Genomic DNA, 72,089 nt, shown 5'->3' on the forward strand with positions numbered 1-72,089 from the left:
CACTGTACCTTTACAAGAGGGTAAAACTGGTGCACCTCGAGTCCTGCGTCGTCCTGGTTGTAATGGCCCACTAAATTAGGCATGATGGTTTGATTATAGGCGATGTCCGTGCACAGTGGTATTGAAATCGGCTGACAAAATCCATGCTCCGGGACGACTATTCCGTTGTCCCCTTGATACTGGGCTGATATCAGTACAGGCAGCAGGAGTACAGCACACCAGGTCTTGCAAAAAGTCATCTTCCCAAGTTTAACACAGCAACTTTAGCCCAATTAACTTGCTGTACACTTTTTTTTGCGTGTATCATCAGTTTTGCGAGCAGTTCTTGCGCGAGAGTAACTTACAAAAGTGAAAAAGTCTTCCGGTGAAGCCCTGAACGCTGCTCTCCGGGTACTTGGTCTCCGCTTTGAACACTGTTAGCTGACTTTTTTCTTTTCCACAACTCCGACTCCCTCAACACCGTCAAGGCAGCCACGATAAGAAACACAACTTCCGTTGACAACTTTCAAAATAAAATCCCAAACGACGACTATGACGTTTGTAGAATTTTAAGCCAATGTACCAGCATACCACAAACATAATAAGCGACTAATATTCATTTATTAAATTCATCAGGAGTCTAATGAATAATTTATTGGTTTTGAAGGCTAACAAAACTACATTTAACGCTAAAGTTATTTTATTGGCTACTACTATTCCTCCTCCTCCTCCTCAATACATTAATATTGAAGAAGTTGTTTTAAATCCATTATATATTGTATTAATATTATAATATATTACAGCATAACTACAGATAACTACAGCAAAATCGTATTTTTAAGAAATTGACATACTATACAATTCTATTAAAATGCAATTTCGTTTCATATAGTTTTATATTGTGTATCTTTTTTGTGTTAAGAACCCCTAGATTGATACACATTTTGGTAAGATTTGCTTCAGGGATTTTCATCTGAAATAATTTTGGTTGTTAGATATGATAAAGACCAGAATTACATAGGCAATGATTGAACTATGAACAGAATAGTCACTTATATGACTCTTACACACATTGTGCTCACTTCTACAGTGAATTAAATAGTGATATAAACTATTCCCCATTTCCCCGAAGCCCTGATTAAGAACCACTACCAACAATGTGGCAAAGTATATGCTTTTATTTTGGGGGTAATGTCGCTTGTGCATTGGTCGTCTTTTTGTTCATATTATCAAACTTTGCACCACAGCTGGATTGCGTGGCCCGACCAGACTTTCAAGTTAGTAATGTTTATAGGAGGAGGATGAGGAGGGGAGAGTCTTTTCCACCTAGAGAACTTTAATTTCTATGTAATATCCATGTTCTACTTTTTGTATTTATTTATTTTCCTAAATCAGATTATTTTTGATACAGGCCATTTATACAATATGAACAAATGTAATGTACCACAGTAATAGTAACTAAAAACAATGAAAACAAAATATGTGTACATATGTATGTAATTAGCAAATTTTTTTTCCATAGTAAAATATAACTTTTCCCCCCTTCCAAATCGTGTTTTTTCTGGATTCTAGGTAATAACTATCAAACTGGTGGTGTCATTTTTTATAGAGGACATGCACACAAAAAATGATGTATGTATGCTAGTTTGTACTAATTTTTTATTTGTGAATTAGAACGAACTATATTTTATTTGAGCTAAATCTACCTCAAATAAACGGAAGTAAAAAAGAAAAAGCTAAACAGAACTGAACAAAAGTATACAAATAAATACATTTTAAAAAAGCAATTATTATAATGTAATGAAAAGATAAAACATGCAAAAAGCCTTTTAGGAAGAAGAGCCTGTAAAGTATAAAAAATAATAAATAGCAATTTCTTTGAATTCAATATATAATTGTAATTTATATTGTAGCTACAATCAGGACCACCTGCCATAATGACCTACATAACCGAATAAAAAAGATTTTTTGGCCCTGTAATTATTATTTCAATCATCTATATAAATTCTACAAAGAAATATGAATTCAGTGCTTTTACTTTAAAGTAGCAGTTTTTCGTGTAGTGCATTACTTAGTGATTGTTTGTTATTATGAGTCCTCAGTTCTGTATGTAAATTGATTCATTCGTTCCAAGTAATATTCACTAAACAAGTTAATTGGCTTAATTAGTTGATATTTCCAAGTAAAATGTAATTGAGGGACATCAGTGAATCTACAATTTACTTGTGTATTTTCATAAAGAAAATAAGTGGTTCTATTAAATAAAGATTACTTAGAAACAGTCTGAGTAAAGATTACAAACACTTTCTGTGTGGAAAAACTTGCCTAGCTTTTTTAAAGTAAATGTCACTGCAATTTTTTTCAGTGTATTTACATCACTTTATGGTTGCTATGCGCTCCCAAGCCCATCTTGATGTTAATTGGACAAAAAAAAATAGAATTCGTCAAGCTCAGCCAATGAGCGACCAGGTCGCGAGGGCAACATCGAACTTTTGCAACGGGCTGTGGGGGGCTGGGGACACGAGACCACTTGAGGATAATGTATGGACAGTGAAGAAAACTGTTAATCCACGAAAGTCGACGTTATTAAACAAACGCAGGTATGTAAGTCCTGTATTTTACTCGGATAAATTGGTTTGTCTAGCCGAAGTCAACCAAATTTGATTGGCAGTGAAGCAGTTTTAATATAGGCGACAGTTTGGTCAGAGTTAGCCGAAGCAGCATCGACAGACTGCTAGCTTGATCCACTAACGATAACGGCAAAGTTAGTTAGTTGAATAGCAGTTAGCTTATACATTGTTGTGTTATCCCAAACCTCTCTGTTACATAAGGTGATATTGAATACTAACAATGAGTACCTTGTGCTTTACCAGATACGTGATGGAGTAAAGAAGTTAAAGTTCAGCAGAGTTCAGAATGGCTTTTGACGGACATCAGACTACATTTGCAAGTTCACTCTTTCCAACATACCAGCGTCAGGTAAGATATCGTCACACTGTTAAAATAATCGCCTAACTAATTTTTTCAAGTTTTGCAGGAAACACAAAAAACTTCACCAAAAGTGTAACATGACATTTATTGATCATTTCACTCAAAAAGGATGTAACAAAGGATGGCGATTGGCATAGTAATAACACTATGTAGTATAGTATAGTATAGTAAATTATGTAATTTAAGAGAAATAAATGACTGGCAATTTTTTTTGAACATGCCTTTTTGACTTAAGCAAGATGTGGTAACACTTTATTTTGAAGGTCTCTACATAAGAGTCACACAAGCCTGTCAGAAACATGACATGACAAGTATCATGAGCATTAATGTTACTTCAAAGTGTCATTCATGTTCATGACACATCCCATGTCAATTGGGCAATTCATGGTGGAAAAGTGCCATATCATGAACAAGACCTTATAATTCAGCTGTTTTACCCTTAAAAAATCAACATAACATGAAATGAATAGATTTTTGAAGTGAATTTGTATGAGGTACTTATCCATAGTGTATTACCTAACTTTATAGTAGATGGCGTTCAGCAAGCCCATAATTTGTAAGGCGGCCAGGAGTACAAGCCACCGGGGGCAGCGGCAAAATGTATTTTAAACACCTAAAAAAGACCCCCTTCAAAAAACAGTTTACTTGTATAATAGATTGTTATGATTTCATAATTTTTTGCCATAAGCCCTGTCTAAGTTTACCCAAGGGAACTGCTTTTTTAAATGTATTTATTTTTTTACTGTTTTTTGCTGTGTGACCACTAGGTAAAGCAGTGAAAATATTCTAAATATATAGAATACACTTAACCTGATATTGATTTTTGTAAGTACACCTTTCCTGCCTGCTTCTCCAAACTGAAACAGATTGAAGGATTAAAAAAATAAACACATTAATCTCTCTCTCAATCATATGGCTTGTAAAATACCAGAAAATACTGAAAATTAAAATTTCCTATCACTCAAGGTGATATCTTTTGTCTGACCTACAGTCAAAGTAGTTGCTTACTTATCGTTTATCAATTGACTACTTGATTAATGAACTAACTATTTGAGCTTTACTTGTCTCATTTTGTTTTTACATTCTGTCTCAGCAGTATTTTTTAATAGTTTGAAAGCCCTGGGCCTCTACAATAACTCTTGAAATGTGCATAAATCTGCTTTGTGTGAGAAAAAATACAGTAGTTAAGTTTTTATTCAGGTGAACTTCAGGTTGATTGACCTTTGCTTCTCTCTCTTTCAGGCCAGTGTAAATAAAGGTGGTGGAAACAATGGTAGCGTGGCATTGCCCTTCAGTGTCTCACTGCAGGAGCAGAAAACATTACCCTACATGCCCTGGACTCACAATGCTCATGATGACCCCTATAGCTTTATCAATGGTGCACAGAACAGCATTAAGAGCAGGTATTCAGTTTTAACTATATTTAGGTTAAGTTTGTGGTTATTCACATGTGAGGCAATCACAATCAAACTCTTAAATGAATGCTCTCAAAAAAAAACCCCACTCAGGATACAATTTTTTTTTCTTGCAGGAAACCTACTGACAGTTCTGACTGTGATGGGGAGACTGATCTACAGGGCCTAGTATCAAATATTTTGGATGAAGCAGATTCACAGGACAGCTACTACAGCGAAGGGTATGTCAAAGTTTAAAGTTTTCACATTGTAGGGTTAGGTGTGCATTACAGTATGTATTGCATGATTTATGTATATATATATATATATATATATATATATATATATTGTTTTTATATTCATCTTTTAATAATATATTTCATATATGTTGTAGTAGTGTTATAAACACAAATATTAAAGGAAGTCCTTGATTGTTTTTAGGAGCCTACCAACATGTAATCCTGTCTGGTCACCAAAGACGTTGACCGAAGAACTGCTACAGTATTTTCAATCAGAGGCTAAAACGCAAAATACTCCCACCTTTCGCCCAAATTATGTATCCCATGAGGCTTTCAGTAAAGCACAGGGACAGTCAGTGGACAAACATGTTGAAGAGTATCAGCAGCCCAATGGCCTTTCTACCAATCAGCAATGGCTTTTTCATTTGCCTAATGGAGACCAGGACAGCAACAACCGCCGACCTCAGAAACTGCCACCAGGTCTACCAGTGCCCAACACAGAAAACACATACTTGTCACAGGTGCAACAAAGCAAATATGACAATATGCAAGCTGTGAAAGCCAGAGAAAATAGTCAACCTGTAAATAATTTACCTGACCTCAGTAATGTCCTTAGGTCTCGTAGTGAAATGAACAGCTCATGCTTTCATTCTTGTTATGAAGACCAGTACACCCAGAGCAGCACAAAGCCCAACAGTAATGAGCAGTTATGGCCACAGGACATTAACCAACTGGTCAGCAGTTTTCAGTCGTTCATGGCTGGTGAGCATGATAGCTTATGTTGTGGAGACTTTCCAAACATTCACAGGCAGACAGTGGGCATGCAGCATGAAGACAGCATGGTTGAACAATGGAAAATCACCAGTCCTGCAATGTCAACACAAAGTACTCCTGCAATGCAGACCCCAAAACAGCTGCCGGGAGATTATGGGACAGTGCAGATGGAAAGAAATGCAGTAAGGAAACAGACATTTAATCGTGATGCCTGTCAAGATCTACCTGGTTTCAGCTCACAAAACACAGAGTACTACCAGCCACGCAAGCAATTCTCTGCATCTTTAAACCTACCAAACCAATACCAAAGCAACATGACCATGCACAGAGAGAAAACTTCACCCCCCATTAACATGAACCAGTATTCAAGGCATCACATCCAGCAGGGCATGATGCAGAGCAAGCTCAGACCACAGATGCAGAGAGAAAATAAGAGGGTGCATATGTCTGGCATTCTAGGAGATGGCTTCTCTGCAAGACCCCTAACCAACACTCACATGAGAGGGGGAGATAAGAAACAGGCCCTCTCACAAAACCCAATCTTCGACCACCTGGGGAGCATGCAGACGAGATTTAATGGAGAAAACAGCATGGCCAGTGTAGGGAATACACAGCAGCTCATGCCTTTCATATATCCTGGGAGTGACCCCAGACTATACCCCAGTGTGCCCATCAACCCGTCTAACTTCAGCTCCAGATCCACACTGCCCTATGGAAGTGGTGTCCCTGGCATGGATGTGGGTGATATGTCAGCCAATGAGTTTGCAACTTTCAACTCCTATGTTGGCGACATGATGACCTGCAGAGGGGAGAGCACTTATCATGGCATGGCCCCAGCCATGACAACTTCAATGGTGATGAATCAAGGAGGACCAGTGATCCAGCTTTCCTTCTACCTGGACGAGTGTTATGAGCAGTGGAGGTGTTTGGAGAGGGAGAGAAGGAGGGTATGCTTTCTAAATTTCATTTCGTGTCAAGAATACAAACATATTATCACGCCGTTTATGTTCAGATGAGCGCTGCAAATTATATTATATATTTTGTTAGTTATGTAGTATGTTGCTGTTGTGCAAGTGTTAGGTTATCATGTTCTCCCTTGTGTTTTAATTTCAGACAGAGTTTATCTTCACCAAGACATTTCTTGGAAAAAAGACTGCAGCAGTTGTCAACACTAACCTACCCAAAACTCCACCAAATCCCACAAGAGTCGACCACCTCATTGTAAATCAGATGAGGGAACAAGCAAGGGTGAGACCTCTAAATTAATTGCGTCCATACTGCCATCTACAGGTTTTTTTTGTCACGGCAGCCCCATTATGTTCTCAAGGTGATATTTGCATATTTATTTTGCACAAGCATCAGTTTTATCAAGAGAAAACTCCTAACTTTTGATACAGTGTCTTGAAGTTTTTTATTTTATTTTATTGTATGTAATAAAAACCAGACGCACAGTACAACTGAGACCTAAATACCGTGGGTAATCTTTTGTAATTTCTTGTTGATCAGTCAACTTTTTCTATACAGTTATTGTATGACGGCTTATTAATAGGCACCGTGTTCTTGTATGTAGAAAATCACATTGAGACATTTTTCACTAAGACTGAGGGGGGGGGGGGGGTATGAGCAATTATGACGGTATTGTGTTGCAGGTGGTAAGCCTTCTGGACAGAATGGAGCGTCTGTGCAATACTCCGCTCCATATCAGCATCCACACCGCAGTGAACGCGCATCATATGGCTGTTTGCATCACCCAGGTGAGACGCAAGGAGGAGATTGCCAGCATGTCCAAACACCAGCGGCAGAGAGCTTATTTCACAGAGGACAAAGGTAACTCGTACTGCAATGGTCGCCATATGTTCCTCTCTCTCTCAACTGCTGCGGGCCCTAACTCGTTTCTGTTTCATAGACACCCTGTTGCTGGTCATCGCGCTGAAGGACCTCGCTGCTACCACAAGGAAGCTCCGCACGGCCCTGTGGTGTGCTCTCCAGATGACACTACCGAAACCTGTCAAGAGGCAGGACCACCATGTTAACAAGGAGGCCACACACACAGAGAGGGGCTCCTCTCCGTTTGAGGGATACTCTTTTAAGTTATGATTTAGCAGGCAACAGAATGCCCTGATTATAAAGCAACAGGGTGATATGAACTAATGTTACCTGCAAGTTTATAGAGATCTTTTACCTGCAACACAGTGATCACTGCAGAATAGGAGATGAGCAATTTGATGCTTGATGATGGCTGATCTCTTTTGACACCCAGAAGCTTCAAAAGGCTGCCTTTTGTTTTGCAGGAATTGCATTGCATTGCATTGTTTCATTTAATTAGTGTCAGTTCCAAATTAACGTGAATCTTGCTCCATCACCGTTGTATTTAAAGGCACTATTTATGAGGAAGATTTCGGTGAATTCTTCAGTTTTACTTATTTATTGGAAGGTAATTGAACCTCGGTTCTTGGTATTCCCTAGCAATAATTGAATCATAAAGGCAGTAGTTTAATAAAACATGCTTAATTTTAAAAATGTTTTCTAAAAATTTCCAATTGATTAGCTTCAGTTTTCTTATGTAACCTTAACATACTGTAATCAGAAAAAGTTTGAACTGTCAGATACTCTAACTTTAGTGGAAAAAAAGTTCAGTATTTTAAATTTAAACATATTAATCAAATTTCAACTAAACACATAAACATTCCTATCAGTGACATATAACATAGGTAAGTTAAAACAAAATCTTCTGTTTAGTCATTCCCTCTGTATCAGTTGTTTAATTTTAACATGCTAATTTATAAAATGTTTTCTGAAATGTTTCACTTAATTTCAGATAGTTGTTAGTCTTTTTTTCTCTCAACACTAATCACAAAACTGTTTTATCTGCAATTTGGTCAAAAGTTTGAACTGTAACAAAAGATACTGGCACTTAAAGGTGCAGCATGTTTAATTTAAATGTATTAATCACACTTAATCTCTGATTATTTTCAGATAGTATTATCAGATATTATTATCAGTGTGACACTTTGTCAGCCAGGGACCAAAGCTTGTGTCCTTTACAAAGCTACGTCAAGCAACATTTTTCTAGCAGCATTATATTCCCTGACTGCTTTGTGAATACGAGTTGTTCCATGCCTGTCATTTTAATGTGTATGTAGTGTTTTTTTATTCTCTGTTACTTGTTCTATAAAAGGAAATAAAGCACTACAAATTGCTGAAAATGTTTTTTTTTAATAATTTCAAAAGATGATGAACCTCATTTATTAACATTCAAAGTATGGTACATGACATATTTGAGGTACAATTATTATAACCACTCCTTTGTTGTTTATTCTCAGTCAAAATGCATAGACAGTAAAACTAAAGGATCAAAACAGAAACAGTTTCACTTTCCTTACAAGTTGTGCAGAATGAAAGGCATATTGGCACAGAGGATAATAGCAGAAACTCTGAAGTTGCTTTTCAAGCATTCCTCCACTTTTACCATGATCGATCTAATTTGTGTTTTAAGTGAATACTTTGATCATTACAGGGGTAACTGTGTCAAAGCTTAGCCAAAGCATGTTTCACACTTGCTGCAACAACATATCAACAGAGACTTAAAGAGATAGTGCACATCATATTTTTGTTGAGTTGTATGAGGTTCTTATCAACAGTGTATTCCCTACAGTAGATGGTGGATGGCTCAGCCCCAGTGTGGAGAAGCACACAGACCAAAGTACATTGACAAAAGTAGTGACTTTACCTCACAGAACATGGCAGTTGCTGGTCTACCAATGCATCAATCAGTAAGCTGTGAAAATATTCTTAATATAGTGTACTTACTTAGACATGTTGAATTTTTAAGGTGGGTGTTTTTAGGTGCTGCTGCACTCTCATCACCAGCAGAACATCGCTTAGCTTCCCTGTCGGTTCTCCAAACTGGGTTGTGCCGACTTCCCACTACTGTAGGGAATACACTGACTACAGACAAGTATCTCATACAACCCCACTTTAAAAAATCTGATCTATCCTTTTAACCAAGCAATGTTTATTTGATCGATGACATAACAAACACTGACACCGTCACGATTATCATCATATAAAGAGTTGCCGCTCTATTCCTAGACCACCTCTTTCCTCAGAATGCAAGAAAAATCAGGATTTGGGACCTGCACAATATCCAGAAAATTTGTTCTTAACCTATATAAAGAGAAAGCAATAAACATGGAAGGTCTGATGAAGACATGTTCATATATTGAATGTGTCAATGAGGTTCAGCTATTAAGAGACGCTGACTGTCATTTTTTTTTTCCATTTGTCTCATAACAAAATCTTTCCACATACAAAGTGTCCTTTCGCTTAGTTTTATCTCCTGCGTTCACCTTTCTGTGTACGCTTCTTCTCCTTCTCTTTCCTGTCTTGTTTGGCCAGTTTGTCCTTCTCCCGCTGCATCTTGTCCCCTTCCTTCTTCTTCTGTGCATCTTCACGGGCCTGATCCCGCTTTTGCTTTTGTCTGTTCAGCACCTCTTCCACGTTGGTGTTCTTAAACAGGGCTGACACTTTCAGTAAAGGAAAGCAGGATGAAAACAAAAGCACTTTGCTAATTTATAATACATTTTTCTTGTAAGCAGTGGCTTCCTCCATGGTTTCCTGCCATGGACACTATGCCTGTTCAATCTTTTGCATATGGTAGACTAATGCAGCTATTCTCAACCTTGGTGTCGGGACCCCAATTGGGGTCGCGAGATGATTTCTGGGGGTCGCCAAATCATTTTGGAAGTCAGCTCTGTCTCCACTGTGTTAAAGCGTTCATGTGTTAATGTGTTTTTGGTCACTTAATGTCTTTTTTTGGTCATTTTGTGGGTTTTTTTGTTTGTCATTTTGTGTCTTTGTGTCTTTTTTGGTCATTCTGTGTCTTTTTTTGATAATTTTGTGGTCAATTTGTGTCTTTTTTGGTCATTTTGTTTCATTTTTTGGTCATTTTCTGTCTTTTCTGGTCATTTTGTGTTTTTTTTTTTGGTCATTTTGTGTCTTTTTTTGATAATTTTGTGGACAATTTGTCTTTTTTGGTCATTTTGTTTCCTTTTTTGGTCATTTTCTGTCTTTTTGGGTGATCTGAACTGTGCGTGTGAGATTCTGTTCAGTGAGCGGGGGTCGCGGACAACATGCATGTTAAATTGGGGGTCGCGACTCAAAAAGGTTGAGAACTACTGGACTAATGAATAGAGATGTTAACCGCCTTCAAATTTGCCTTCAAGTCTTTTGCTGTTACTCAAGGGTTCTCTTTTACCTCACTAAGCATTCTTCATCAACTTGGCTGGGTGCCCACTTCTAGGGAGAGCAGCTACAGCACTAAATCGTCTCCATTTGTGGACAATTAACAACTAACTGTGGACTGGTGAATACTTAAAGTCTTTGAGATTACTTTTTAACCCCTTCCAGTCTTATGCAAATCAATAATTCTTGGTCGTAGTTCTTCCGAGATCCCTTTTCTTTTTTTGCGAGGCGTGGTTCACATCAGCAGATGCTTGTTGTGAATAGCAAACTCAAAAATGTTCAGTGTTTTTTTTTATAGGTCAGAGTATCTCTACACCTCAGTCAAATCTCATTTCATTGATTGGACCTCAGGTTTGCTAATTTCTGACTCCAATTAGCTCTTGATGGAGTCATTAGCATAAGGGTTAGCCTTACTTTTTTCAACCAGCACTATGAATGTTTCATGTATGTGTTCAATGCAACCTGGTCTCACAGAAATCCGTGAAATAGCCACGGATTTCGCTTAACTCAAAATCCGTGGAATAGCCACGGAATCGCTCAAATTTCTGTGAAACTGACACGGATTTCGCTACAATGCAAGTTAAAGACAGTTAATAAGTTTTCCTATTGGTTTGTTCCAAGTCACGTGACTTTCAAGGTTCTGGCGGTCAGAACAAAAAACATGGCGGACAGTTCTCTCATTTTTAGTGAAAAAATTAATATTTTGATTTTGTTTCTGCATAAAAATGGATTTTGATCACATTTCTAGCGAGAAATATATGTTTTATTTTCTAAATATTCACTCAGTGAATGTACATAATCACTTTGTGGTGAAGATCGATTGAGCGATTCCGTGGCTATTTCACGGATTTCTGTGAGACCATGTTGGTTCAATGAATAGAATACAATTCAATTTGTCTGTACTTGGTACTTATATGAAGATCAGATCACATTTTATGACAAAGTAATGCAGAAAACTAGGTCATTTCAAAAGATCATTAGTAACAGTGGATTTCACGTGATCCTAAATGATAACAGCTTCAGGAAGGATACATTTATCATTTGGAACAGGGTTATTTCCACACGGTGGCTCCTCTTCTTCAGCTTCAGTGCTTTTGTCAAGGAAAAAACTGACATCTTAAGGATCATGAAGGTCTGAAGGAAACATTCACTGGATTAAACAACATATAACAATAGTCTTCTATGAAAATATGAAACCATGTTAAGTTGAACTCAAATATGTTCATACATCTGCATTGAACGTCATGGTAAAATTTATGCTTACCTCGTATACTCTTCTATAATCATGTAACTCTTTTTATAATCATACCTTGTACTACTTAATATATATTATAATCATGTTAATATACATTATAATCATGTTAGGATGAATGACTTCATGTTATTATCTGTGTAAATGCTGTAATGATGTAATTGTGTAATAATTGTTTGATTTAATGTGGACCCCAGGAAGAATAGTCTTCATCTCTATGAAGACTAATGGGGATCCAAAGGATACAATAAACAATAAACAATATAACATGGTTACTAAAAAGGAAACACTGCAACACATAAGTTTTAAAATAAAGGATATTCCTCATCGTCTGTGACATTAGCGTATTGAGCGAGGAGGGCTTCTTTCCTTTTCTTCGACTCCTCGGACACCTCCTTTTGTTTCACCACAATCTGAGCTTGTTTTTCTATCATACTGGCAATGGCCTGGACTTCAGCTGCAGGAAAGAAAATACACAACACAGCTACACTGTAAATAAACCACAAAAACATGTAGTACCTTCACTTGCATTTCACTGTCAATATGAAGGTACATGAACAGAAGGCCATCCATCTGAGCCGGAGACTCCATACAGCATATATATCCTTATGGCTATGTACACAGTAAACAAGCTCTTTCCAGTAATAACACTGACAAAACAAACTGGGCAGAAATCACTTTTTTTGGCATTAACATTTCATCAAACCTCCAAACTTTCTGCAGTCTAAGGAACTGTTTTTGTTTATTATTTTTTTTAGGGAGATGTTGATCTCTCTGTGAGACTTAAGTGTCTTTGTGCACTCTGCTCCAAACTCAAAGCAAATGATTTTAAACTCAAAGAGCTAATCCCTCTGTAAGTTTAACTGGTATTGATGACAGACTCAGTAGCAAGCTGTCTTTGCTGTGTTTAGACAAGGTTTAAATAAGATGATGAGCCTGCTGCTGGCTTTATTATGGACTTCTGAAATGCTTATATGAATTCTTATATGATCATATAACTTTTATTGCAAAGTTTGACTGCATTGTTTTATGTTGTTCTTACTTTTATTGATTTATGGCTGCATCATAACTATACAGTGCTGTATGCAGATTTGTCAAGGTGCTGCCAACCTTTATACCTTGTTCCCTGAACTTTTATTTCAAACTGACAATGTCATAAAATATCTTACATTTTAATCAGATTGTGAATATGGATGAATCAAAGTTACATAAATACCATCATCAGCATCACTTTTGGCTGCTGATCTGTTGCGACAATCTGTCCACTCTTTGATGATCTGTTTGCAGACATCTTCCACGGTGTCCTCGTCCTGCACACAAAGGACAAATAACAGTTAAGTGCAAGTAACAGCTAATTGTATACACTCAGGAGCCGACTATCCATCCAGGGGCTGTATTCATAAGACATCTTAGTACAAAAAGTTGCTTCTAGTGATGAAATTCTAAGAAAAGAACCTGGTAGAAATAAAAGTTATTCACAGAGCATCTTAGCCTTTTATAGAGGAGAAAAACTTCAGAAGGGGGAGTTTTAGGAGGCTGATGAGTTTCTTAGGCAGAGGTGAAGATGTCTGACAGACAATGAGTCAGGAGAAATATTCTCCAAATACTGAATGACTAGATCATGCAAAGATGTTTGTGGTCGATGCACTCACATCTCCCACCCAACAGAATAACACTAGAACACCAGAAATGCAAGTGATCACAACACTAAAATATCTGACAACTGAAAAAATGCAACAGTGCAGCAGCATTGACTTGGGTATCAAATAGAATAAACACAATTACCAGCCTTGTAAATAAACATAAGCAAATAAATATAAAAAAATATCCTTAATGCAGGACATTTAAAATATATATATTTTGGCAACTTTGCCCCCCCCCCCCCCCCCCCCCCCCCCCAAAAAAAAATGTTTTAATGTATTTTTCTTTTAAAAAAAGCAAGTGATGCAAAAGGTTGCTGTGCTTTTAATGAGAAGTGAGCCCTGATATAAATGCATGCAGCAAAAAAAGGCATAAAAAGCATACTTTGGCCATTTCCCAAAAAACTTATGTCAATAAGCTACTGCACAAGTAGATGTTTTCAAACCTTCGTGGGCTACTTTCAAGGTATGGCTTAGAATTTACTTAGCAGATATATATATATATATACACTACCGGTCAAAAGTTTATTATTGAAATTCAAGCAGTTCAAGTCAAATGAACAGCTTGAAAGGGTACAAAGGGAAGTGGTGAACTGCCAGAGGTAAATAAAAAAGGTAAGCTTAACCAAAACTGAAAAATAATGTACATTTCAGAATTATACAAGTAGGCCTTTTTCAGGGAACAAGAAATGGGTTAACAACTTAACTCTATGGAGTCTTGGGCTATTTTGTCCATTTTTGAATTCTTTTCATGTCTTTGTAAGTCATTTTGTGTCTTTTTTTTGGTCATTTTGTGTCTTTTTTTAGTCCAACATAAAATGTGATTTTGAATCTTTTTTTTACTTTCAAAACACTATCATGCTCAATAAAGAATTTTAAATGTTGCAAATGTGCATTAATTTCAGAGTACACTGAGACATTAAACTGCATCATTTTCAATTAAATTCCAGAAAAGTTGGTGTGTTCTAAAACTTTTGACCAGTAGTGTGTGTGTATATATATATATATATATATATAATAACAACAGTATAATTACACCATGTCTCAACAGAAACTATTCTATGATTAGACCTATCTATTTCATTGCCCAATCTATGCCCATTTTCACTAAGAGTGCATTTTTCTTTTCTTTTTTTGATTAACCAATTACACTTTTTACAAGAATGTGTCATACAAAGCAATCAGGGTCAACCACAGCATTTTAGTAAAAGTTGCTGTCCCTTTGCTCTGAGAATTTTCTTAAATCCCAAGCTAGGACTCCTTGCATCAGGCTAAATTAGGAGGTCTGTCAGAGGCTTGTGAATGCAGCCCCAGATATTAATGGCCAGGCTTCATTACAGCCTGTTATTAGGAGATGAGGCATAGACAGACGAGCTCCTCCAGCACATGATGCACACTCATATTCTGTTTGTCTTTCAGAGCCATGACTTGTCAAATTGCACAAAAACATTTGACAGAAAATGTACAGTTTTTGCATTATGCGAATTCTCTGCACAGTAACTATTATACCTATACAGTTAATAACAGCCAAAGCTTCACTCTCTCTCACACACATACACACACACACACACACACACACACACACACACACACACACACACACACACACACACACACACACACAAACACACACTTAACGTTAGATACTGCAGTGTAATGTGTGCTAATGTGAAATTTTCATCTATTTATTCAGCTTCATTGTTCAGCTCCGGCATGCCACCAGCCAAGAATTGTGCTTGTGGTAATCAAATTATTGTCTCAATCTGATTACTCTGTTGTTGTGTACATGCAAGTAAACACAGTCAGTGTATGGCTGGAAATACTCCGCTTCTCTATAATTGCACATAAAGGTGTTGTTTATTTTGTACTTAAGTTCCCAATTAAAAAATAAACTACGTTCACACAAAAGTGTACAAAAATAGGCTGGTAGAAGTCTGCCAAAGATCATTTAAACACACATGCACACATAGAAGGTTAGATACAGCAGTATAACTAAACAGGTGTGCCAATAGTTAACCAATTCCTGAAATACATCTATACTTAATTGGACTTGTTCCGATCAGAGTTTGAGAAAACACGTAAAAGAAGTGAAGGCAGTACAGCTACAGACATGTAGCTGAACTGGAGTATACGAGTCATGAGAGAAAAACAGCTTATCGTGTTTGGACTTTGGTTGAAGAGACACCAGCGCGTCTAACGTCGCTATTAGGCTCCATGAATGCCAGCTGACATGAGCCCGGCAGAGAAGACAGACAGCAACACATGAGACAGCACACAGCGGCGAGTCTGAGCGGGACATGCCGCTGCGGATATTCACCAGAAATGCGGATAAAATCCCTTGAAGCACTTCTTCTTTCTCCTCGTCGCTCTCGTCTTCCTGCAGGACGCCTAAAATGTAGGCCCCGTACACCTCCCGGTCCACTTCCAGCGAGTCCAGCCGATCATTTAGCCAGCTTTCAAACTCCCCGGCGTCTGTCGCGGGCGCAGCCATCTTGGCCCTTTCGGGTCTTTCGGCAGCACACGGCTGTCCTTTCTCACTGCCTGTCGGAAAAAGCAAGAAAAATTAAATAAAAAACCACGTGTTTTGACATTTCAGCGTTTTATTTGCGTACAAGAGACAGCAAAAAGGCATAAAAAGCATACTTTGGCCATTTCCCCAAAAAAACTTAGTATTTAGCAAAGTATTTGCAGCTGTCAGCACAAAAAGCTGGAAGAAAAGCGACAAACAAAACTGTAAGTCATGATTTTAGCTAGCTAAACAACTTACCCTTTTTGTTGTTTCAGCAACTTGCAACTTTTGAAAAACATTCATTTCTACAATCATACCACCAGTTTATATATATTTCTGCAGCGCTTTATCTTGGAAAAGGGCATAACTCCCTTAAAAACATTTAAAATGTGTATTTCTGCATCAATTCAATCTGTTACATGTATTAAATGTAACTTTAAAAAAGTTTTGAGCTCGTTGTCACAGCCAAATAGCGTCCAAATTGAAAGGTGTACTTAAAATGTCATAATAAATAAATGTCCAAATACTACACATTGATGTAAATTAAGATAATTGCCTTTTTGAAAAAATAAATCGTAATCAATCAATTCTACTAGTATTAGTTTTTTAAATTTAAGTTTTTAAAGTTTATATCTTATTCTTACAGCCAAATGGTGTCCAAAGTGAAAGCTGTACTCGATTAACTTGGAGAAATTAATAAAATTACATTTCTGTAAGTTAAGAACTGGCTTATCCTGTGAAAAAAAATATTTCTAATGCTAGCCATGAATGCTTCTTTCTGACCACAGCATTTCTTGTACCTCACATCTAATATTTGTCCTTGAAATGCACAATACTGGCCTTCTACACCCATTCCCTATCTCTTTTTCTTCCTCTGTCTCCTTAACAAATCACCACAAATACAGACATTTTCCTGCTCCCCCCTCTGATGTCTACCTGTTCCACATCAAGAACTTTTGGTAGCTCTGCAGACGATATCCGCTACATCACAGTTTGTGGTCTACAAACATAGGTCTTGTCAACTGTCCATTTCAATGAAAAATGGCTGTGGTTAACTTTTCCATGCTGCTAGTCTGGCTTGTAGAATTTATATCAGCAGCCAAAATTTCAATCAGTGCAAAACGCAGAGTGTTGGCAGTCACATAAAGTGCCCTGGGAGACTGCCACAAATCCAAGTTCTCAACTGAAAATTAATGTTTCGATTGTCCCGCAGTTAACAGGAAGTACTTGTGCGCTCACTCGTAGGCTTTGGCCATGCCAGTGCTAGTTAATTGAAATGTTGATTTTTTTTTCTTCAAAAATAATCAGCTATTCTTATTTAAATTCAGTGGGCAGCTGGCAATCAGACAGCCTTTGGCAGAAAATAATCATCACATGTCAATATGTTGAAAAACTATTTGCTTCCACCATTAAAGGAGAACACCTTTGAGGATGAATTTCATTGTAAAGAAATCAGTTGCAATTTATCATTAGCGCTGAGTGAAAGGAATAGCTAACATATTAGTTAAGATTGCATTTATTTTTTACCATTCACCACTTTATCACTGGGGTCCTTGCCTGTGCAGCTGTCATAGTCAAATCAAGAATAAAACAGTGAGACGATCTGCCTTCGGCCACTGGGTGGAAGTAGAGGACACAAATTTGGTTCCTCATCCCTCCTGATAGAGACAGAGGATAGCTGAGTCTTGGATTTAGTTTCCTGACAGTAGTTTGGAGCTTATTTAGTATGTGATTCATTGCAAATTGCTCCATGCATGTGCATCAGACTCCGTTTATTAAAGTATAGTTGTAAGCAGAGCTGTGGAGCAAGAAAATGCCCTGCCAGCTGTTTGTTCGTCCTCTTTCATTTGACACTGGGACAACAGACAACACCTCCCAGCTGTTTGAATACATTAAACAATGTTTCCATGTGAATGGCTTGATCCTGCTTCCAGAAAGCACTTTGAGCAAGGGGGTTATTATTTACTACCACCCCCCCCCCCCCCACCCCCCCCCCCACCCCCCCCACCCCTTACACAGACACACACACCCCCTAGTTATACCCCCCAACACACACATGCACACACACTCCTCTCCCACTGCTCCTACATAATGGCTTCACACGTCGCTGGCCTTGCAGTAATGAAGTGTGAAGCGTCTGTGACACCACGGGGAAGCTACCGTGTGGAACTGTACACTCTATTTTAGTGCACCACCTTCAATTCTTTACAGCCCAGATACATTGCTCATTGGTATTTAACACACTTTGTACTTTCTATAGGCGAGATTCAAACTAACTTTTAACAAACACCTATTTTACTGACTTACAGATAAATTAATGTCCGTTATGGCCAAGTCCTCGCCAAACCGGTTCGCACAATACTGATTAAGCCTGTCATCATCAAGAAAAGCTCCTTGTATGTCCTAATGTTCTTAAGTTGGAAGTTGCAAAAAGAGCAGTTTCAGCAACAACATAATTTCATGAGCCGTGCATGAAGAGTAGATGCTAGATCCCAACTACTTAGTATTGGCGATAGATTTATTTCCTACTACGGCAAAGGGATGACCTGCCCTTCATTGTGTCTGATTGGCTTACCTGGGAAATTCATGCACTAACCTTAACTAGTCTTAGTCCTCATGCTGAAAAGTAACAAACCCTCCACCCTTCAGTGGTTGGGATCTAGCATCTACCTTTTCGAACCAACCTTGCCCACTCACTTTCAGTTTGGTATGTCAGTTTGGGCTGGGTAATATACTTTTCTCCCAATTTGATGCTGTCACGAGACTTGGATGATGATTCTATTAGTTTTGCAATTTTTAAGTATTGCGACAATTTTTAAGTATTGCAATTCTGGAGGTATTATGTTTTATTACAATTCTGTTTACTTTTTTTCCAACACTGGACCATGGGAAAAAGTTGAATCATATACTTCTGTTTATGAGGCATATTTCCAAAAACAATGCCTATCACGTGTCAGCAGCATCGTATGTAAACGGCATAGAAATGTGGGAAATTAAACTGAATGGATAAAATTTGGATATACTTTCTGCAGTAAACTCAAACTGCCCCCTTTTTGTTTACAGAACACATATTGTATGACACAATAGTTAGCAAGTTGGTGCACCCCACAGTCCCTGTATCACACACACCATTGCACCATTGTTTTCCATTCTCTACTTACTTGCTTTGGCTTTTTGCTTGAACTGATCTATCGCTACATTACCTATAGACTACCAGAATAAAAGTGGTTACTTCCTTCCACCATGTGTTGACTTAAGTAAAGCCAAAGTCAATATGAATTACATGGATTCAGGCATTAAAAAATCAATTCCAAAGTTGTAAACCCAAAAAATCCAGATACTTCTTTACTTCTTCCAGATACTTTTAGTTTTCTTTTCCCCACCTCTAATGTAAGTATTCCTGTTTTATCCAATACCTTGACAGGCAGGAAGGGGGAAGAGGCCATCGTGACGGAGCAGCTGCTAGAACTATTGCGCAAAAGAAAAGGTTCTAAAGAAAAAGTACTTAATCTGTTTGTGATTTTATACAAATAGTGTTTTGCAGATTACATATTGGCCCAGAAAAAAAACTCTGTGCTCCTGCTCCATGTCCTAGGGCTGGGCAATGTGACCTCAAATCAATATCACAATTAATTGAACATTTTTGTATTACGAACTATTAAAGCTGCAATATATTTTCTTATGTAAGAGGGCATTTTTGGGATTTTAAAGAAATTAGGGAAACACACAGATTAACAATTTTATTTGTTGAATATTTAAAACTGAAATCAAAGCATAGCTTCAAATGAAAATGTCACATTTAGTTTTAAAGTAGAATCAACTTTTCTGAAACAGTGGAAAATAAATAACTTTCATTCCCTGCAAACAGTTTTTCCGCAGTGTTTACATTTGACTTTTTTTGGTTCTGTGTCGTCTTCCCTAAAGCCAAAATGTGTCCAAACGACAGACATGGATGACATTTTTCTTGGGTACAAGCTGCTGAAGTTGCTCAGTTGACTCTATATTTCAGTTTCCACATGACTCTGAAAATAATCAAAATAACCTTCATGGCCAACATTATCTCGTTTAGAGGTTCTGAATGTCTGATTTTTATTAATTTCTTTATTAATTGCTCAAGCCTGAAGTCTACCCATGCATTGAGTACTGCATTAAAAAAATGGCAGAAAGTAGTTCCAGTGCTTCACTTGATGTTTGAGGTGCCGATAGACATAAATATCCCACAATGAAAGTGAAGGGGCAGCTCAGTGCTGTAAGAAAGCTGTATACAGTGTGTGGGAAAGTAACGGCTCATAAACTATTGGTAAGAAAATGTGTACTTGTTTCAAAGTTTAAAAAAAAGTGTGCTTCCTAAGTTGCAGTTTCATTGATGTTGGCGCTCACTTGCCTTGTGTTATTGTAGCCAGTACAAGTACATTAATTTCATGTAGACTAACTGCCAAAATATTGCCTTGTTAACAGAGTGGTGTGCAAGTTTTAGGGAAACTGCCATTACAACAGGCTGGTGTATAGTCATATTTCAATGGCCCAGGGTCGATGCATAATGCCATTGCCTCTCTTAGTGCTGCATAGCTTTAGGACGCCTGTCCTATTTATATTGAGGGGCTGTGGATTGATGCGAAATGACGAGGGCCGCGAGGCTGCTGAGTGGGTGGGCATCCACATGCGCCGCTCCACAGGCAACCCTTTCCTTCTACACACACACACACACACACACACACACACACACACAGACGCACAGACACACACTTGTCTTCATGTCCCAGTGCCACCAGCCTTAGAACAGCCCTACAGTCTCAATGTGCAATGTCCTCTCTCTGTCAACATATCCTCTATCCCAACGTTAATGTGACAGAATATAACCAGAACCCAGAACAACCAGACAGTGCAGAGAAATGTAAAACAGCGTGTGTAACAGGCATGTTTCCTCATCTTGTCTAGCAGTTTGCTTCCTCATCACATGGCCGCTCCAACTTTCAAACGCTGACAGTAATTCTATTGAACAAGCCTGTTAAATAGTTCATTTCTCTCATACAGCGTCTTGGTCCACATATACGACGTCTGTGTTATATTGTACGAGGCAATTATAAGTGAAATAAAATGAATGGGAGCAGCAGCAATGTAATACTAGAATTGATGGCACCATTTAAGCGGTTAATTGTCCTAATTTCAGAGTCGACGTCAGTGATCCAACCTGTGAGACGTGAGGAGTGGGAGGAGACTAAGAGCCACTAACAGTAATTATGACGAACACACAACTTAATAATTCTAATAATACATTTGTTATTTTTCACTGTAAAGCCTTCTGTTCTTCTATTTTTATTCCCTTCCAACAAGTCACTCTCTCTCTCTCTCTTACACACACAGAGGCATGTATACTACACACACACACACACACACACACACACACTCTCATATACCCTTCTTTGCCACCCTTCCCACCCACACACACACTCTGACAGACACACAAACTCCATGTTTCTGTGTTGTGGGAAGAGACGCGAGAGTGAAAGCAAGAAGTCGGTTTAAGTCAGTGGTCTTGAAGTAATGCTTGACTCCTGCTGTCCATCCATCAGTGTCAGATTTCCATTATTAAACATTGCTGATTGCTTATCGATTCTGCGAGACAACATTAAGGATGTCAAATCTCGGTTGCCACGATTGTCTCACCGCATTTACTGTGTGAAGGGCTCACTGATTTCATGTTGGGAAAAGTTACTGAGCTCTTAAATTAGATTCATTTGACCTCTGTAGTATCGTTAATACACCACTAACGCATAAAGCAATAGTTCAATGTCTGGGGAAGTGTTTCATTCGCTCTCATGTCTGTACATTAAGCATGAGGTGACAAATAGCAGACGGTTATCTCCGTACAAAGACTGGAATAAAGAAATGTTTGCTTTGTTCTGTCCCAAATGCAATCCACTTCTTTGTCGTCCATCCAAATGTTTTTCAAACACAAAACCTTTTATGGATTGCTCACAAGAGCCACACATTGAAGTGTCATTTTTAGCATTCAGTGTCGGAAGAAGTACTCATATCAGATAAAAATAAAAGTATGACTATCACATTATAAAAAGAACTTGTAAAATGAAAAATTTTATCTTTTTTATTTGTATTGGAAGTAAAAGTACTTGTTCTGGATGAGGTCATGTTCTTGATTGATTGATCGATAAATAGTTAGGTCTATTAAAAGTGTTGTGACATACATTTTGTTTTTTGGGGCATTTTACGGCGGCCCTGACAGCTCACAGCGCTGCGACTTAAGGAAACACATGCAAATACACAAAACACAAGCAAATTGAGAAAACATCTTCATCAATTTGACAACACGAGCGCAGCATTTAGAAAACCTGCTGCAAAGACCACAACACAACTCAATAGGGTAACTCAGTTGTATCAGGCTTTAAAGTCTCCCGTCATGGGCTAGATTTTTTTTTTTTAAAGCCATGAGCCGAGAGGAGGAGCAGAAGTCTGGTTTTCCCTCAGGGTGCTTGAATTACAATATGGTAAAAAAAGTTAATATGTTTTTTTTGCCCCAAAACACCAAAAACAAAGTGTCTACTAGGGTTGTCACGATACTAAAATTTTCAACTCGATACCGATACTCAGGAAAATATTCGATACTCGATACCATTTTCGATACCACCAGGATAAAAACAAAGACCCCAAAATGTAACAGAAATATTTTTATTAACAAGAAAAATGCAACATGTAAAAATGAACAGAACCACAGGTTAAATATTTATAATAAAACTGTTGTGCAAGAAGAAACTGCAACTATGATAACAAGCTTCAGATACTCGATGCTTTTGAAAATGAGTATTGTATCCGGATACAACGTTTTAGTATCGATACTTTTTTGAGTATCGATACTTTTGACAACCCTAGTGTCTACTCCAGCTTCATGTAAAATCTTATTCAGGAGAAAAACTAAAGCAAATAAAGTGGGTGAGAAGTATTTCTCTCAAATATATACAGGAGAAGTATGACGAAGCATAAGAGGGAAAGCACCTCGGAGTAGGTGAGTGCTTATTTTGGTTCAGAGGTGGTGTCGATTAATCTTAAAAAGTTTAATCAAAAGTGAGGCGGTGTCTGACACCATGAGTCAGTGGTGTTGAAGCCAAATATAACTGGTTGTTGTTGATTTCCTCTCGTGCAATGGGAAGCTACCAGGTTTGTGACTCCAGTCTTAGACCTCTGATGGATAGAGAGGAATCATTAAATGAAAGATGCTTTGTTTGACGTGTTCAATGATCTGAACAGGCTTGCTTGGACGTCAGCTTCAGCGGCTGCATGGCGGTGATGCATGCTGGTTCACCAGTTTGGTGACTGCGTGTGTCTTTGGAGAAGAAAAATTAACTTGAGCTGATAACAAAGGGAATAATCTGGTTACGCCTAATGAGGGCTCTTATTAGTCGTTATGCATCTATCCAGTTGAGTGCGCTGGTGGTGGACTTCCCACATCTTCCTCTCAGGAGACTCAGAGCTTTCACTCCGCTCATCGAGCTTTTTAGTCTGAATTGTAGGCAATTAAAACTCTGCCATGTGGATGTGGAGAAAAGGTAATGAATATGGAACACTAACGTGGAGAAGTCCGCGGAGACAGCTCGTCGAGTTCTGAGGGTTCCTTTCTCCAAATCATCGGGAAGCACAAAGACCATTTGACAGGGTTTTTTTTCTCCTGTCCCTCGCTCGGCGTGCATATAACTCCCCAAATGGTGGCCCAGAGGTTTTAAAAATGCGAAGCCCATTCTTTCCAGGTTGTTGAACTTCCATGACCTCTGGCAGCGAGAGGAAACTTTTTTGTCGTGGGTTTGGCGCCCTGCCTGGCTGACCGTGCCAGCTCTCGCCGCTTCTGAGCAGAACAGAGGAGTGATGGGAAGGGAAGGTGGGGGGGGGCTGAGTGGATGTGTCTAGACAGCCAAGTGGAGGAGGGCAAATATTTAGCCATGCCACTTGGGGAGGGGATCCAGGCCTCCTCCCTCCACTAAGGCATGCCTCTTAGCCACAGAATCAGGCCATGTCTCCATCCTGCTCCCTGTGCTGCTTCACACTCTGTATTCAGGGTCACGGATCTCATTTCTTGGATAATATTTCAAGCTGGCCACAGATGGCGAATTAAATTGAAGACCTGGCTTGGATTGGGGCATAAAGGATGGATTTTGGGGGCTTCTCAGAGAGATCATATAAAAAAAGGAAATGGATACTGTAGATTTAGCTGTACTTAGGCTACTTTTAAGGGCCTGTGTAAATAAATGCATGAAATGCTGACTGAGTTGTCTGCTTACTGACAGCAGAACAACCCCCACAGCCATCACTTATTATCCACTGTGACACATCAGTCACCTCATTTTAAAATGAATTGTTATTTTGCTGAATGCAATTTCCCCCTCTTCCCCTGTACAAACGGTGTCAGGCTAATATCTGACAGTATATGTGTTTACATGCAAGCTCCAATATATTGTAATATTTCCCCAAACGCACCAGCAATCTAAGGAAATGCACATGGATTTTCTCCCCTCCTTTGCCACATTTGAATAAGTCCGTAATCAGACGAATTGCTGTCAGATGACTGCCTAACAAGGCTACTCAAATCAGGGTAAACATTGACTCAAGCGAATCAGCACATGACAGTTTATGGTGACACCATGTTGCCACGCTGACAACAATACACATCGTCCCATCACGCTTCCGGCAGGATGGTGACACAGAGGGGAAAGTAAAAGTTGGAGAGAGAGAAAGAGAGAGAGAGAGAGAGAGAGAGCAGTCCGGCGAGGCGTATGCTCAGTTGTTCACGCTGACTGCTGGTCGGCGCTGCAGACTGGCGCTGGTGTCGCGTCTGCTGATGGGCTGAGTCGACCCTGCTCTACTGGTAGCCGTCACTCACCCACACATCAGACAGCGCGGCGCAGTCTCACGCCACCTGTGTCTGTACGATGATCTGTCTCTCAGGCCATCTCCTCTTCATCTGGTCCCTCTGCTCAGAGCCAGTAAGAAGAGCTGCTTTTGTTCTAATGTTGGAGAGCTTAACACACACTCATGCATGTTGGAGAGGAAATACAGCAAAAAAAAAGGTCTTTTCTCTAAGCATCAGAAGCCATTGAACAGAGCCAAAATGAGCACTTGATTAATCAATAGTTTGATCGGCAGACAGGTGACAGGTTTGAATATAGATTCATCTTTAAAACAGAATTATCACCTTCACTGTTATATCACTGTAAATTTGGGCTTTTGGACTGTTTGGGACTATAGACTCATGATTAATTGATTAGAAAAAGGCACTTGATCGACCAAAATCAGACTTAGCAAGAATTTAAGGTCTTGTTCGTAAGAATTAACAAAAAATAAACTTAGGGTGGTACCGATGACAGATTTTCACAACAGTAATTCACAATAACAATATTATCAATTTAAAATTTGAAAAACGAATCAGTCAAATTCATCTTCAACTGTTTTATTGTATGCTTTGTCCTTTTTTGGGCCAAATTACACTCAAAATACGATTTTTTGGGAGGTGGAGAGAGTCAAACTGTACAAAATTGTACAAAAATAATGCTTAATGGGTGGTGAAAAGGCAAACACAATATTATTACCTGTGCATTATTACATAATGTCAGTATTTCATTTTTTAAATATCCTGGTTATCACCAGTACCGGTACATTGTGACACCATTCATAATTAAACAATTTCTTTGTTTATTTGCAAGTGTCTGTATTTTTCTAATGCTCCCATTCTTTTTACAGTTAAAATAAGCTTGCATATATTTCCAATTATGACATTTTGCCGTACACAGTAAATTTAAAGTAAAGTTCCACTGCTACAAGCTGAGGTTAAATAAAATGAACTTACTTTCAAGTCTGTTAATGATTGAAGGATTATTCTTGTGCCAATTTTAGGTTTATCAAACAGAGCAGCACCAATTAAAATCTCTGCAGATAATTGGTAATATGCCTAAACATAATCACTAATCTAGTTTAAGTTTTATGAGTTGTAAATGTATGTTAACAAGTGGTCAACGCCAAATGAAATGTATTTAACTATAATAAAAGCTAGTCACATAATAGATGGAAAGAAAGACAAGATAAAATGACAATAATTTGAAAAATCAAATGGGACGACAAATAAAATATAGAAAATAATACTTTGAAGACATGGATAAACAATAATTTACATATATATATGTAAAATTTTGCAATAAATACATATATTAAAATGAAGGTTGTGTGAATGAGTAACGAGAATGGAGATGGAGAGAGAATGGAATGAGATGGATGATAAATAAAAAAAATATGGCAATATATACTAGGTATGTTATACTAATCTAATATCTTAAATAGCTATTTCATTTTTGGTATTCAGCCTGAGAGGAAGTGCTGCTTAGTAAATTTTTAATTTATGAAAAAAAAAAAAGTCAACTGAGAGGAATCTTTAACTGACATTTACCTTTCAAAATAAAACTTGTAAACATACAGTGAGCTCTTTAAATTCGTCTTCACCGCCAGTTTCATCACATGTTCCCCCACCTTTCGCTGTACCAGTCCTAACAAAAGTCCTGGTGGGAGTGGATGAGGACATTTGTCTCCTCCTCTCTCTTCCCGAGCACATTTCTGCACAATTTGTGGAATTTTCAAAGCATCACATGAGCCTGATCTCATAAACACTGCATATAAATATGCAGAGTTAATGAAATCGTTTGTGTCACTTTCATGTAAAGCCTTGTAGGGCTCACCCATCTGTCTGAATGTGCTGTTACAGTGTGTGTCATCAGAGTCTACAACAGCAAATTACAGCTTATTAGTACCAATACCAGCAGTGACAACATTTATCAGGGAAAACATCTCCTACTCTCCCTAATTGTCCCCCTCAGGGCCCACTGTTATGTGGACCGGTATCGACGGCCAGGCAGTCATTAGGACATCACACTTGAGCTGACGAGCGGAGAATTCTGGGGACATGTCTACCCTGATTGGTTAATTTGATGTGAGTTGAGTGACACCGCGTCTGGAGCCGATGAGGTATTTATAGTCTGGGTAAAGATATCCAGACACCCCGCCTTAGTTTGTGTGCTGCCTGTTTGTGAACCCCTGATAGAGGGCTGGTGGTGAAAGCGAGGCGGGCCAGGACATGAATAGCTGGCGGGGAACAGGGTGCCGTAGGTGGAAAGGGCAGTGAAGTTTATGTGTCAAAGAACAAGAGATATTAAAGTCTTCCCGTCAGTCTCTCTCAGCCTGTGAGAGTGAGTGACAAAGGGCGCTAGTCAGCCCGGCCTGCATGAGCGTGTTGTTTTTTTTGTCTCTCCTCCACAATGAGATCTTGTCTGATACAGATACGCTGCCTGTCTGTCACTTTAACTCGCTGATATTTTGTCACTTTTGTCTGCGCGGTCAGTGCTGCGCGAGGCCGGCTCTTGGACCTTCACATGAATGCCTGTGTGTGTGTGTGTGTGTGTGTGTGTGTGTGATGTCAGATTGTGATCTCCAGTCAGGTAGAATCGTCCCCGCTGCTGCCCCTCGTTCATGGCGATACCTCCTTCCTGTCACCTTCCACTTCACGCTGCTAACATCCTCGGGGACTGACAGATAGGAATCAGCGTCTAAGCCAGGCTCTCAGTAGCTCAGCACCCGCTCAATGCCTGCTCCCAAATGCTGCGATTTTTTAAAAGGGCTTTGCCTCTAAACTCCGAGACACCTCCAAGCCCACATCTCCTGTTCTCAGGACTATCTACTACTGTGGGATTGCACACTAAAGCCTTCGCCTCAGGTGTCCACAAGCTCTTTCACCCTCGACCAGCAGCGCACGCCCGGTATTTTTCACACTGACGACCGTGAAAGTAATTCATGCTTTTATCCCAATTGTTCTGCTGATCAAGCCCAACTTTCCTTTCCTGCCAATTAAAAGGCTTTGATGTCTATCTGTGCGACGGGTGAGGCTAGAACAGCATCTCTCTTCTGCTGCCTCTTGGCTACCAAAGGCCAGACTTGTGCTGGCAGAAGATAATCAGCAGTTCTCACACAAACAAGATAAAAAAAAATAAAAAAAAGTGAGAGAAGGATTTACTCCCATCCTGCCTGTCAGGCAACCCACTGAAGACAGGGGAATTATTTTGGCAGCAACACTAATGTGGTGACGGTTGTTGTTTCCTAAACTGATTTCCTTAATCCTCCACTTGTTCCACGCTTTGTAAACATGGGGGCTTGATTTTGTAATCTGGGAGGTCCCATTGACGCACAGACACACATGCACACACGCACCAACATCTTGTCCCTCTAACCCCCTCCTCGTCAGCCTCTGCCCTAATTAGTCAGAATTAAGACGAATGCCTGGGCCTCCCACGATCAATTGGTATCGAGCGGACCTTCGCTCGCCCCTGCCTGGGGGCCTCTCTCGGCCGGCAGATCATTTATATCAATCGCTTTTGTTTTTCTTTCCTTCCCCCTTCCCATTCTTCCATCCACCAAGTGCAAGGTTCGGTCTATTGGTTGGCGAGCAGAATGGACGGCAAAGTGGCAAAGCCTGGCACGTTAACTGCTACAGTTGAATTGATGTCACAGAGACACATTCTTCAAGAATACTCAGGGACACATGCACCGGTCACCACAATATGTGTGGTATTATTTCCATTTGTGTGCGTTTGTGGGAGAGTGTCTGAGCATGTGTTCAGTGCTTTTTGTGCCGTCTCCTTTCACTAACAAGCTCACCCTTTAGAAGCAGGACGCCCTCGTCTGCCCTTTGCTCTTCTTGTTGCCCTTCTCTCAAATAACTCTCTCTCACTCTGCCTTTATTACTTGTAATTCTGGGTGAGGAGAGACTATAAGTGCTCCATGCTTTTATTGGGTTAGAGCATTTGGATCAAGGTAATAATCAGCACAAAAGAATGTCAGTCTGTCACCCGCTTATGTTACCTCTGTTTTCTTAACCCGCCCACATTTTCTCTTTGTCTTCGTCTTGACGCCCAGCACTGTGAGGACAGAGGCAGGATGTGTAAAACTGGCTAGTGGAGAAGGCCAAAGGAGGACACTTCACATAGATATGTGACAGATAAAACGCCAACATATTCTCATGAAGGGGTACAGAGGATTTCTTACAAAAACCTTTGCAGCACGATTTGTATAATATCCTATGAAATTATACATGCGACGACTGCTGTTGTACATTACATCATGGTCTTCAGGAAAACCCGTTTGCATGGTGGCCCTGAGAGCTCACAGCGCTGCAACTTAAGAAAACGTGCAAATACACAAAACACAAGCAAATTGAGAAAACCTCTTCATCAATTTGACAACACAAGCGCAGCATTTAGAAAAAAGCGATCCAAATACCACAACACAATAAGAAAAAGTGCTGCAAAGACCACAACACAACAGAAGTGTTTCCAGAGGACACTTAAAAGTGATGCACACATCTGGACACGCTTGTGATATTATCACGTCATTTCAAGATAATGATAATTTCACGGTATAACGTTACAATGTTATACAGTGTAATTATCACGTTATTTTATGATAATGATATTTTCATGTTATAATGTGATATATAGACTCCGGTCAAAATGTCCTACTTATTCTAGTGCGTTGCTTTTCATAATAAATCATATGAAGTGCTTGTGAGGACAGCCTGAAAAAACAAAGTATCAATCCCATTGCTGTATAAAGAAAATTGATTACAGTTTTGGACTCTACTTTTTCATATGAAAGCTGCTCAGCGGCAGATGATGCCGAAAAAGTTCTACTTCCTTGCATAAAATATCCAGATCTTCCGCATCTATTTGGACCTATGGCTTGTGTGCACTAAAGACTTCCACTAGCCGATCCTGCTAGTTCTGGTTTAGCGCTCAGCTAAGTTGAATGTGAATAAAATGATTTAATCATACAGCTCTTCCAGACTTTCCAAATGCTATCAGATGGAATGGATCAAATTCTGGCAGTGAAATGAGTCAAATGAAACAAGCTGTGACATTTCTTACATACATGTCTTTACCAATGTAAATTATTTTTCACCAGGAAAAAAAGAAGAAGAAACCTTCTCAAATTTGAGCTTTTTCTTGCAAAGTTTAGCTGCTTTGACCTGCTGTGCTGCGTGTGGCATGGATAACAGAGCCACGTCCTATTTTCTTTCTTTTGTGTTGCGCTGCAGAGATGCGGCTGGCCGATCATGGCCCACACTGAAACAAAGAACAGTGTGGAACTCGAATGACTTGCAGTTTTCCGGCACAACTGTCTGTATGCAGGGTCAGGTTGATGGAGGATAGCATTTTTATTTTTAGGTGGATTTCCAAACCATTGTTTACTGGCAAGCATTATTTCTCTGTTTCCACAATAGCCTGCTTTCCTTTTTTCTTGTTTTTTATTTATTTTCTTCTCCTCGATGCCTAGAATGTACTCCTGCAAATGTTTCACACAATACCGGAGAATTCTGGTGTTATTCCTGCATTATTCTTAGGTCTTCTCAGACACAGCACCTTAGGGGAATTTAATTTAAAGGACAAATTAAAAAGAGACCAGGAAAGGGTAGAAAAGCACACTTTTATTAGTTCCCTTTCTCCAAGGTTAATTGTACAGTAGTTAGCTGCCACTTACAACAGACATAGATCCAGTTTGTCCTCTGTGTGTGTGCGCGCCTCTACGGGTCACTGAGTGTGTACTATATGTGAGTAGTACATGAGAGTGTTACATACTGACTGCTTCTACCCTGAAGGCGAGCTCAAACCTCTCAGGTCAGCTGCCTCTTCATGTTGCATGCTTTGTGTGCATGCCTGGAGTATTTGTGATGTTGCAGAGACCAGTGATGGCAGCATTGCATGTATGTGTTGCCAAGCTTGGATGGCACACCACAGCACTTTAGCCATCCATGAGTTGGCTACTGGCTCCCTTGGTTAGTGGCATCTATTCTGTGCACCAGTGTGTAGCGGTATGCCTCTGGTGCGATCAACTTGGAGCTCAGTCCAAAGGAGTAAACCTTGGCTAACTGACTTAAGCTATGTAGCTAAGCTAAGATGAACCTGCAGGCTGCAGCTCCTGTGCACAAAGTGTGGCAGTCCCAGGTGAGCTCTCCATATCTACTTGGACGTCCATTTTTTGTTTTGTGTGTGCATGCATGTGGTTTTTGGAGGGGTATGTTTTTATTTGGGCACCCCGAGTCCCCATCTCCCCAACTCATCCCGGAGGCCCCAGTTGTCTTGGAAATAGACCCTGCGTCACTTTACCACATACTCTGTTGTTCTCTCTGCTTCCTTGCCACCTGCTATTTTGAGACTCACAGACTTCAACTCTGCCTTCTCATTTCCTTCAAATACTTCTGGAGAGAGCCCTCATCTGTACAAACACAAACCCTGCTCTGTATTGGTACTTTGAACTTGGGGTCATTGGGGATATAAAAAAATGAAAGAAAAACACAGACTGGGAGGTGGGGAGTAGCTTTATAGCATCTTTGTGGATTAATGGGAGGAAAAGTAGAACTATTAATCCTCCTTTTTCTTTACTCTGTGCTGCGGAGTGAAGAATGTGATGGAGACAAAGTGCCATGTAAATATTAATCAGTGTATCCTTTAACAATTTTGCCCATTTACCTGCATTTTCTGCTTATTATCAGGTCTATAATGAGTCACAAAGGAGAAAAACACTTCTCTCCCTGTGTGTGTGCAAGTACTTGATTGGGTGGGAAGGCTGGCAACCACTTCTGTATTTCTGCCTAATTTGCCATTGTGAATACTATTTAGTTAAGTGGCCAAAGTTTGTTTTGCTCCCCAGCTCCCTGCTGCGCTAGCATTACTACACTGCTTGAGCTATAAGCAATCAGAGAGAGATAGAGAGAAAGAGAGAAAGAGAAGGGTACAGGGATTTAAAGGAACAGGGACTGCAGTATCATGTTTTAAGTGAGGAGCACACCAAGTGATGCTGATGAAGAAGGATGTGGTGAAGGGAGACGAATGCCTGGGCCCTGAAGTGTTGTACCAGTCTGAGAGATGGCTCCCTGCAGCAGAGAGTCAACTGTGGCTCGACTGAACTCCTGCCAAGCTCACTGGCTGTTTGAGTTGTTGCAGATTGCTCAGACAGTAGCACTGGTTTGGCAGGGTACACATTGTGGAAGGTGAGAAAATCCCTCGTATGTTCCTTTTGGTAGATATACACTGCAAAAAAGCCAACTTGTATTTTTTGGCCTAAAACAGTGATTTAAGTTGGTAAAACTTGGAAATATAAATTATTGACATTTAGGGCAATAAAGTAAGTTAGCACAACAAAGGAAGCCAGTTGTATGTTCAAAAACAAGTTTGTGAGTTGTTGTTACTTATATCTTTAAGTTGGGGTTCACAACAAGGGACAATAGTTCTGCTAACTCTTATTTCTTTGTTGTGAAATGCGGGGAAGCGGTGAAATTCATTAGCGAAAGCTAGCGGCTAACTGATGCTAGCGGCTAACTGAAGCTAGCGGCTAACTGATGCTAGCGGCGCTGCTTGTTACAGCTACAAGAGTAGCCATTAGCGTATCAATGCTAACTCAAAATTGTGGTCGCAACATTAGTTGACATTTCATAGAGGCGTTACAATCGTGCCAATTAAGCACATTGCAGAAGTTAGCAGAAGTAACTTACTTATAATTTTACATTGTAATAACTTTTAATACTTACTTGAAGTAAGTATTAAAAGTTATTACAATGTAAAATTATAAGTTAGTACAACTTACAGTTGAGTTGACAAAAATCTGAATTCAGAGTTGAGCAAACTCAAAAACAAAACTTAAAATATTTAGTTTAATTGTCCAACTTAAAATTGTATCGAAGTTTGTTGCCTTGAAATTTTGAGTCCACCCAACTTTTCTTTTTTTGCAGTGTAGTAGATATTTGATTGAATTCTTTGCCTTCCCCTTGCCTTCAGACAGCCCTTTCCAAGGGGGAACTGAAGTAGTTATCTTTGCTCTCTTCAAAGCCACCAGACTCCTTTAACAAAAAATGTCATTTTACGACCTAAGTGTTTTAAAGGGTTAGTACAGATTCACCAAAGTCAATCAAATATAACAAACTAACTGATTGAGCTAGCGGTAGACCAGCAAGATTTTGTCCTGCAAGGTAAAAATACAAAAAGAAAAGAAAAGCAATGTAATAAAAATAGAATGCAATGCTTTGTAAATCCTTTGTGAGCTACATTCAATTGAAAAAAGGGGAGGTTTTTAATGCTTAAACTTAGATATATACACACTTTCTGAACTATCGTGTCCTGTTTAATTTATGTTTTACACAGCGTCCCAACTTTTTTGGAGTCAGGGTTGTACTGCACTGATTAAGCCACTAGCATTGAAAATAAAAGTAAAACAGGTGATTTATAGGGTCCTGTTCATGATATGCCACTTTGATAATTTCGTGTATGACATCTAGACAAATATTACATAACAGTAATAACAAAATGAAAGGATCTGCTTTTTCTGTTTCACTGTGATTTTAATGAGATAATGCATCATACACCACTGATCACATAACAAAAATGTTACTTTAACTTTTTATATTAAAAAAAGATAGCCTTCCTACGTCTTTCGATGTGATAAAGATTTTGGTCTCTGTATCAAAAACTTTGTATACGTCTCTTGGGCCTTTTTTAAAACAGGTCTGATGGCGGTGAATCAGCTGTATCTCACTGTATTTTACGGCTGTGGACCCAGTTGCAACAGTCAACTGTCTGGTTTCAATCCTCCTACCTGATGAATCTGCTCAGCAACTGAAAGTGCAGCACATCCAGAGAGAAAGAAGAAGCAGAAGACAGCCTGTTCCCTCTGCTTCATGATGTATTCACAACCAGAACATGTTGTTTTGAGATCCACATGACAGTTTCTTGTTAGCCCAGATCCTGAATAATCAGTTGTTGCCGGGGCTCCTGGCGGCAGACTGCGGGGCCACAGAGACATGCCCAGGGAACCTTTGGGGCCCCGGCTGGGGGGGACGAGGGTGCTGTTTGACTGCTGCGTCTGTCTATCAAGAGATTTGTGTGGAGGCTCGGGGCACAGAGTGGAGACAGTGTCAGGGCGATACCCTTGACGGTGATGTGATTGAGTAGACAGCGGCGACCAGCTCCTTTCTTTACCCGCCACCCATCTCTTTCCCCCTTCATCTCCACCCACTCCTCCTCACACAACAGCTCCCCAGGAGTGAGCGATCACTTAAAACAGCGCTGGTTATTATACCTAAGCACATCCTAGTAATTTATGCATGATTGCCTGGCAATCTGGGGCAATTCATCATCCTCTTTCCTATCTTTCTTTTTTTAATCTGTTGGTGTCTTGTTCCTCTGGACTTTAATCTATAGGGCTATTAAGAATGCGTGTGTAATAATGGCTCAGCTCAGGTGACAGCATGACATTGGCGTCGTCATTGCCGTGCGGGTTTGGGATCCTGGAGGACTGCGGGCAGTTAAAAAGGCCAAATCTGGCTTTTATAGCTAAGAAAGTGTTCTTTCAGGCAGATGGGACAAGCTTTGTCTGTGTAAATTGAAAACACCGCGTTGTATTAGGGATTCAGAGATGCAGTGAACCTATGTCTTTATGCAAACAGAAATTGTTGAGTATTATGGACAACAACACACATCCTTTGCACAGTCTAGTGTGTAAACAAAAGAGTGTTTTTAGTTGGAGGCTACGGCAGCTAAGCTGCAAAAAGGACAGATTCAAGAATACGTTTTTAGCTACTGCAATTGCACTTTATAATGACTCCCCTTTTAGTAAGGACAGAAGAATATTCATTTAATATTTATTTAAAATTTTAGCTTAGCTGCTTATACTGTATTTACCAAACTGTATTTTTGCACATGTTTTTTGCACATGTATATTTGCACACATGTTTATTTATCTACACACCTGTATATTTGCACACTTGCTGTAACTGTTATCTATGAGTAACAGCTACTAATGCACATGGACCATCCATTCCACTTCCTCCATACTAGGCTATGTATTGTGGGCTCATGTTCTGTATAGGTGGAATATATACATGTGTTGTGTTGTGTTGTGTTGTGTTGTGTTGTGTTGTGTGTATGTTGGCTGCTGGAACACCTACATTTCTCTGCTGAGATGAATAAAGTATTTCTTATCTTATCTTAAACTGCAAACGTTTTTTTCGTTAATTTTAATGTATGTGCCATTTATTCTAATATGTACCTCCTTGGTAATTATTTTTATTGTGTTTTACTCTTTTGGTAGGGATGTAACAATACATGCAATTCATGATTCGATAAAATTCACAAACTTGCTTGGCAAAACAATTTTCTCACTTAAAAAAAAATGAGACTGAGGACAAATTATGAGTGAGAAATATTCCTTAGTTTCAGAGACAAAAAGAACATTTTCGCTTATCTATTTCTTATCAAACTAAATAACCTTTTTTTTGTTGTTATTTCTGTGGTAGGGGTATGATCTATGCAAACCAATGCATATTTCCCTTTCTTTGTTGTAAACCTGGCAGCCGCAGGCATTCCACCAGGCGTCTTCTCCTGCAAAGTATCATTACTTTCTTTGTTTATAATTGTAATAATAATTGATAGGAATGCTTTTAACAATATTCAAAGACGCTTAACATGAAACGGATGAACAAATACAGAAATACAGAAAACAATAACAGAATTACGAGTTTACGACACTTCAGGATTGGAAGAAGCAGTGGGAGCCCGATATTGTCGGCTTTCATGAAAAGGTGTGTTTTGAGTGGCGTCTTGGTGGGGGAAACAATATTTTGTAAGACATTTTACAGTTTTACACCATTTTTTTCTTTATTGTGTTTTCTTTCTTTCTCTTGACAGGTATAATTACTAAATGTGGTGAAAACAAATTGAGCAATTTAATTTAGATTCTTTGTTTTGTTGTCGATTATTTCCGACTGAATGCGGGGAAGAAGACAATATATTGCAGGATTAAAAAAAATTTAAAAAATGAGAATTGCCTTGACTGGCCCTCTGGGATGCCTGGTTATTACTGATTATCAATGACGATGACTGCATCGCTTGCGGAGAACAATATGTTTATTGCTGTGTGAGGTTTGCTTTCCACACAAAGGCAAAGAGATCACATATATGGCATCACCACGGGGGCTGGGCCAGCTGATGTCTCATGAATGAACATGTTTGCAACATGCAAACTTGCTACATGCTTCTGTGCATGTATGCTGGCAGACGTCATGAAATATCCAGTGTGAGACAAAGGTGTTAGCAGCAGCACAGGCTGACCCTTCTGTTGTGGAATTATCCATCCGTGACTTGGAGGCATGGCTAATGGATGCCGACCTTGCTCCATGTTCCCTATCGGTTCCATTCAGCATCTATCAACCCAGGGATGTATCTTGATTTACCCCCCTGTCCCTCTTTCACTTCCTGCTTGTAGAGCGGAGCACCAGAGTGCACCTTGGCCCGTTGCAGGCCATTGTAATCTTCCTGAGCTCAGTCAAGGCTAAATTAGGAACTGAACAGCATGAGCAAGAATGAGACAGCAGAAAGAAGCAGCTCTGGAGACAATCAGGCAGGAAAATGGGCCATGGATAGTGACCCAGGCTTATCTTTTTTCATAATCTTTACTTAATTAATTTGTCTGCTTTCTGTCACAATGGCTGCGGCAATATCTTGCACGGCGGGTTCTGTGTGACGTAGGTGAAATTGCTCCTAAACAGCCTCGAGCTCTTTACTGAAAAAAATTACTCACCACTTGTTTATTTATTTATTTTTTCCATGAAGTGTGATGTCTAGCTTCACACAGTCTTTAATGTTGATGGGCATATTTTGAGGAAAATATCAGATGAGAAAATATCAGATATCATATAATCATGCTTTTTAGATCCCGCTGTTGAAGTAGTAGCTTAATATTTTGAGAAATATGCTTCTTTGCGGCAAGTTAGAAGAGAGGATTGATACCACTCTGAAAAGTAGTGCGGCATATAACCTCCTGTAAGATGAGTAAGTTGCAGTTTTTGTTTTAACAAACATGATATAACATGTTAGGTAGCAGGCTTTAGAGGTGCACTGCAAAAAAGCCAACTTGTATTTTTTGGCCTAAAACAGTGATTTAAGTTGGTAAAACTTGGAAACATAAATTACTGACATTTAGGGCAATAATGTAAGTTAGCACAACAAAGGAAGCCAGTTGTCTGCTCAAAAACAAGTTGGTGAGTTGTTGTTACATCATGTTATATCTTTAAGTTGGGGTTCACAACAAGGGACAATAGTTCTGCTAACTCTTATTTCTTTGTTGTGAAATGCGGGAAAGCGGTGAAATTCATTAGCGAAAGCTAGCGGCTAACTGATGCTAGCGGCTAACTGATGCAAGCGGCTAACTGAAGCTAGCGGCTAACTGATGCTAGCGGCGCTGCTTGTTACAGCTACAAGAGTAGCCATTATCGTATCAATGCTAACTCAAAATTGTGGTCACAACATTAGCTGACATTTCATAGTGGCGTTACAATCGTGCCAGATAAATTCAGAGTTGAGCAAACTCAAAAACAAAACTTAAAATATTTAGTCTAATTGTCCAACTTAAAATTTTATCGAAGTTTGTTGCCTTGAAATTTTGAGTTCACCCAACTTTTCTTTTTTTGCAGTGTGGTAGTAACTCAGATTTTGCTAAATGTGGAACTGTTTTGTTAAAAGTGAAATTGCAATATGTGAAATAATATCCAGATACTGCATGTTTTATTACTCAAAACCTGACAGAACTTTTCACATCTATTTCATAGACTGGTGTGTAGGAAAGGAAATACAGAAAACAAAAACAGAATTTAGAGTTTATGACAGTTCAGGATTGGAAGAGGAGCCAGGTATTGTCGGCTTTCATGAAAAGGTGTGTTTTGAGCGGAGTCTTGGGGGAAAACAATATTTTGTGAGACATTTTACAGTTTCACACCATGTTTTTTTTATTGTGTTTTCTTTCTTTCTCTTGACAGGTATAATTACTAAATGTGGTGAAAACAAATTGAGCAATTTAATTCGCATTCTTTGTTTATTTGCCGATTGTTTCCGACTGAATGCTGGGAAGAAGGCAATATATTGCAGGATTAAAAAATATACAGGGATCTCTTGCTGGTGTGCTGGAGAGCTGCAGTGAGACAGAGCTGTGAAAGCCTTCCCAGTACGTAAAACAATAGGATTGTTACGCACATACACATACATATACATGCACTAGTGCTCAAAAGTTTGGGGTCTGAGGAGTTAGTTAGATGTACACTACCTATCTCCTCAGAATGATGCATAAAATACCCAAGCATCAGAATATCGTGGTGTAAGTAGCAATTAAAGCTTAAAATGCACCAATCCAACACAATTAAACCAGACAGTTCTTCATTTTAAGTCTTATTTTGCACTTATTCCACTAATTATCCAAATATTGATGGAATAATCTGTAGAATACTGGAGTAGAGTTCATCTTCTCTCTCAGTTAATATGTCCAGTCTTCTGCTGTTTGCTGTCTTTGACGTATTTTTAGGCTAACATTTACCTCGATCCTATCTTCCTCTATAAGTCGAATTCCTCGTTGGGGACTTGTGTGCTGACACAGATGGTTGGGGTTATGTTAAGAACACCCAGATGGTATTTAGAAATATATGAGTCATATTTCAGTCAATGTGTTTCAGTACAGAGCTGCATCTTCATTTATCCTGGTGTGACAGTGAGGAGAGACTTAAAAAGTCAAGTGAAACAGGTAACACTTCCTCCTAAAAACTTTTTATCGTGTCTAGTTCTTGTCCCTGGATTAAAATTGGTTTCTTGATTCTTTTCTCTTAATACAGAAACACTTAGGGGAGGCTGTCTCAGGGGTTTGAATAAAAAATCCCTGGCAATGAAGTAATCTACCTAAAAGACACCCTGTTGATTTGTTTCTTATTTAATTGTCCTTGTATGTGTGTGTGTTTGTTGGTGCGGGTGTAGGTGTGTGTGTGTGTGTCCTCATTTTCTTCTGTTTGTCTTAGTCTGAAGCCACGTGGGTGCATTTGGTACATTTCATTGACACCCACAGCAGCAGTCAGTGCATTGATTTCCCATTGGTCGGTGCCGGTTGAGTTTACAGAAGGAGGTGCAGAGGTAAAATGTCTGCTTTCTTTCTTTTTCTTTTTTTCCCCCCATCTGCAGCGGTCACGCCATTCTTTACTTCTTCTTTCAAAGAAGATGGCAAGAAAGTAACTTTGGAAATCTTGATAGAGGTGACTTTTGCCTGCAGCAAAGGCATTTAGTCTAAAACGTTGACAATATAGGATCAAGGGTTGGTCCTGTGTATTCATACTGTGATTCTGTGAACGCTAAGATTCACTCACAACATACTACAGACATAAAAATGAAACCAGAATTAATCTAGTAGAACTCCAGAAGTATTAGGTAGTTCATATGTCAACAGTAGTGACATAGCAACTCATTGCCATTTGGAGTTTGGAAAAATGTAGCTGCTTTATCTCCCTTAACCATACTGTTTACACAGTCTTTCCTTAAACGTATTGCCATTATGCCAATTATTTAATTTTTGGTGCATTTTTGTGAATTAAATAAATTGACTTTGGGTGTAAAAAAAATAACCAACTTTATCATAATCTGGGGTATTGAAAAATGTTCCAATATCAATGTTCTTTTCTGGTAAAAGGTTTGGTTAAAGTTGAAATAAAAAGTGCCATATATCACTGAGAGAACCAAATAGACCCTTTTTTGTCTTTTTTTTTTTTTAGGGGATGGAGCAAGATTAGCAATCTTTTGTGGGAGATAGCAGATTAATAGTTTAAACCACATAGAAGTGTTATACATCATCTGGCCCTGAAGATTAAATTGAGATGCAGCTCAGCATTACATCATAAATATGTGAAATTGTTCAAAACATTATGATCATTCATATATATATATATAGTTCACATCTCAATTATGTCATAAGTTCCGAAAGCAGTTGTTGATACCATGTGTTACACAGATTTAGTGATAAATTTAACCGTTTTTCCCAACACTTGAGAATTTTTTTTTTTTTTTAAATGCCCAAAATACCACAAGACCTTGAGGAACACTGTAGAAAAACCCAACCTGTGACTTCCTTTCTAAATTTGGAACGTTATTTAACCCCTTTCCCGACAAACCAGCATGGCATTGTTGGAACCGGTGGTTGCCTTAGGTTGTCTAGTTTCATATGATACCAATATCTTCACTAGCTAGGTTTAAAACGGAGCTTGCTGCAGCCTCTAGAAGACAGTAATGTTGTCTGTGATCGCCGGCAGTCTCAGAGGGATATAAAAGTGTAAATCAATCACAGCTACCACTCGTATAGGATTTCAAAGCCCCACCTCCACTACAAAATCCACTTGTAGTCTGCCATGTCCTCAGGGGGATGTTTGTATTGTAGCTCCCCACTCTCTTAGTGTTTGGTGCCATAGGTCTCTAAATGTACATATTGAAGCCTGGAGTTTGGATTTACCCTTGGCGTCCTCTTTTTGAAAGTTATTTGGAGTTGGAAAATCCAAGTGTGGGCCGCAGAGCAGAGGTAGAAACAAGCATCTGACAACCATGCAGATTTGATGTTAAGAGATCTGTCGATCAAGACAAATGCACTGATTATTAATATAATCAATCAAATCAAATCAAAATCAAAATTACTTCATTTATCCCTGAGGGGAAATTCAGTTAGTCTGTTAGCTCTTGAAGAATTAGACAGCTTGATGGCTGTAGGAGCGAAGGATCTTTTGAATCTCTCCGTCCTTCAACGGAGAGAGAGGAGCTGTCCATTGCTGTTTTTTTTGTGTTCCATAAAGGTTTTGTGTAGCGGATTATCCAGGTATTTCAAGATGGCCTCGAACATCTTATATTTCCGAGCCTTCACTTTTGTACAAGCACGACAGCCACGAAAACACACAATCCTGTATAACAAAAAACTTTAAAAGGGCCATGACAAAATCGTAAGGAGTACATTTTTTATTGATGATGTAATTCTGGTGGGGCGTTCACTTTGATTTTATTGCAGTCCAAGTTTGTTTGGGGCCAATACGAAGCAACCATTAGCAGAAAAGCCAGACTGGTTTCCCCTCAAAAACGGGGGTTGAACAAATGGCTGACTTACACCCAGGGGAGCGGGGTTCGTGTCCTTTGAACACAAAATTAAATGGCCTTTTACATAACTTACATTTGATATGTAATTTCCGTGGCTCATGTCACCTTTGTAACTACTTCACTTCCGGCATTTACATACATTTAATTACTGTTTAAACTGTCTTTTATAATGCCTAACCAGGAGTTTTTTGCCCTAGACCTAGCTCAGTGGATTTGTAGCATAAATTCACAGAGACTGCAGCCTTTTTTACAACCACATGTGCTATTTTAAGAATGCTCTACGGCACTATGAGCCGTAAAACACTTTTTCTGTGGCTCAGTTGGTAGAGCGGTCGCCTACTGATCAGAAGGTCGGTGGTTTGATCCCTGACCATGGCAGCCTAGCTGTCGAAGTATCCTTGGGCAAGATACTGAACACCCGATGCTGCGTTCATCGGTGTGTGAATGAATTCCCAATGGTGGCAGGTGGCACCAGTGTGCCCTGGTAGCCTCGGCCGCCAGTATGAATGTGTGTGTGAACGGGTGAATGAGCGCACCCTGTAGTGTAAAGCGCTATATAAGTTCAGTCCATTTACCATTTACCATTTCATTCTGACAAACGCTCATATGAGTCGTTTAAGGTGGTATTGAAAAACAGTCTATTCTCCAGTTAAAGTTGGAGATCTTGTTGGAAAAGCATCTTAAGGCATTGTTTTCAAAATGGCTGTAGCTACAAATCATGGTATATTTGAATGAAAGGCGGTCACAAGTTTTAGGTAGCCACTCAGATGGAAATGAGAATGCAGAAGGCCAGAGGGCTCAGCTGCACCGTCGGGACCTGGCTTCCTCTTTGGTGTTGCTGCCCTCAGAGCATGGCTGCTCCTCAGAGACCATTGTTGTGTGCTCCATCATCTTCTCACATGGAGTACTAAGCCTGCTGGACACGCGTGCCTGGTCCATGGTCCCATGACAACTTGGTGTAACATCTTTCTTTCATGTGCCGTCTTTCATCAAACTTTCTCTTTCTCCCTCTCTCTCTTTCCCCCAGAGCTCTCTGTCATCACTCGAGGGCTTCTCACTTGTTTTAAAAAGTGAGAAAGAGAGGATAGTAAATGAGGTTTCGGGTTTGCTGAGGAATCATTTGGGAGATTTTATATATACCTACTTTTTTTTTAACCCTTTTTGTGTTAGACGACAGCTGACGTGATCTCTGAGGTCGCATGAGCAGTTTTGGTGTTGGACACAGCCGAGAGGTTTCAGGTGTAAGTGTTTGTGACAAACTGACAAATTCAGAGGATCTGTGTCACAGCCTGTCTGATCACCTTTCTTTCTAACAATCTCCTGATGCCGTTTTTTCCTCGTTGGATAGAGCCAGCAGAGAAGGCTCAGCAGACAGCTGTGTTTAGGGCTCAGATAGAAGACAGATAGTACAGAGGTTGGAAAGGAGACATGCTGTAATCACAGAGATGGAAGGATGATGTCAATCATGGCGTCTGGTGGCCCGGTAGAGGAAGGAGGGATGAATACGGTCAGAATTGAAGGATCTTTGGTGTCAGAGCAGGAGCTGCGCTGTCTCTCCTTAGTCTCTGAGAGGAATCAATCTCTCCTGGCTATAAATGCACTCACTCTTCTCATGTCATTCAACATCCAACTTTATCCTCCTACCCATCCTCCTTGACCCCTTCTCATCTTAATCATTGCCAAAAGTTGAACTAAACAGTGGCAGAGTTTACTGTCGTGTGAGTCAAACAATTCTGTCAGTTTGTGTGCAGTTTTTACAAGTCCAGTCCAATTGCATTAACCTGGCATCAACAGACTAATGCACAAATAAGGGTTAGTCTTAGAGATCATTCAGTTCCTTTTTAATTTCTTAGCGGTGTAAACACTTACTTATCGCCTACTACCCCTTCTGGGGCTTAGGCCGCCAACAAGAGTTCTCCAAGCATCTCGGTCCTGGGCCAGCATCTCAAGCTGTCCCCAAGTGTAGCCCAATTTCTTGGCATCCGCCTCCCAGTCTCTGCGCCAGGTGTTTCGTGGTCGACCTCTCTTTCTTTTTTCCCCAGGGGATTCCACTTGAGGGACTGTCTTGTGGTGTTTGTGGCTGGTTTGCGGAGAGTATGGCCTATAAACAAGCACAGACTAAAATGCCTGTGGTTGACCCAATACATATCATAGAAACAAGATGTGTGACGTGACACGTGACAGTTGCAAGTTAGTTGTAGTGTTTGGTCTGTTTTCAAGCAACAAAAAACATATCGACTTGGTCAAAAACCTTCTCAAATTACAGCTAAATGGTACATTAAAATGCATGTCTTGAGTAGGGTTGCAAAATTCTGAGAATTTTAAAGTTCGAAACTTTCCATGGGAATTTATGGGAATAAGCAGAGTGTAAGAGTAATATGTAACTCAACATTCATGTATTTTTTGTTCAATGGAAAAATCAATTGTTCAATAAAGTAATTAAAACTTGAAGTATTACTTGCAAATAAATCTGTTGAAAATAAGTTTATGGGCTCAATTGCAAGTTTCTAGTCTTCTTCAATGCCGTATAATGCTCATTTAGTAAATTATGGCAGAATTTGGAGTAAAATAGAAAATAAACCTGGGTATGCTTTACGGTGTGATTGAAAAGTCGCTACCACAGCACTATCCGGTTCTCAGTCACATCCACTGTCTTTTCCAGATTCTGGCTCTAAAAGACCAAGATGGCGACGGCCAAAATGCCAAACTCAAGCCTTCAAATAGGTAGTCCACAAACCGTCATAGTGTTCACTTCCATTATACAATGTATGGCACAGACAGATGGCCACCACCTTATCTTAGAGTTAAAATGCTAACATTAGCTAATTTGCACAGAATACAAAGTACAGCTGTGACTGATGGGGTTTTCATTGGTTTTGAATCCATGCCACTAGGATAAAAATTTGAGTAAGTAAATGCATTATTCATAGTTTTCTGTTTTGGTACTTTTTATTGACCCAATTTCAACTTGTACCCAGTTCATGATAGAGTGACTGTTGTAGTGTTGTCTAGGTAAGTACCTGCTTTGCACAGGAAGTGATGCATTGTAGAGTCTGAAAAGACAAAACAAAGCCTGAATTCATAAAAGAGAAACCGACATCAGAGAACTAGTCACACTAGTTATAAATGTGATCTCAAACACCTCAGCAATGGCTAGTTATCAGCAGAAGTGCAACACGAGACATACAATTCATGCAACTTAATGGCGACTGCCTTCATCGGACATGTCATTTTGCTGCATTGTGGTAACACACAACAGAGTCCCATGTCTTTGCTCCTCAGTCTCTGGGAGGCTGGCAAATAAAAGGGAATTTGATTTCAGACAGGTGTTTTACTGAAGAACCTCTGTGGGGCCTCTCCTGACAGTGTTACTTCAAAACCCTCTGCAGAAAGTGAGGTGGGGCTGTCACCAGCAAGTCCCCACTGATGTGTCAGAGAGCTTCAAACATTTAAGTATTTATTTATTCATCCATATCTGTTTGTTTGCATATTTCATAGTCTTCTTTCCTACTATGGAGCTGAGGGCAGCCTTCACAATCAGTGAGTTCATCTTGTTCTAAGTAATCTCTCACAAGGTGGTGGTTGAATTCTCAATTTGTTGCCTTTTCCTCCTGATGACTCAGTTGGGAATGCATGCAAAGTTCAAGCCCCACTACTGCCACCATTGCTGTTAGATGTTAAAAATACTCTGCTGTCTGAAATTTATTGAAGCCCCCGTCTTTCAGCTACAGCACACTCAAGTTTTCTCCAGAAAATTAAGCATTTTTCAGTTTTTTTTCTGATTACATTTTGATTTGTAGGTTTGATAGATAGGCCTTTGGTGCCAGCCGGCCTCATTTTCACTCGCTCTGACTGAGTGTGTGTAGTCATTTATCATCAACACTGTACTTATGAAATTATTAATACCTTAATAATAGACAGTTAATTCTTGCATCGGAGACAAGATAGCATGCTGGTTTCTCCTGTATTTCAGTGAGTCATTCCACTGGCTGTAAGATATTGACTGCCTTGATCATATTTCATCAGTGGTTCAATCTGTTTTTCCCTCACTTAAAATTACACCTGGTGCTTACAATATTCCCAACACAGATAGATCTTCATTTTTTTATTCATGTATATCAGTTTTTTGGAAATTCTGTTAACTCTCCCCACACAAATTTGACTTCAGTCAACATATTAGTTGCCTCCATTTTTTCTCATCCATTTTTATTTCTAAATCTGTCTTGCGCTCTGTCTTCCTCTCCGTTTTCACGCATCAAAAGAGCTTGATGGTTTGACAGGACGGGCCCTAGAAACTTACTACCTCCCTGCAGACCCGCCAAGTCTCTGCTCCCTCATTGAACTGTTATCTGCCCCATTTCTGGGCTTTTCCATGGCAACTAGGAGCCAGCGAGCATGTGAGCGAAAAGAGTGAGGTCTCCAGTGGAAGCAGCATCTTGTCTCAGACAGCTGTCTGCTGAAAAAGACAAAGGAAAATGGAAAAAAAAAGTTTGCGAAAGTTGTTTTTTCCCCCTTTAGCATGAAAAACAACTTAAATGGATGCAACTCGCTGCACAGTGATGTACAGCTGCCTGCAGTAAAACCCCTCTCAGTCCTTGAGCCACATGTCCCTGCCCTGCCTTTAAAGAACCCTCGTACTGTGGAATTTCACTGCTGCTGTTTAATGGCAGTGCTGTGCTGACGAACACCTAACAATAGTGCTCTCTCCTTGATCGGTTCCTAAGCAACCAGTTCACTTGACGCGAGCTGCAACTACTGACTGACAGTCCTCAAAGTTTCATCCATGGGACCCCCCCCAGTGGAAGTAACCCACATTTCACTCTATTTCAAGCTTAATGTCAGATGTAAGACATTACCAAAACATATGGGTCCCTCCACTCAACATGTATCAAATAGATCCTGGTTCCCTGGAAAGGCAACATGTACACTTTCTTACACGAGAGCCTCTCCTCACAATCCTTAGCCTCTCCTCTCCAGGTTCTTCACTTGGATGTGGAGCGACAAGGCGACTTTAAAGTCGGGTTATGCCTGCTTCTTCCGTAGGATTACACCAGAATCCCAATGGTTTTAAACAGTCACACTCTGCCACTCAAAGCCAGACATTTTCGTTTGGAGCGTTTATTAAAGGAGCTTGGGAGTCTGTGGTGACAAGTGAAGCGTTTTGTAGAAACGGAATGAGGGATAGAGAAGAACAGAATTTAGGAACTAGGGTTTTCCTTTTTTAAAAGTTTCAGTCTCAAGACTTTCATGGTCTTTGTGGCTGTGTTTAGAAATACAGTCACAAACACAGCCCAGGGACATAGTGGCCCTGAGGACCGGGAAGGAACAAGCAGTTAGAGGCAATCTGTGTGTGGCGATAGCCATGTCTTTATGGGACAGTTTTCTTATTAAGATTACTGTTTGGGTTGGAGGAAAGGGCCCTACTCATCTTTAGTATTTCTGAAAGGTTCATGTGAAGGCCTGGTTTTTCATCCCATCATTCAGCATAATCGCAAGGGACGATGGGTCATGGATGAGTAAAGAGAAGAATTATCACGTGATTAAGGGGCAAGGGGAAAAAAGGCACTCTCCGTTTGTAGAAATGTTGTTTGTGTTTGCTTGTGCATCCTGACTTTTCATTAGTTTTAGTTTTAATTTCGTTGTCAGTTTTTGTTTTCAAATTCAGTTAGTTTTAATTAGTTTTTAGAGTGAGTTTGCTAGTTTTGATTAGTTTTATTTTTTGGAAAATGCTTAGTTTTAGTTTAGTTTTTATTAGTTTTAGTGTTAGTTTTTTGTAATGGGGTATTTGTTGGGTGCCAGATTCAATAAGGTCACAATAAATGTTTCCTTTATTTCCTTTGTCTGATCCATCTCAGCCCCAATAAGTTTATTAAGTCATAAAACCAGATAGATGAAATAGATTTCATATCAACCAAAAAGGTTTATGTATGAAAAAAGTTGTCAAAGACGAAAACTAAGGACATTTTCACTATAATTTTAGTTAGTTTTGTAACCACACAATACAGTTTCAGTTAGTTATGGTTTTTAAAAAACTCCCGTTTTTATTTTTATTTCAGTTAACGAAAATGTTTTTTCAATTCTAGTTTTCGTTATTTCGTTAGTTTTCGTTAACTATAATAACCTTGCTAACCAGAACAGCATGTTACTGATATTGTTTTCAACTTGTGAGTCTCTGTGTGTGTCAACGTGGTAAAATGTGGTCCACACAAAAGGGTGTATGTGTCTGTTCACATTGGTCACTTTGTAATATGCAGTTGTTTAAAAATAGGGTCAACCATTGGTTTTGGGCTCCAGTTGTGAAGCCTCAATTTTGGTATGTTGGTCGTCGCCATATTAGGTTTTTGCAACCAGCCCGTATGCAGAATGGATGAAAGCTAGAATGACATTATGTTATCTGCTAGCTAGCTAGCATTAGCTATGAGGCCTATCCATTGTTCAAAACTAACAGCTGACAGCCGAACATTGAACAAGCCATTCATAAGTGACCAAAATGTTACAGTGAACTTTAATGAACTGAAAACATACTGTGAAAGGGTCAAAGTTCTAAGACGAAAATGCCCTAGTAGCACTGTGGCAGCCATCCTGTCAGTCACAAGGTTGTCACACCATGCTTTTTACTCTAAATGTGACTATAATTTACAAAATAACCATCATGCTGTATTGAAGAAGACTTCAAATGATCAATTAAGACCTTAAAGTCATTAGCAAAATGTTTAAATCAGATAATAAATCAAGTGAGTAGTAAGGACATTTTCTCATAGACCCTCCTACAGTCTGGCTTAATTTTGCAACCAGTGGAGTCGCCCCCTGCTGGCTAATTAGAAAGAATGCAGGTTTAAGGCGCTGATAGGGATTACTTACACCGTGAAATATTCCACCCGGTGAAATACACCGACTGGCCACTATTACCTAATGTGATCCAATACAATAACTCTATCCAGAAATTCTGACTTTACAATAATAATAATGTTCAGTTTTGATTGGCACTGTCAGAGAGTTATTAATTTAACTATTAACTTCAATTATAGAGGTTGTAGTTTGCAGTAGTTTTGAACTGGAGTGCATTATATTAAGAGGTGTTTCTTATATTTTGGTCACCCAATTTACATACATGCTTGTGCCAGAATATTAGAAACACCTGTCAATATAATGCACTCCACCACCACCACCCAGTGTGACCTCAATAATAAACATAAAGTGGAATTATGACCTTTCTGACAGTCTCAACAAAACCTGAAGAAATACAGTCGTTGTAATTGTAAAATAAATGGCAGAGGTATTGTATTACATTGAAGTGTACCTAATAGATTAGATTAGATTAGATTAGATTCAATTTAAAGTTGAACAATAAGTTAAACAATAAAGTGGCGGGTTGAATGTGATATGAATGTTATTTTAGCAGATGGATCTCTAGTCAAACTTGAGATGTTTTATCATCCTTTGTGCAAAAAAAAAAAGTATGACCCTGCCGATTCTTTCAATTCACTAAGAGTAAGCAAAAGTAATTTTTTTCTCCATTCATCAACCTTTGTTATTCTGTTTTTTAAACAAAAGGCTAACAATACAGTCCTATTTGAATGGCAGCATTTATCACTTTGCAATAATAAAGCGGATCGAGATGGAAGATAACATTGAAGAAAACATTGTTTTCCTTTGTCCGTGGTTTTTCAGTGTAATCCAGGTTGTGAAAAACAGAAGCGCTTTCTCTCAAACTGCCTCCTCTGTCAGCCTCACTGTGTTTATCTATTCTGTCTGTCACTCCCTGCTCATCGGCAGAATGGTTGGTGAGAGTATGGATCCGGTTCATGACAATCCATCATTTATGACAAGTACACACAGTAATCTATTTTAAACAGCGGGGTATGATGCTGATGATGCATGGCAGAAGAGGGTATACAGTATGCACACTTATGGGCGTGTATATTGATAATCAATTTTCTTCATTTTAACCACTGCAGGAAAACATGAATCTTTTCCAGGAGCCACTCTGAGCTACAATCTTTGAACTTTTATGCATTGTGATTTTCTGTATTGACGCATCGCACTGTTTGGAACACTGGAAAACTGGCTTAATTGAAACATGATTGTGGAAACAGGCCTAACAAAGTCTATTTAGTCGGCATCCGTCTTATTAGTCAGAGCTCAATGGACTGCACGTTCATCGAAATAAATAATGAAGCAAACACTCCCGAAGTCTTATTGTATATTGATCTGTCAAAGCTAGACAGGAGTTGTAGTTACACAGACAGAAAGAGCTGCAGGACAAGCAGAAGCACAGTTTGTAACATCGATAAAACATTTTGCAACATGTATGTTTATGACGAAGAGAACGAGTGGTACGATCACAGCATTAACCTTGTGTTGATCCTGGCTCCGCTGCTGCTGCTGTTTCATTCAGGAATCAATAAAACAAGTGCGTATATTTTCTTCTTTGCAGCCTTTTCTCGGTTTCTTTTTTCCATGTTTTATTTTTCTCTTGAATTATTAAAAGGAAGTGGCAAATATTACCATGACAACATGGCAACTGTCCAATCACACTGAGCAACAGTCCTTGATGTTGCCCACGACGTTTCAAAATTTTAAATGTGCTGTGTGCTCTGCAACACTTTTTCAGATGTCATTTATGTTGAGAGTGTTAAAAATCTGTATATCTGATTTATAAAGTCGTCTCCGACTCCTCGTCCTCTGAGCCGCCATTCCTCCTTCCCCATTTAGCCTCTTTTCCCTGCCTCCCTCTCCCGGTATCCCATCATCACCCTCTCATCCCTGTGCTCTCAGTGCCAGTAAGCCCGTGAATTCCAGACCATTCTTTGGAGATATCTGAGGGCTTTCTTCTTGCTCCCAGCTCCTGTTGCTACAATTTCAATCTGCCTGCCGGTTTGAAGGGGCTGCCAGGTGCTTCTGGCTCAACCATATGTCCTCTGACACTCTGTCTTGGGGATGGGGGAAAGCGAGCGACGAGGGGGGGTTAAAGATGAGGCTATCTGGAGCTACCTCTGAGAACTACTCTCCCTGAAACTCAGTTGGCTGACATGTGGCAAAAACACAACCCACCAAAACTAAAACCCTGTCCTTAATTCTCTCTTTGCGCTAGCCCTGAGCGGGATTCAGATATAGGGATGGCAGTGAGTTCTTCAGCGGGTCCCCACGGGGTCTGAAAAACAGATCCTGTTTCAGCAAGCCAGTTGGCTTGGTGTGGCGCAGTGACCGCATCGCCATCTTTCGGCTCAGAGTCTGTCAGTCAGTCACAGTCTGCTGGTCTGCAGCTCCAGTGGTCAGGCAGGAGTTCATTCTCTTCTGGTGTCTTTGTCTGAATGTTTCTCTGGCTGCCAGACACTTCCTCCAACTCCGAAACCTCAGTCTGTGCCTTTTTGTCTGTTTCCGATCCAGGGCTGTGATTCTGTGCTGAACTGGTCACACCATCGGTCCAGCTGCGCTTCCTGCCTCGAGGTAAGGCCTGTAAGCCCGGTGATAGTTCTGCTTGCACACAGGCACAGTCAAACACATTTATGTGCACACACACACACACACACACATCCCGAAACCACTTGACAGGAGAGCAGCAGCATAAACAACAGCTAAATTTCCCCTTTGATTTGTATCCTATAACTCTCTAGTGCAGCAAAGGCTGTTGTTTAGAGTTTAACAGATTTAACAACAGCCACAACAGGGCTTCTTATGCTGAGACTGACACGTGGGACTGGCTGTCCCTTACTTATTAAGCATCTGCCGTGCCCTTTCTCGTGTCGCAGCAGCAGACGCACATTCTCCCAGAAGCCTGAGCAGCCCAGGGTGTCCTGAAGTTACCGGGACCGCAGGATGTATTGTGACAGACTTTAAATGTGTGGAAGAGGGGCCCTCGTCACCCATCACCTCTGCGAGATGAAAGGCCCTGAAAGCAGCCAGCCACCCTGCTGGACACAGCTCAGCTGTTATAAGAAGTGTTTGACAGAAGTGGCAGGTACTTGACCTTCTCTCTGGCTTTCTCTCTCTCTCTTCTTCTCTTTCTTTTTTCTCTCACACTTGCTCCACGTCGCTGCTGCGCCACATTCTGACCACTCTCGCCCCCCAGCCTCGCGGGTGTTGTCAGAGAGTCCCAGTGTGCTGCCGCACAATACACCTCTGTTTGTGTTTCTTTATTCCCTCTATTTTGCCCACACTGCAAAAAAGGGGTGTCTAAAAAAACAAGATAAAAACACTAAATCTGAGGGAAATGATCTTGCTGCATGGACAGATAATTTCACTCGACAAGATTTCTTGAATTAAGATTGATTAACCTAGAAATAAGAATGCTGAATGCTTAAAATAAGAAATTAACTCTTAAAACAAGATACATTATCTAACACTTCTAAATCTAAGTTGTTTTTTATCTTGGTAAGAAACAAATAATTTGCCCCACACTGCAAAAAAAGGGGTGTCTAAAAAACAAGATAAAAAGACTAAATCTAAGGGAAATGATCTTGCTGCATGGACAGATAATTTCACTCGACAAGATTTCTTGAATTAAGAATGTTGAACACTTAAAATAAGAAATTAACTCTTAAAACAAGATAAATTATCTAACACACAAGTTGTTTTTTTATCTTGGTAAGAAACAAATAATTTGCAGTGCATAAATGCAGCGGGGGAAGCTTTGTTGCGGTGTCGATCTTACTGGTGTGCAGTCTTGCATGCCGTGCCACATTACTTGCAAGGTGAAGACTCCTGGTCTGAGGAGAATTTTTGAGTGGCTTGTGAGGTCAAAGGTCAGTTGGAGTTAGATGGAGAGGAGGGATGTAGTCGCTGCTTAGTGGATGAGTAAAAACTCATGCAGGAGGTGCTCAAATTGCATGTAAATGCTGTTACTGATGCAGAGCTACACGAAGATTACGACATTACAACAACATCCACTGGCTAAATGAAGGGAGACTTACAGTGGCAAACATAGTAGGCTGCCTACTGTATTCTGAGCCCAGATCTGCATGTCAGTGTGCGGAAAGGTGGTTGAATTTTTAACAGCCTTGATGCACATTTCCATTTCTCCGGCAGACAGTGTCCCATGTAGTCATCTCTCTTAACAATGGCGAAATGTCAGCATACTTTCAGGCTGCTCTAAATTAAACATTCATCCCCTCTGAGTATACAGCTATAGAGCTGTTCTTGCCATCCCCTCCCACACTATTTTTTCTATTTTCACAAAGAAGGCTTTGGCCAGATTGGGAACAGGACACTTTCCTTCACTTTGGACCAGATGGTAAGGATGTAGAGTATTTTTTTTTTTTTAAATAGAAAAAACGTTTACAAATATGCCTAATGACAATTGTCTGGCTTACTTTCCCAAATGTCCTAGGCCTCGATATGTGCAATGGCCAAGAAAGTTGAAGACAAGACTTAAGATGGGGAGGGGGATATTTTATTAATGGGAACTATTAATATTCCATCGCAATGGGACGATGGTGTGTTTCTTTTTGCAGAAGCATAATGAATAACTGAGCGCCTCTATGGTACCCGATTCCTCAGCATGAATATTCAGGCGCTGGTGGTGTATCATGGGAGTGCTGAGAGCCTCTTCTCTACCCTGTAGTGGATCACACCCGAGCATTTAGTCTCACCTCTCTATTTCTCTCTTGTTTCCTTCCGTGCACACTCGAGCATGAGACTAAGGCGGGCAGCATCGAGGGGCCGGTGCCTATAGATCCGATCCTCTCAATAATGGCCCTCCACAGAGGCTGGATTGATTGATTACAATACTGTGGCTTTGTGTGGGTTTTTAATTGATTGATTAATTGTAGGCCCGGGCCAAGATGTGATTGATTATGAGTAGTCAGCAGTGGGTCGAGGCTGTCAAAGCCAACAGGTTTAGAGGTGAGCTCTTGTGGCTTCTGCAATATGCTCGTCCTTTTATCCAAGAATCCCACTTTCATCTCTGCTTGGTACAGCCACACTTTGTCCTTGCCCTGGCCACCTCTCTGGAGCTCTTTATCTCCCTAGTTTCGAGCGAGTGTGTGTCCGTGTTCACATGTGCAACCGCCTGGAGCTCTGTATGTCCTGTTCTTGCCGGGAGAGTGTTCAATAATGTCAGGTCGGTGGCATTCAACAGATATAATAAATGGTTCCGTGCGAAAGACTTATCTCTCATAGATCCCACGCAAGGAAACAGAAGCATAAAGAGAAGAGTAAGAAAGAGAGGCAGAGAACAGCGAATGTATGTGACAGTGAGGGATGACGAAGAAAAGAGTGACCCCACTCCAGAAGACCCATTCAGATGTGACAGTAAATAAGAAAAACAGAGAAGCAGTTTAATAACCTAGAACACAAAGGGTTACAGACGGTTAAATACAATGACAGTACATGTGTCAACAAATGATACACTTTCCCCCCGCACTTATTTCCACTTGTGTTTTTCTAGCAGGCTGTGTTTGTGGCTTGGTTGTGGTGCCATGGCCAACACAAAAGCTTTGATGCGTCACAGCCGTTTCTTCATTAAATTCTGATCAGCGTTGATTCAGGATGCGTGACAGATAAACAGATGAATGAATTAACGATAAAAAACAAACCGGGAACAAATTAATTTAAAAAAAAAAGAAGGAACAGATGACCCAAGAAACGACAAAGCAGCAAACAAAGTATTGAATGAATGAATGAATAGACATTGAGCACAGAGGGTGGGAGTGTTTGTGTGGCTATCAGTCACAATCTGTTTGTCTGGAGTCTCCGCAGACTGAATCTCCATTCAAAATAAAGGTTCACTCCCCTCCTCTGGTTGTTTAAAGGGCAGGCTGAGCATCTTGACAGTGAGAGGCTTTGTCTAATCACTCGTCAAATTGGGGATAAAACGGGAACATGCGCTTGTTGTGCTCTATCTGCTGAACATGTCTCACAGGAAAACGATAGGAGCAGTTGGCAAGGAACAAATGTTGTGTTTTAATAAATATCCTAAAGCTGCCGTAGGTACGTTCAAGATTAAAGAATAAAGTCAAACACAAAAACTGAATGCATGTTCATGCAAGAAAATCAGATGCATGTTTAAGTTAACAAAGAAAGTAAAAAAGTGCATCTGCTGCAGAAGGCAAGATATGCTTTCTGTCAAGGAAACATTGCTTTTGCTTTTTTTTCAGTCACTCTGGTCTGTACTGCCCTACAAAGTCTAACTGCAGTAACTAAGTAAAAGGTAAAACTGAGAAAAAACAGTTTTAAAGTTCTTTAACGTTTTTCAACTGGCCAGACAAATGTGTAATAGGTAGGTAAGTGATATGACACTTATTTCTACATGTATTGATGATGTTATTTTTATGCTCAAAAATCATGATGATTTATTTGACCGTTGACCCAAAAAATGTAGTTACTGCACTCAGGTTTTGCTGTAAAAGGTTCTAATGATAATGCAGAAACAGAGTGGAGTAACAACAATGTTGTTGTCTTCTTTCAGCTTTTATGTTTTGCTTTCAGTGAATAAACATTTTCAAATTGATTTTCTTATAAGTGTATTCAAAAGTGTTTAACAACTCTATTCAAAGATTTGTCTTAATGTAATTTTATCTTACTTTTTTACTTAATCACTATCTAGATAATACTTTCCCTATCAAATGAACTTATAATTTATATTATTATGTCTTCACTATTCCACACAATGAAGAAATACAAGGCTATACTATATCAGACCGTTTGCTTTGGTTTTATGTTTAGATTCGTATATATATCCAAAGCAGACCGTGGTAAGTGCAGTTACTGCGGTCTGCTTTGGTTTTGAGTTGGATTTTGTAGTTACTGCAATTTTTCATATCATTATCTTTCTGAAATATAGCAAACTTGAAATCTAGAACTTTGTCACAAGATAAAGGACTTCATTTTTAGTTATAATGCAATTTCAAAATTGTTGTTACTGCAGTTTGGCTTTGTAGGGCAGTATAGGTTACTTAGAGCAGCTATTCTCAACCTTGGGGTCGGGACCCCAATTGGTGTCGCAAGATGATTTCTGGGGGTCGCCAAATCATTTTGGAAGTCAGCTCTGTCTCCACTGTGTTAAAGTGTTCATGTGTTTTAGTCTTTTTGGTCACTTAATGTCTTTTTTTGGTCATTTTGTGTTTTTTTGGGTCATTTTGTTTCTTTTTTTGGTCATTTTGTGTCTTTTTTGATCATTTTGTGGTCAATTTGTGTCTTTTTTGGTCATTTTGTTTCCTTTTTTGGTCATTTTGTTTCTTTTTTGGGTGATCTGAACTGTGCGTGTGAGATTCTGTTCAGTGAGCGGGGGTCACGGACAACATGCATGTTAAATTGGGGGTCGCGACTCAAAAAGGTTGAGAACTACTGACTTAGAGAATAGTTAAATTAAATATTTGCTTCCTGGCATTATATGCCAATTTATTCTACCAAATGTGTTTCATGTGCTGATTGGCATTGGCCAATGAAAGGACATTTAGTCTATTCCTTTTTTTCCCTTTCCATTTTGTAAAGTCAACATCGACTGAAAATATTTGCACTCTTTAACATCTGAACTTTCTTGCTCTTTAAATTAATCATAGACAAGTAAAAAAGTGACTATGTTGTGCTTAACTGATTCATTGAAGTAAGTTTCAATATAAAAGCCCAAGCTTGTATTCAAAACTGTCAATGTTGCATTTGTTGAGTGGCCTTGAGCAGAGATGAACTGATTCTTTAGGGAATAATAGTGAAGAATGGCTCATGATGTGCTTTACTGTACACTGAAAAGTGAAATGTGTAACATCTGCACTCAGAAATGTCAAATTTTCCCTTTACCTCCTCTAGTTGCTCTAACTTCCAAACACAGGAAACCCCAGATGACAGGACAGAGTAATTGTAAATCATTCAGTAGCCGTGTTTACATTAAAGTTGAAGGGAATTTTGAAGCAAAATTTTGAAATGTCAAATTAAAGAAAATGTGAATTATTGCAAATAAACAAAGCTGCATAAACGTACTTTGGTCAGAAGATGGCAGTGTAACGTATTGCTGTAGGCTAATACATCAGTAAACATCCGAAGAAGAAAATATTAAATATAAAAAAAGATTGCTAATCGGACAATTTTGGCCAACCATGAGTAGGAGAGAAGTCTTCAGGAATTGGATTAAATTGGGCAACTTATAATTGTTCTTTGATGTCACAGCGGAAACAGCTGATCAGTCATGTGAGTTAAATGTTTGTCAAGTCAGAACTTATTCAGGAAAACTGTTTCCATCTCCTGATTAACGCATTAAGCAATTTAAAAAAAACAAAACAAAAAACAAAACACTTTTTTAGAGTTTTAACAAATTTTAGCATTTCCATCAAGCTTTTTTTATGCAAATCTTCAAAATGAGTGGCTCCGCCGTATAAATGCGAGATAACAAGAACACGCAATAGTCCTGAACATAAGGGAGACCGCAAGATCCTGTGAAAAACTGTGTATAAAGTAAACAACAACAACAACAAACAACTTACTTTGCTTCTCCGGAATGGAAGATCTGTTGATTCTGTGTCGGATTTCCTGTCTGGTGCAATCTGCTCTGTTGAGCTTGACGCGGTTTAGCAGCAGCTCACAGCAAAAATAGAAAAGCTACGGCTTGATCGCGCTGTAGAGTGGAGAGCCGCGGCTGTGGCGCTGCTGAGACGTTACGCGGTGCGCCTGGTGAAAATGGTTTCATTGATTAGAGTGGCAGCGATCCACAACGGTGACCGCGGCACAGCCATTGCGCGGTCGTTCCGCGCCTGGTGGAAATCAGGCTTAATACAATCTTTTTCTGCCACAACTTTTTCATTAATCACATCGCATTTAGCCACACAGTTACCCAGTAGAGACATAATTTATTGATATATTTCAGGATACATTGTGATTACTATGAGGTGCGGCTGTGACCAAGGTTATAATAGTTTTGGATTTTTCATTAGTTTTAGTTTTAATTTCGTTGTCAATTTTTGTTTTCAAATTCAGTTAGTTTTAATTAGTTTTTAGAGTGAGTTTGCTAGTTTTGATTAGTTTTATTTTTTGGAAAATGCTTAGTTTTAGTTTAGTTTTTATTAGTTTTAGTTTTTTGTAATGGGGTATTTTTTGGGTGCCAGATTCAATAAGGTCACAATAAATGTTTCCTTTATTTCCTTTGTCTGATCCATCTCAGCCCCAATAAGTTTACTAAGTCATAAAACCAGATAGATGAAATAGATTTCATATCAACCAAAAAGGTTTATGTATGAAAAAAGTTGTCAAAGACGAAAACTAAGGACATTTTCACTATAATTTTAGTTAGTTTTGTAACCACAAAATACAGTTTCAGTTAGTTATCGTTTTTTTAAAAACTCTCGTTTTTATTTTTATTTCAGTTAACGAAAATGTTTTTTCAATTCTAGTTTTCGTTATTTCGTTAGTTTTCGTTAACTATAATAACCTTGGCTGTGACAGCTGGCTTATTCCAGCTACCAAGCTAATGCGTACGGTAATGTTATCACAATAAAACAATGTTCAACACACTCATAAAGTTATTCCTATATGACTGCTTTGACTATGTACAATGATGCTGATTTCGGCACTTAACCCCAGCTACAGTAGCTGTATGGGTAGTCAACTCATAAGTTAACATTATCTTAGCTAACTGTACTTGTGGCTATTTTGTCAGAATGAAATGACATAAATGAATGAAACTTAGAAAAGCACAAAGTGACTAAAACTCTCCGGCCGAGTCCCATGAGCTAGACTTTCATGATGTTTGTTTGACAATGAAGACAACAACTCCCACACTACTTCACGATGTCAGCAACATTTCGCCCGTTGTTATTGTTTCTATTGAGAGACCCCTTATGGCCAAGATTTCATCCTGTGTGTTGAAATTTGCTAAGATCTCAGCAGAACCCTCCAGAATGTCCTGCTGCTGTCTGCTCTCCCCTTCCTGGACAGTCCAGAGAGAGATGTGTGAGTGGGCTGCATATCACAGCCACCTGTCAGCCACACACTCCCAAATGTGGTGGATGGTATTATGGAGGTGACACTATAATATATCAAATTCCCATATTCTGCCGTGGAACAGACACAAATCAAACTCAAATCATAGACCACATAAGACAGCAGTGTACACCTTAACTTTAAAATGCGCCTTCCCTTTTTGAAGTGCTGATTATAAACATGCATTCATTCTGTCACAACAACTTCTCAACCTCCTCAACATGGATTCCTGCAATCACAATGTTCTGATGCAGAACTGCATGGCATCATGTGACTAGTTAAGAATAAAGCTGGCGATAGAAGGGACATTTTATCGCTCACTGAATGGAAGCCAAAGCTCCCCAAAACATAGTTTAAAATCTGCAGAATTTCTTTGTTATTTTCATAATCAAATCACAATGTAACAACGTGCACTCAGTGATGAAGTGACAGAAAAGTATCACCCAAATATTCAGCTGTCTGCAATTATATGGAGCTTCATAGTGAGTTTACGAGCAGACACAGACGGCTATGCATTTATCAGCTAAAGAGACAGAGATGTTCCTCAGCTGGTGGCAGAGACCAAAAACAGAACTAAAAGAGTCTGAATATGGGACTGACGCTGAACAAGTGGCGGGAAACACGACTCCATATGACCTTAATGCTATTCCTTAGCTGCTGAATGTGTCAAAAGGCAGCTGTTAACAACAAGTTCACGTTATAAAATAAAAATGTTTACCGTATTTTCCGGACTATAAGTCGCAGTATTTTTCATAGTTTGGCCGGGGGTGCGACTTATACTCTGGAGTGACTTATGTGTGAAATTATTAACACATTATTACCGGTATATCATTTCACATGTTATTTTCACACTAAACCGCAAGAGGGCGAGTATGAGGATGAGTCTGACGTAAGCGACGTAGAAGAAGAAGCGCCGCATCTTCTACCTCCGGAGTTAGCGGAGTTGTTTAAAAGTGACAGTGGATTTTAGTTATTTGGAGTGACACGGATGGTTTGGTAAACTTCTTAGCATGTTATTTATGCTATAGTTATCTGAATAACTCTTAATATGTTATGTTAACATACCAGGCACGTTCTCAGTTGTGTCATGTAACGTAAGCATACCGTACAATTATTCAGCCTGTTGTTGCCTCTATTCTATTTTTATTTTAAATTGCCTTTCAAGATGACATGTCTGTTCTTGGTGTTGGATTTTATCAAATAAATTTCCCCCAAAAATGCGACTTATATATGTTTTTTCCTTCTTTATTATGCATTTTATGGCTGGTGCGACTTGTACTCCGGAGCGACTTATAGTCCGGAAAATACGGTAATAGTCATGACAAAATAAGCAATAATCAAAGTTAAAAAACATCTTTAAGGCAGAAGGTGATTTTACACTCTGGTTATTTTAAACGAGGGGAAACGAACCTGTGAACTGCTGAATGAACGACCCACCCATTCTTTATAGTTTGCAGAAGAGACTCAGAGAAGAACTCGCGATTACTAATTCATGTGCTACTTCAGCGCCACAGAAAGCACCATTGGATTTATCAATACACAGCAGTTAGGCTACGGATGTTTCATAGCCATATATTTAACTTCCCAAACTTCGGTCAGATGAGACAGGCAGACTAGACTAACATATTTAACTAAATTACATTGATAGGCTTTATTTATTAGGGCTGCAACTAACGCCTATTTTAATAGTCGACTAGTCACCGACTATTGAAACGATTAGTCGACTAATCGGATACATTTTTTTTTTTTCTTAAATTTAGCATGAAGTTGCTTTAAATATGTGGCAAATGATAATAAACACAAGAAAGATGGGTACTTAAATGCATCTTTTATTCAACAATTTAGCTGCTGATTCATACAAAAAATAAATAAACCTCTGTCCATTTTTTCTGGACAGGAAAATGTGTTTTATAAAACTGTATTTCTGCTCCATCAACTGGGTGGAACTGGTTCTGGGTTCTGGATGTAGTCTGGGTTGAACTGGGCTCACCTGTTGGAACCTCGTATCACAGACCAGCACCAGTACTGACCTGACTCAGTGAGGAGCCTGTTGCTGCTGCACATCTGCTTCTTCTGCAGAAAGGCTCCATGGTGGCTCTCTGTTTCAGACTGCATGCATTTAATTTAAAATACGTTTGTCAGGCATAACGTTAAAGCTCTTTCAAAGCAAAAAAATGCGCTTATAAACAAAACGTATCGGCTGAATGTTACTTGAATCTTACCGAGGCGAGTCAGACTCCGTTTGGTTCAACTGCCCGACGTGCTTTCTATTTAAATGCTCGTGCATCGCCGAGGTGCTGCCGTGATACGCAGGTCTGCTTTGCAAACCTTGCAAGTCATTTTTTTATTGGCCGTATCCAGGCTAAAATGCTCCCAAACTTTCTAAGTTTTGGTAGTTGTGTTGACGCCGCCATTTCTGTGTACGTTACCGCTCGCGCTCGGCAGAGATGAAGTGAGATGCCTCACTCTGTTGGAAAAACACGTCTGGCAACAATAGTTGACAATGGAATTCATTGTCGATTATTTCTATTATTGATTTTTGTCGACAACGTCGACGAATTGTTGCAGCCCTATTATTTATTAAGCGTTTTACACTCAAAAACTCAGCTAATGTGCTTCATCAAGACTGTGTGGTTTTGTTTTACAAGATCTTAATTACAGTCACCAAACAACCCAATTAGGGCACATTTTGAGTCAAATGTTAATTTGATTCCAATACACTTTCTGTATGCGTGATGGAAAGAAGTTGAAGGCACCAGAAGGCGATGATAAATCATAACTGATGGGAAGGGGTGTTTTGTTTGGTTGTTTAGTTCAAATATCAGCAATGTTTCTCCAGAATGGCTGACTCCACCTTTAAATCGTGATTGGTGCAGGGAGGGGCATGACATCACTATTTCCCTGCTGAGGTCCACCTGTCTAATCTGTCTAAAGCAGGGGTGTCAAACTCAAATACACAATGGGCCAAAATGTAAAACTTGAATAAAATCGCGGGCCAACATTGAACAAATAAACCTTTTAATATATACCAAACATGTTTTGCTTTAACATTAAATATGGAACCAGCAACGCTTATAAACATACAATATATAACTAAATAGTGCAGACATGCAAAATCAAATTTCAAATAAAAAACACATCAATGTCATTAATTTACAATAATAATATAATAATTTGGTGTTGCCTCGCGGGCCAAATGAAATTACACTGCGGGCCAAATTTGGCCCGCGGGCCAGAGTTTGACACCCCTGGTCTAAATGTTTAATGTGAAATAAACAAAAACTGTTGTTCAGTGGATCATGTAGGATTTCCCATCACTTATAAAAACAATCTGATGTAAATTATAGTGATTCCAAGTAACCCTGCTCCCACAGCTGGCGGCTTTACATATACAGCATCTAGGTGATAAAAATGCTCGTCTAATCACATGGCTGATGACAGTCCTGACCTCTTCGACCCCTCTCTTGCGTGCAATTTTCACTCTGTCACATAGTGCACTTTAGATTTCATGGACAGCTGGTGGACTTGCTTGGACACTGTGGACCAGAAAGGTCCTGTCATGTGCTACAATTCAAATCAACACCATCAGTATGTAGCCTGAGGTCTGCTCTCTGATGGATATGCTGCTTAAATAAAATCAGTGTCTGACTCTGAAGATGACATGGCTCGACCATAATAAACAACAGACTGTTTTGAGTTCTTGTCAACATCTTACACATTCTAACTTGAGGTCAAACTACTTTTTTATTTTTTTATTTTGAAAGTTGTGCCCATAATGTAGCAGCACGGACAGCATCAGCAGTTTCTTGCATCAGTGATTTTTTCTCACTTGTTGTCGCTTTACTGCTTACACTGTACAAATTATATATTTTTAAAGCTGGTTGCCATTTGTCACCTAGTGTTGCTCTCCATTTGTCACTTTTTTCCGTGGGTTTTCTAAGATGTCTAACCACAGTTATTAACATGAACAATTGCCACTCATCAGATACACCTGAGACAAATTTGAGACGTGAGGAGTGTTTTTTTTTATGAATGCTTTATTAGTTTCAGATCAGGAAGTGGTAGAGGAAAGTAAAGTAAAAGTAGCAGCAGCAACAATATATAAAGATCCTGTATATAAAAGCCTACTTAAGTAAAAGTACAGAAGTATTATCAGTAAAATGTACAAAAAGAACAAGCAGCATTTGTAGTTGGAGCTGGTTGAGTAGAAGCTACTTTATGTACTTGAGATACAGTTACATTATTTTGTTTATTGGTTTCCAACCCAGGGGTGACAAGTGTCTGATGATTAATGAGAGATAAAGACGAGGAGACAAAGCTCTCCAGCAAAAATTTGTTTTCCTTTTTTCAGACTTTTTTCCAATCTTTGCTGTTTTCTATTTTAAATATTGAACAATTTTCAGTCTTTGGCAAACCATAATTTAAATGAAACCATCTGAAAGGTTTAGAGGGTGAATCTCCCTTTAGTTGAACTGACATTAGCATTTCAGATACATCTGAAGTTTGACAAGGGAAGCCTTGAGGGAATTTCTTCAAATTTGGCACAAACATCCATCCATTGATTAACATCTTACTCTCAGGGATGGCCGGATTAGATTTCAGTGGTCAAAGATCAAGGTCACCTCAACCTCAAAACAACCCAAACACATTTCTGGCTCTAACTTAAGAATTAATATGCTAATTATGACAAAATCTCACACAAATGTGTAAGAGGATAGTTTGGAAATGTCCTGGCATTTTACATCCAAAAGGTCAAAGGTTGACTTCAGTGTAGCATCATAATGCTTGTGTAAAAGAAACAAAAAAACAAAACACTTTTCTGACATTACACCTCTTCTAGCAGCATAACTCGGGAACAGAGGGGCAGATGGTGACCATATTTCACATTTGGTCAGATATTGAATCGGTGACCTTCAAAGTTGAGACTTAGCAGCAGCTCTGGACTCTCTCTGCAGTTTCATGCTGTTGTATTGGAATAACGTCAAAATGCATCGTCCCCTATTATATTTCCAATAATAAATAAATAAACAAGTGGAAATTTAAAATGACTACGACCATGCACGTGCATGCATTCATGCATTCACACACACACACAACTTAACAAACACTTGAGCTCCATGCAGAATTTCAACCTCTTAGTGCGACTGTGGATGCCAAAAGTGGGGAAATTTTAAGCTGTGGTGACTTCATAGACCTTCTGTGCTGCTGGGTTGAAAGTGTCTGTGAAGCATTCGGGTTTTTTGAATTTTCTTTGCAGCAACATCTATATTTGAAGCATTTTCTACTGTCACTGCTACACATGAGTCTGGACTTGACTGTTATAGACTGTGTGGTGCAGGCATACGACCCAGAGACAGCAGTCTTGTGGTGGGTTGCAAAAAAAGTTGGAAACCAGCACTTTTATCTTAACAATCCATGTTTTTATAAGTTAATTGTGTTGCTTTTATGTTGAATCTTAGGCCCCGTTCACACGAGGACGGTCTGAACAGAAGACGCAAAAGTGGCGTCGCGTCTTCACTTTTTATTCCTCGTTTAGACGAGCATTTTCGGGAGGAAATCTGCGTGCATACGATGACGCAAAAGTGTGTGAAATTGGATTGTATGCAGCCAGGCGGCATCACTTAAAGCCATAAGAGCATCTTTGGGCATGCAGAAGTTTTCACGCCACACATTTTCATCAGCTACTCCTTCCACAAAGTTCTCCACCATCACTAGATCTCCCAGGTCTCGTTCACAGCCGTCTGGCTCGCCTCCGACCAATTGCTGCATCCAGAATGTGATGGAGGTAATTCCAGATCCTTCTCTGTTCACTAATACTTCTTGTCAGTGTAGACGACATGCTACGGCGGAGCGTATTTAACTTTTCCATTTTGGAAGGTGGTTTCAAATTTTTGCGTCTTTAAGCCCCAAAAACACCGTCACCGTCTAAACGAAAGGCACTTCCGATAAAATATTTTGTCGTTTTCACCCGCGAGCGTCCTCGTGTGAACGGGGCCTGAGTCTGTGAAGCATCAAATATAGTGCAATTCAAAGTACAACATTTTACAGTTCTTTCTTCAGTACCTTTTTCCAGAACTCGTGTTAACAACAACTTATGTCAAGTGTGAGTACGGCCTGTTGTGTTTTGAGGTGTTTGCTGGAGGTGCATCAGGCTTTGGCTTTGGGTAGCTCGTAGGTTCCCTATGGGGCCCAGCAGCAGCAGCAGTAACGGAGTGAATGCTACTAACCCTTCCTGCTTCCATTAGAGACAGAAACTAGAGGATTACTGCCAGGGGCAAGGCTAATGACTGTCATGGCCACAGAAAGCCGATTTACTGAAACCGTGGTAGGAAGGCGTGAAGCCAAAATCTCCCACTAAGACCCAGTGTGAGGGGCCTTAATAAAGGAGACACTCTGCACCATCGTCTGCTTTCTTCAGTGAAAAAGTTGTAAGAATTCAAACAGGAGTATGTAATATATGCATCTGTCATGTTCTTTTTCTAGCAGTGTTTCATCAAAGAGTAAAAAACAACCAAAAACATGCACAGAGGAGGAAATAGAAAAAAAGAATGACTTACAGATCCACAACATGATTGCAGCCTGATTTCTTTTTGAGATGCTAGAAAGGCACAGCAGAAGTAAATAGTCATTTTTAAGTTGAAAATCACTATAGATTATGGTTTTATAAGTGAGAGGAAGGATACAGAAAATGTTACAGTAGTTCAGTTGTGAGAGGAATGTGGTGGACGTGTTTAAATGTTAATGCTGTTTGAGGCAGCGTGCAGGAAGTTGACTTACATATTTTAAGCGTATGGTTCTGCAAATAAAAGCTTTTTCCTTAACTAGGACATAATCACTGAAAATTGGGGACTTGTGATGGAGTGTGTGTGTGTGTGTGTGTTTTACGCATGAAACGGCTTTTTTGTAGCATGTTTAGGAGCAGTACCCTGTGTGAAACACAGCAACGAACGCAACGAGAGCCGTCCCCGCTGCCAAGACGCCTTTGTATTCCACACGACACCATCGAGAGACACTTCAGCTCGGTGACATTTAAGAATATCTGATCTGAGGAATTTCTTATCGTTTACTGCTGCGTCTCTATTTTCCTCCATTTTCTCTCTCCTTCTCTTGCACCCTTAGAGGTGTCCTCCCCTGCTTCCTCCCCTGTCTAAATAACACACACACACACACACACACACACACACACACACATGCCTGGGCATTGATTTGGTTAGTTCAGAGTGTACAGGGGCAAGGGAGAGCACTCATGGAGAAGTTTGTACAATTGATCTCTGGAGGGCTTGAGATGCAGGACCCGCTCTTTTTCTTTCTCAGTCTCTCTCTCTCTCACACAAACTCTTACGCTCCCTCTCCTCTCCTCTCCTCTCCTCTCCTCTCCTCTCCTCTCCTCTTCTGGTCTCTCCTCCTTTGCCCCTTTGCCCCTTTGTTTCCTCTGGCTGAATATGCATTTTCTGGATTAGAGTGAAGGCAAGGAGGAAAGAGGAAATGGGAGGACATTGCTGTTTTGAGTTTGGGGTATGGGATCTCAACTGTGGAGTCTGCACACACAAAAAGAAAAGGATGAAAAAAAGTCTTATCCTCAGAGGAAGTATCTTGGTTGACTTGGCAGTAGGACTTATGGATGTTAGACAATGTGTGTCAGCTTGCAGATTAGTGCTTTCTCCAATGCCTCTTCTTTTACTGAATCCATGGTGCTGTAGATTAAGATTAAAAAAGGGATTTTACCTTTAAATGTATTCTTGTGTGTCCCATGTATGCCTCTACTTATTTGTTCTGCTTATTTGCAATATCTAAATATGTTTAATCATCCTGCAACCAAGTCTTTAAAGAAGCTATATTCAGAATTGTATACTACATTACTACTTTCATTTAGAAGGGTTCGCTCATAGTGTTGAACCCAAAGACAGTTTTTACCTGACAGCAATTACCCACAACTCTAACTCAGCCTAACTGTGTGGTTTCACTCTCATAGCATTGCTTTGGGCTGAAGAGCCACATATTTCTCTCATGAGTTAGTGGAGACTAGGGTTGCAAAATTCTGTGAATTTTTAAAGTTGGAAACTTTCCATGGGAATAAACAGGAATTTATGGGAATTAACGGGAAAAACAAGGAATTTACGAAATTGAAGGTTGGCCCTTAACAGGGAACTTAAATATAGTTGGGGGATATATGTTTCAGCATAATTTTGACTAAAACAACCAGATTTCATGCAAGTACACTCGAATATCTATCTATGCTATTCCTCAATCACATGCACACAGCACGCTGCTTACTGCAGGGCTACTGAGGCCATGCCCCCTACTGAGGCCACGCCCCCTACAACAGGGGTGTCAAACTCAAATACACAGTGGGCCAAAATTTTTAACTTGGACAAAGTCGCGGGCCAACATTGATATTTATTGAAAAAATTGACCTAAACACGTTCAAACGAAATGGAACAAGCAAAGCTTGATATAACTTAATATTGCAAACATGCAAAATCGAATATCAAATAAAACAAAAACATCAATGGCATTCATTTCTTAAATAAAATTTAAATTAAAATCGTATGTCCCTTTATTTTATATGCGGCCTTCTTTAAATTTAACAGTAATCTTTTTCCACAAGCTAAAAATAAATGTAAGAATAAAATAACAATAATAAACCAAATGACTAATAATAATATCCTTCAATGAATGTGCAGCCATTCAAGCCTTGGACTAGCAAGAAAAAGTGCATAAAGACAACTTTAATTGTTGCTCAGTTTGCTCCACACTGATCTACTGTGTTCAAGCCAAAACACCAGCAGAGCATTCTGGGATTTGTAGTATTATTTGCGCTGTATAATACCGGCGGGCCAGCTCTGGTTGTCATTTGGTATTTCCTCGCGGGCCAAATATAATTATACTGTGGGCCAAATTTGGCCCACGGGCCAGAGTTTGACACCTCTGCCCTACAAGCACTGTGCATTCCTCCATCACTTGTCCACTTCAAAGTTTACATGTTGAATAAGACTTTTTTGCAGGGACAGGGGCTCTTTTCATTTGTTTCATTTAACATTTTGAATGGGATTTTTTGTGGATTTTTGGGTGGGAGTAATACTTAACTTTCATTTAAGCATTCAGCATTCATGTTTTTGTTGTTCAATGAAATAATTGATTGTTCAATAAAATAGATACTTGAAAACTTGAAAAATAGAAACTTGATAAGGTTCTACTTACCAATTGAAATGTCATGTTTTTTTATTTTATTTGAATATTTCCAAAATTCCCCAGCTTAACTTCCCATGGACACTTTCTAAAAATGTACTGAAAATGTTCCACCCTTTACTAGCCTACTCATGAGTTAGTGGAGACTGACTTCAAAGCATGGTAAATATTGGACTTTAATTTGCCAGGTGGACAGACACATGAAATCTGTATCTGGTGCTTATGTAAATATGTGTGACATTAATTAACAATCAATTACATTTTTTAACACTTTTACACAAGATTCCCCGTCTTCACATTGGAGTTGTTATTCATTCTTTGACATGATAATCTTCTGCTGAGGAGGGAGATTTTCCATGCACTTCCCTACGATCTGAGATTCAAACATGAACCCAGTGAGCTAGATTTGAAAGCGATCTCTGTTTAATATGCAAAAGGCTGAAAAGGAACCTTCGGTGTAGAGCAGACTTGTCAGGACAGAGAACATCGTAGAAGATAATATTGTATGTTTCACAACCACGAACGCTGTGTCAGCCCCTGCCAGTTACAAGCTAACAAGACAAAATACAACATAAAGATATTAACTAATCAACTACCACACTGATACATCTGCTCGTTGCAGATTTTGGTGCACAACAGATTACTCATCTGAGTCTGTATGAGGCTCATACATGTACGCCGAAAACTCTGATGTTGACGCTGATGACAGCAAAACTATTTCTGCAGGGAGCGCAGCCGACGCGTAGTGCTTCATGTGCATGCATCTTTAACTTTTTATCTGAGAAAACCATGTTAGAAAATATAAGTCAGCATAGTATTTTAAGCTAGCCTGGCTAACACCAGACTATTCTCAAATGAGGTCTAGTCTGGCAACTAGCAATGGATTTCTCCGTAGAGGAGGTGTGGTTTACGATCCTCCGGAGCCGTTTATTGGACGCTTAGAATGTCTATCAAAAGCGTCTGTAGGTAGCTCTTAGCCAATCAGATCAGTTATACCAGATGACGTAGTAGAGCTACAGAAATGGATGTTTGTTGTGTGTGTGTCTGTGAGAGAGTGTTGTTTGCTGCTTTGCTTCTCCAGTTCTCGCTTTCTGCAAGATTATTTATTTTCACGCTTTATTCCCCCTCATGTCATTCAGCCACACATCCACTGATTTTATGGGCAATAAACCAGCTGCTGCGGGCCTCTCGGCGGCTCCGCTGTCCGTGGTAGCGGGGCTATTAGCCGCTAGCGGATATTAGCTATTAGCCTGTTATGGTAGCGGGGCTATTAGCGTCGCTAGCGGCTATTAGCGGCGCTAGTGACGCTAATAGCCCCGCTACCATAACGCCGGTGATCTCATTGGAGCCGCCGAGAGACCTTTCGCCTTTCAACTTTCGCTCTAAACTATTTAAAACACCATCTACAGCTATAGAGAGTTTCACGTCTGCAGCAGCCATGTTGGATCCGGAAAACTACAAGCTTCCAAGTGCCGAGTAGTACGCGTCATCGTCTTGCCATCCCTCCCCGCTCTGTGATTGGATCCCTAAAACAGGGCTAAGAATGCTTCCTAGTTTCCAGACCGCCTGGAGGTTCGAAATTAAATTCGAGCGCGCAAGGCAGTCTGGGTATACCCAGGCTAATTTTAAGCATGGTATCATAGTATTTTAAGAGGGGGATTTCAACATATGCAGCAGGGAGGATATAACATATAACTCAAACTACAATATACTTTATTGCCATGTATTTGCAACTATCAAAAATAATTAAGTATAATACAAATTGATTTGAATAACATCTTTATGGATTCCGCAGGATGTTTTTGGGTATGGAATGATTATTTTAACATGAATTATTTTTGACTGCTGTGTCTGAAATAACCTGCTTCCGCCTCCAAACTATGGTCAGAGAACAGACAGGAGACTTCTTCATCTCCGGGGTCGAGCTGTAGTGAACTTCGGGGCTAACCTCTAACCGCCTTACAATATTCAGCTGCTAGTTAACAAAGCTGAAATCTACTTCAGCTTTTGCTTTTATTTTATTTCTGAGAAACTGTGCAGCAGCTCACACTGACTGAACATGCACTTTCAGATTCTTACTGTGAATTATCTTTAATGCCAATGCACTTCATTGTAATATTCTCTAGTAATATCAAGTATTGGGATTGAAAAAATATTTTTGGTCTTTGTCACAGTCTAAAATATAATGTGCTTGGTTTTTCCATTATTTTTCAAAATGAGAACACCTTCATCATCCTGTACCTCAGTAACTGAAGTAGCTGACTTCTTCTCACAATTTTAGAAACTGTATATCACAAGCTGGAATATCTTTGTGGCCATCTGATGACTGACTGCATTTTCTCTGAAATCCTTGTATATTTGTGAAGGAGGAAAGTCTGGCGAAGGATTAGGGGAGAACAGCAAACTGCCAAAATCTGCACAGCCTGTCAGAGTTTGGAAAAGAAAGAGACAGGAGAGGAAAAAATGTCAAGAAGGAGACTGCAAATGAGGCTTGTTTCAATAAGCGGATCGATGGGGATGCAGGAAAAGATGTTGTGTGCATCGATGATAAGTGTCCACGGGCAAACACAGGAGGGTAGGTTATAGAGGGGGGGATATGTGCGTTATTGGGGATGTTGAACTGTGAAGATAGTGTGAGAGAAATAGAGAGTGTGGCCCACAGGAGGCTGCACAGATACAGTTTTTTGACTAGTTTTTCAAAGCGCTGGTTGTTGGAGAGCCTTGAAAACAATGAAGAAGATCATCTGATTGGAGAATACATGGATCCCATCTCCAGTGTGTGTCGTATATAATATACAAACATACATACTTCATAGACAGTTTGGGTTATTTTGCTTCAATTTGTTACATTTTCAATAGTCAACCAATGTACAGATACATGCTAATTTAAAAAAAAAAAAACAGAACAAGAGAATAGATCACACACATTAATACTGGTGGCAGAGGCTACCCTAAACGGTCCTACCTGCCACCATTGGGAATTCATTCACACACTGATGAACGCAGCATCGGGAGCAATTTGGGGTTCAGTATCTTGCTCAAGGATACTTCGACATGTAGGCTGCCATGGTCAGGGATCAAACCACCAACCCTCTGATCACTGGGTGAACACTTTACCAACTGAGCCACAGCCGCCCGTTGCATCAAATTTACTTGTAAGTATTCTAAGAAGTCGCACCAAGTTTTTTTTTTAACCTTTTTACAGAGCCCTGAATTGTGCATCTGATTTTTTCCAGCTTACGAAACGCCATCACCTCACAGACCCAACGTGAATGGGATGGAGGTGTGGTCGATTCCAACCAAAAAGAATAAGTCGGCGGGCTAGTAATGTTGAGAATGCTATGAAGTCTAAATTATGTTTTGATAGCCTGCTGTTGCTAGGGGTAACCCCGAATACTGAGATAACTGGATCTGGCTTGATACTTTTTTTTTTATTTTTTTTTTACAAATATAAGAGAATGTATTGAAAATCTCTGACCAGAATGTGTGTAGTTTTGAGCATGAAGACATGTGTCCCAGAGTGGCAGGGGCCTGATGGCATCTAATGCAGTTTGGATCTGAGTCGGGGTATATCTGGGCCAGTCTGACTCCACAGAGGTAACAGAGGCTAACACAAATTGAGGATGTATGTACTCTTTCATAGCTCTTTGCCAGGTTTCCTCAGAAAGCTCCATGCTCAAGTCTTCACCCCACCATTCTTTCATATGGTAGAGAGAGTTACCTTCCACGTCCTGTAAAATACTATAACTGAGGCTGGAGGTTTGTGCGGGAATTATGGAAACTATGTACGAGTGAATTTGCGCGTCCACATCTCTCCAAGGCCCAACCGAAAGCCGTGAGACAACACATTAGAAATCAGATTTGGATGTGTGTTGTATTTGTATCCCTTCAAACCACATTTCATCTGAAGCCTTGATGATGATTATTTATGGCTACTATATTTAGTGGGGAATCTCCACAGGCTCGGTAATTATTTTTAGGCTGTTGGCCTTTGTGTTATTCAGTTCCCTAGCCCCGGACCTTCTGCAGGAAGACGTGATTGTTGGGGACAGCCCTTCAGCAGTTGTCCATGTCATGGGGCCTTGTGGGGGATGCACTTTTCACCGCGAGACCCATCATGGCACACTCAACTGTAGCCGCGTTATTTAGGATAACCTTCATTCATGAAGTATATTATTTATTTTTGTCCTCCAAGCTGCCTGGGCATGCACACAGTGCAGTGGATTTTATATATGTGCATACATGAAGTGGAGCTGGTGAAGCAGAGAAAGATGAATTATTTTTATTACAAATATTAACCATAAAATATACATTCAAATCTACACATACATGAATATAATGGGGAATTATTATTCAACTGCAATTGGCCTTGAATGTTAAAACATTTTTTTACATCATATTGATGAATTTAAAGTTAAGGCAACTTTCTGTTTTTTTTTACAGTAAAACTTTAAATTTAAAGTAAAAAAATTGTAAAAAGAAACAAAAGTTGGCAAACACTTGCCGTCACATTAAAGTAAAAAAAATAAATAAAATGTGTATATTTTAAAATACAGATATTTACTGTATATTATCCATATTTTTAAAGAATTTATCTGTAAAAAAAAAAACCTTTTTTTTTTTTTTTTTACTGTTTTTTGACAGTAAGTGTATTTTTTATGATTTTTTTTTCACAGTGTACTCAGCTTCTTCCATCTCAGATGTGGAGAAGCTGCTGACCCTGGACTTATGAAACAGCTACTGACAGGTTCGCCCTCTCGTCATGATGCCATTAGTCATTTATTGCCTCTGAAGTCTGATCTAACAATGGCTTGATGTAGTCTGCCAAGGCTCAGAGACCAGAACGATTTCTATTACCTGCTATTGCATCTGTTTTATTTAGTTTAATAATTATTGAGGCCAGATGATCCCACGTTCTAGAGGACTTTTACAAACAGTATAT

General features: G+C 39.5%; 3 protein-coding genes across 3 annotated transcripts in view; 1 reads left to right on the forward strand and 2 right to left on the reverse strand.

Moving 5' to 3' along the window:
• The window catches only part of fzd2 (frizzled class receptor 2), a 2,622-nt gene extending 2,224 nt beyond the window's left edge, over window positions 1–398 (reverse strand). The window contains exon 1 of the mRNA XM_059348054.1: window positions 1–398. This exon is cut by the window's left edge and continues 2,224 nt beyond it. Within this exon, the coding sequence (XP_059204037.1) occupies window positions 1–239 (239 nt within the window). The 5' untranslated portion in view covers window positions 240–398.
• Window positions 399–2,504: 2,106 nt separating this feature from the next.
• On the forward strand, window positions 2,505–8,433 carry moto (minamoto). Its single transcript, XM_059348289.1, has 8 exons — window positions 2,505–2,579; window positions 2,853–2,958; window positions 4,213–4,373; window positions 4,502–4,606; window positions 4,806–6,324; window positions 6,491–6,625; window positions 7,027–7,204; window positions 7,284–8,433. Exons 2-8 carry the CDS (start codon window positions 2,896–2,898, stop codon window positions 7,472–7,474), a joined length of 2,352 nt encoding a protein of 783 aa, XP_059204272.1. The 5' UTR covers window positions 2,505–2,579; window positions 2,853–2,895; the 3' UTR covers window positions 7,475–8,433.
• A 1,133-nt stretch (window positions 8,434–9,566) lies between these two features.
• On the reverse strand, window positions 9,567–16,757 carry ccdc43 (coiled-coil domain containing 43). The gene is made up of 6 exons (XM_059348290.1): window positions 16,281–16,757; window positions 15,831–16,054; window positions 13,090–13,183; window positions 12,195–12,330; window positions 11,654–11,709; window positions 9,567–9,897 (listed from the first exon to the last, which is right to left on the reverse strand). Exons 2-6 carry the CDS (start codon window positions 16,002–16,004, stop codon window positions 9,710–9,712), a joined length of 648 nt encoding a protein of 215 aa, XP_059204273.1. The 5' UTR covers window positions 16,005–16,054; window positions 16,281–16,757; the 3' UTR covers window positions 9,567–9,709.
• Between the last annotated feature and the right edge of the window lie 55,332 nt (window positions 16,758–72,089).

The sequence above is a fragment of the Centropristis striata genome, chromosome 13 (genome assembly GCF_030273125.1).
Source record: "Centropristis striata isolate RG_2023a ecotype Rhode Island chromosome 13, C.striata_1.0, whole genome shotgun sequence".
NCBI classification, from domain to species: Eukaryota; Metazoa; Chordata; class Actinopteri; order Perciformes; family Serranidae; genus Centropristis; species Centropristis striata.

Coding starts and splice junctions, on each gene's coding strand:
- moto (XM_059348289.1), top strand. CDS start 2,896: ATGGCTTTTGACGGACATCAGACTACATTTGCAAGTTCACTCTTTCCA. Junction 4,607..4,805: donor GACAGCTACTACAGCGAAGG/GTATGTCAAAGT, acceptor GATTGTTTTTAG/GAGCCTACCAACATGTAATC. Junction 6,325..6,490: donor TGGAGAGGGAGAGAAGGAGG/GTATGCTTTCTA, acceptor TTTTAATTTCAG/ACAGAGTTTATCTTCACCAA.
- ccdc43 (XM_059348290.1), bottom strand. CDS start 16,004: ATGGCTGCGCCCGCGACAGACGCCGGGGAGTTTGAAAGCTGGCTAAAT. Junction 12,331..13,089: donor CAAAAGTGATGCTGATGATG/GTATTTATGTAA, acceptor TCTTTCCTGCAG/CTGAAGTCCAGGCCATTGCC. Junction 11,710..12,194: donor AATGTCACAGACGATGAGGA/ATATCCTTTATT, acceptor TGACAAAAGCAC/TGAAGCTGAAGAAGAGGAGC.